Below are 72,089 nucleotides of genomic sequence, written 5' to 3'. Positions count from 1 at the left end.
ACACGTTCTGCGCCGTGCAACAAAACTTTACGTAGTGCGCTCTGATCGGTGTCTGTTGCATTTTCTAGCTCGAGGACATTTTCGAGCTAAATGGTCAAGTTGTATCCAGAAAAAGCAAAACATCTTTTTGGCTGCTAATTTAGCACGATTGCAGGTACGGCAGAATTACCAAACCATGTGGCGGGCGCAGTGCAACGAGTGCTAACTACTCCGGTGACGACACTCACGGACGGACGGGATGCGATAGTTGGACAGGTCGTGGTAGCTGAAACTTTTATAGCTAATGACGGTAACATTGACATGCTCGAAACTTGACTCGGATCAACACGGTACGGTTCAAAAGCAGTACTATCGTGGACAGTTCGACCATCGGTACTGACCTTTACTACAACAGCAAGGTCGAATAAACTGCCTTCTTGGACATTCACTTTGACATGGTCATCGTCAACTTGAAGCTCAATTTCAGTTAGAGTAGCTTCGGCTAACTTCAATCTATTCTCCTCAGCTAACTCTTCAAGCTCTGGTTGGTGTTTCTTCAGCACTAACTGGTGTTCTTATTGTTTCAAACGGAATTTGATTTCATTCTGTCGTTCGATCTATTTTGGAAGGCGTTTCGCATAATTGATTTCTCGGCTCTTCTGACTCGACAGCATTTAAGCGGTTTTGTAATTGCCGAATTATTTCTTAAACAGTTTTTTTTTCAACTAAATTTGTAGTCTACTATGATGAATTGTTTTCAAAAACTCTTAGAAGACCTATAATTCGGGTTTCATGCATTAGTTATCCGTTTCTAATGTTTATCACAGCTTGGCAAAACAAATTTTGGTAGTCTCCCATTCGAGCTATGCTGAGGAACTGCTAGCAGAAACCATCAAACACAAAGTTATCAAAAATAGCAAAAATAGTGTCAAAATCATTGATTTTTTAGATATGAAACCAAACAAAAATAATTTTCAGATCTGATATTAGATCTAAAATTGATTTGTTGGATCTGAAATAACCAAGAAAAACAAAACTTCAGAGCTGAAATTAGATCTGAACTAATCCATTCCTAAAGCATCCAAGCGTTATTTTAACATTTTACAACCCATTTCAAACCTGAAATTTAGTTCAAAAAAGATTTTTTTTTCAGATCTAAGCTAAAACATTTACTAGGTACAGGTAGACATAAAAAAGTTCAAACTTAAGATTCTAAGATTAAAGGTTTTCTTAGTTTCAAGAGAAATTTATAGTTAAGACTAACGCAAAAAAGTTTTATATTAATTGACTAAATATAAAACGTACGTTTAGTTAGCCGCGCTATCGATCTGTATGCAAACTGATGTACAAATTTTTTTAACACTTATATTTTGAAATTTTCCAGGGTTGTTAAACTGGGAATGAGTCCCTGGCTCTTTTTCCTTCCCCCCCCCCCCCCCCCCCCACCTCACACGAGCATCATTTTTATCGTGTAACGAGTGGTTATACAAGGTTAATTATGAAGACCAAATATGTTTGCCACGGCGTTATTAGTCCGTATGCCATTTTTCATAACAATCTAATAATGGGAACAAATTTTTCATTTGTAAAATTTTGCAGGTGGGGGGGGGCAGAAAAGTAAAAAGAACCGAGTCCCTTCGTGGTTGTTTATTAAATTTGTTTAGGAGCAGTATACGAGCAGTCTTGTTTGGTTTTGGCATAATTTGAATTAGACAATTCTTTTTTTCAGAATGAAGCCTCAGCAAGTTTTTGTGCTCTGTGCATTGCTACTATGATCTGCCTGGTAGCGTCAGTTAAAATGAGACGTCCTTTCTCAGACTATGCAGAATTGGACCCTGCAGCCAATGAACGTTTCCTTGACCCTCAAATTGATTTTATAGGGTTATGTCTGATAGCATGAATGTGAATGAACTCATATCACAGGATAAAATAACGCCTAAACCAAGTGGAAAAGACAATTAAAGAAAAAAACATTTTGAAAAAGCCTTATTTTGGTTGACTTATAGAACAGTTCGGACATGGGCTCTTTTTCCTTTCCCCCCACCGGCAAATTTGTATAATTCAAAATTCTGCTCACATTGTCCGATTGTCATGAAAATTGACATGCAGACTTATTAGGAGGAAAAAAGCCAGGAAATGGCTCATTCCACCCCGTTTTCAAATGACTTTTTTCCTGATAGGTGTTTTCCGATTAGCTGTGGCTAAACGCGTGATATAACGATGAAATATAAGACGAACAAATCTGTTGAAAAACTCAAAGTATCATGACTTCCTTGAGCTAGTTAAGAAAAACTGAAATTACAAGTTCACCGGAACCAGAATACCTTACTTCTTGTCTATTTAAAAGGCTTGTTTTTGTTACCACTAACGCCCGCAACTTCAAAATTTCAAAAACTTCCATTATCAAGAAAATTATTCAAATTGATGTATCAACCTCCCATTTTTTGCATTTTTTCCGGTTGCTTGGAGTTTTTGTTCTTGAAATATAAATTTTGTATCAATTTTTTTAAAAACATGTTTTTTACCATACCGTGACAAAATTTCGACTATCGCGACCGAGATACGCTAGTTCTAGACTAATTTCCAAAATTAATTTTCAACCAATAAGGCTGAGACACCGTACTTGCATTACGAGGCCAAGCTGTGCACAGAAACCCAGAGACAACTCTGGAAACTTTTTCTAACAAGTGCAAGGTTACCCTCGACAAAAATTTTCGTGGATTCGGCGCAAAAAACTTGTTCTTTAAACTATGTCGGCACATTAGTTTTTTCGCGGGTTTTGCAACAAATGAAAATAGCTAGGGTTCCGAATCAGCGAAATGGACGAAATCCGCAAAATGCAAGTGGAATTCGCTTACGTTTGCAGTCTCCGGGAAAAAATGGTTGTTTCTTTTGTTATGAAAAACGCGAAAAAGCTAACGTATCGACAATGTTTACGCTACAGACACATGAGCGCGGAATCCACTTAGTCATGGAATTCATTACCTTCTTAACAAGTTCAAAGACTCGGCTCTGGATTCCAGTGATCTACAAGCACCCATTTGTGCACCTATCCAGTGCACTTTTTGGCCTCGTTTTGTTCTATTGAAACAAATATTGTATGGATTTTAAAACTGAGAAGCTTAACATTGCATTCTATTTGTTTTATCTGCCCAACAAATAGGAGGTTTGCAGGCAATGCGACGTCTGCAAAGTCTGCAAAGTCGGAACATAAGTCTGCAAAGTCTGAACATAAGTCTGCAAAGTCTGAACATAAGTCTGCAAATACTGATTATGAGTCTGCAAAGTCTGAACATAAGTCTGCAAAGTCTGAACATAAGTCTGCAAAGTCTGATTATACGTCTGCAAAGTCTAAACATAAGTCTGCAAAGTCTGAACGTATAGTCTACAAAGTCTGAACATCAGTCGGTAAAACGGAGTCGTGGTTTTATGTTCAGTTATAATTAGTCTGAATCGATCCGCATGGGGACCGAAATTTTGAAGTCGCCACGCAGGTCAAAATCTGCAAAGTTTAAACATAAGTCTGCAAATCTGAACATTACGCTTTATGTCAATGCGGGTCGAACACAAAAACTAAACAAAAAATCGAATCGATCAAATTAAAGTCAAACACAAACAAAACTTCACCAAGAATTCAATCTTGTTGTCGTATTGTTTTGCTTACAAAACTGTTAAACAGTTGCAATTAGCTAAAAAAATCCGGTATATATGTATTTTTAAAGTGCATTTGGCTAGAACAGCATATTTGCTGATCATATACAGGATCACCACGAGAAGGCCTGCACAATGTCCGACAGTAAACTCTTAGCAATGTTTTTAGGACAATGATAAAAAAATCTTTACTATAAAAATTGAAATCTAGAAAACAGTCAAATGAAACAATTATTTTTCCAGTTACATTTAAATAAATCAATCAAAAAGGACAAGTAAATGACTAACACATTTTTAAGTTCCCTTAAAGCTAAAATAGAAATGAAATTTTGTCTGATTTTTTTGCCTGTAAAATTGTTCAGAGATGTAAATTGGAAAACTATCCAGTATAACTGTGTATTTAACGTTCAGTTAGCTAAACCAACATATTTACTGATCGTATACAAGACCGCCACTAGAAAGCCAAACGTGTTGTCAAAGTAAAATCTACGCAAAATTTTTTGGGCAATGACGAAAAAATCAGCAGGAAAAAAACTAGTTATCTGGAGAATGATCAATTATTGGACTCAATGAAAACAAAAAAAGGATGCTAATTTTCCAATTTTTTTGAATTTTGAGTCCGAAGTATTGAACAATCACTTCTATACTACTGATATTTCAAGAACTTGTTATGCTTAAAACGATTTTAGGTGACAAAATGCCTTGCGAAAGCTGCATTTAGAGTTCTATTTTTCCGCTGTGAATTACATTTTACAAAATTTGACCGCTCTAAATCAACAGTTCAGTTTAGCCCAAAACACTTAAGCTTCTCAAACACACAGGTAAAGCTGAACGTCGCACGATTTCTGATACAAGAGAAGTTCTTGAGCATGACCCTCAAGAATTAGCAACAATGAAATTGAAATTGGAACTAGAAAAACGAGAAAAAGAACGTTTTTTATAGAGTTGCTAGAAAAGTTGGTTTTGAGCATTCAAAAAAAGATGCCTGACTCTTATTGAACTTAAAAATAAAACCGCTAATAACCGATTTCTGTAAAAAAATCCGTGCACATTGAAGTACGAAGCAAAACCTTCAAAAAATATCCAACAAAATGCAACAAATCTTCGCAAAAAGATTTGTGACTTTAGTTTTTCTACTAGTCAGAAAAATGATAAAAAACGAGACAACTGATTATCTCGGAAACTTATGATTATGTACCTCCTGAAAAAAAACGTGATTTTTTATCCAGGGAGTTAGAAAACGGGCAATTGAAATTGAAATTCAAGAGCACAATCAACAACAATAACGGACAATTGAAAAGTTAACTGCACAATTGGAAAAACACAAAAGACAATGAAGGTGAATATTAATTAAAAATTTATTGCTTATTCAACGATGTCTGCATACAATCCTTTTTCTAAAAAAATTGTTCTATCAGTCTAAAATTTTGTCGCAGTCTTTTTATGAAAAAAGAAACTTTGATAATTGGGCGAAAAGGAGTGGAAAATAGTCCCGCTCAACTTTTGGTTTTAGTGAAAATCATTTGCACATCTCTGATTAATTTTAGAAAAATATTTACTTAATCGGTCAATCTTTATAATCAATAATAATCTACTTTTATTGATTTTTTTTGCTTTGAAAACTTGTAACCTTAAAATCCTTTTCAATCATTTAGTTGATTGAAATGGATTATAAGGCTACAAGTTTTTCAAGCAAGAAAGTTCAAAATTAGTTATTATCAATTAAAATGGCTTACCAATAAATTTTTTTTCTAGAACTATTCAGAAATTATTTCAAAAAAGACAAAATTTGAACGGTCTCTTTTCCACTCCCCCTCCCCCATTTTCTAAAGATTATTTTTTCATGATTGATTAACGAGTTTTTTTTTTGCTAAAACATGATGTCAAAAACAAACAACAAATCTATTCACAAGGGTTAATTTGTTCACTACTTAAAGTTTGTAAAAATGGGGATTTCAACCACGCACACAAAAGATTTTTGACACACTACAATTCTGACACGCTATAGAATGACACACTATAAAATGACACACTATTTAAAAAAGTACACACACTTTAAGTAACCGCAATCTCTAGTATCAATATAAAATTAACGCCGTAGAGTTATGAAATCACAGCTAGAATTAGAATCAAACATTTTTACTATAAAACAGCAGCAGAGTAATTTGTAAAAAAAATGAGTAAAACCTAATCTTAGAGAAAAAGACTTCCCTCAATTGGGGCAACCCAAATGATCGAAGTCCAGGATTGTCTCGTCTCAAGCGAGTGACTGGTTGCTATCGCACTCGTCGAGGCCTTTTTTATCTTTGATTTGTACTGCGGCTGCACCTGCTTCCTTTTTAATATCTCAAGGCAACCTCTGATCGAAAAACACACGCTAGGTCTAATCGAGGCAAAAGCTCTCCCACACCAGGACAGTCCAAGTGCACGAGATTTACAGACAAAAAATTTTCTTCTCAAGTAGGTGGTTCGCACTTATTACGCTCACCCAGGCCTTCTTCTATGTGTCGCGGAGTGTCCCAGCTGCCCTACTATGTAGCTCAAGACAACCACACAACCAAAATCACGATTCAAAAAAAATTGTTGTAATACTATTGATGCAGCCCATTTAAAATCCAAATTTGGTCGCGAATCTCTGGACAGCTTGTCTGTTGATCCCTAATAAGTCCTTTCAATCAACCTTCCGTTTCACTTCTTAGGTATTTTAGGTGAGTTCAATTTACTTCGGAGAGTGCTCTAAAAGTTTTTTTAGGAAAGTATCTAAGAGGCTTGAGTTACTTCGGAGGGTTAGTTCAAAGGCTTCCTTTTGATGACTTAGGAGGGTACCTAAGTGATAAAAGTAACTTCGGACGGTTACTTTGGAGGGTGTCTTAATTTTTAGAAGTCTTAATTTTCACCTCGAAGCCGTCTCCGGATAGTGTCAAAACGCTCTAGTACAGACTTGCTTGGCTTTGAAGTTTTCTTTTCAGAGAAAAACTTTCCTTGAATGGTTACTTCGGTGAGTACATATCCCGCCGTTCTTAGGGCGTTCATTTTGTATTTTGAAGATTTTCATTAACCGTTCAACCTTCCTTCTAGATTAAAAAGTTATATTGAACAAAAATTTCGACCGTCCAGTGAGTTCCTCAACTTTTAAACCCCCCGAATCGAAGTTTTTATATATATTTTTTTTCTACTGAAGTCTAATAACTTAAAAACTGTTACGGATCAGGAAAAGCTGTGCAAACTTCAACTATTGGTACCAAAAGTATCCCGATTGGTTTGGTGGCCTTTGGGAAACTAGCAAGAACGTGTTTGTCAATTTGGTTTTCAGAAAGTTGTTTTACAATTCCTGTTCAAACCGCTGGAAGTTATTTGAAATCAGTGCAGTAGCTATTGACATCACTGCGCTGCAACAATGCAAAAAAAATGGACTAAAATTGGTTAAGAAATCAAAATTCGGTCAAGAACTATCAATATTGGACCCTTCAAATCCTGCCTTTTCTGATCCTAACAAGTCTATCTCAATTTTCAGGGCTAATGGGAGGGTTGCTTCAAAACCGGTTGCTTCAAACAAACTTTATAGCGCAACAAATTTATCACTTTATCTGAAAAAAACCCTAATTTTTGACCTCTCAAACATATAGATCAGAAAAGCACAAAGTTTCAATCAAAAATTGCCTTTTTCTCCACTTTTTTGAGTTTGCGCAAATTCTTCTATTAGTGGGGTTGAACTACGCAGCACTTCGCTGTGCAGACACTTTTCTCTGTGGATGTTAACCGTGGTTTTCCCTGCTGTGTCCGGTGCACGTCTGTCCACTTGCTATACTACCTTCCGATCACTGGTAAACGTTCTTAAATACTCGGACACCACTCAACAAACGGCTCCACAAACACTTAAGACAATTGATTTATCTTTCAGAAACGATATATACCAATCTGAAACAAAAAACTGTTAAGAAAGTCGAATTGCATCTTATTCGGGAAGAATATACAAACTGTTTTTTTAAAATTATTTCTTTGTTTTTTTATTTCTGTGCTTCAAGGTAAAATAGTTTTCATTTTTGTTGTAGTTGTACACCATTTTTATTTAATTTTTGCTTTCTGTTTGTTTGTTCCTGGTCCCAGAGCAATGAAGTAGTGGGTTCTTGACTTCTCAATTCACACGCTGCCTCCCAAAAAGTTTTTTGTTCTTAACTATGTTAAAAAGCTAAATCAAGTCGGAGGATACGAGTCTTTCGGCTACCCCGATACAAGACATTAAGGCCCTTAACTCGATCACTTGTTTGGAGCGGAGGGTCCATCGCAAAAACGTTCGCTGATCATAATTGTGATGCCGTAAGCAAGCTCTTACAAGAGCCCCATAAAAACAGCTAGGTTACATTAGACCAGAAATTACACAGCGGCGGAAATTGAAAAAAGACCCTATTGACAACTGGCTTACGTCAGAAACTTTAATCTTACGTGTTTTTCAACGTCTCGGTCCTAGCCAGTTGATTTTCAGCCTGTTAAGACTGCCCCTAATTAGAATATTTTGGGCGGTTTTTAAAAAGTTTTTGGCAGGGATTTACTGCTACGTTTCTCAGGTATGAATCACGTTTGTAAATTGTTAGGTGAGTCTCATACTGCATTCGCAATGAGTTAGAACCAATGAAAGGCAAATCACGGAGTTGTTTTCTAAAAGTTCTAAGAAAAAAAAACAACTTTTTAAGACCGATCTCAGAAAATTTCAAATATAACACCTTTTTCAAAGTGACGCCAGCTAGTCGTCATTAGCGTTTGCTCCTATTTTCCGACGCTTTGTAAATTTTTGGTGAATGTTACATTACAATTTCTTTGAATATTTTAGGGCTGAATATAACAGTTTCAGTTTTTTTAGCTCTTTTTATAAGCGAACTCGAATTGAAGAATTTAATTATGACAATATGGACAATCCATGATAAAATTGGAATTTAAATATTTAAAATAAGTAGTCGAAAAAGGCACAAAGTCGCCATGATTGGTAATAGTTGAACTTGAAAACGAACTTGAGTATACTTTGAATTTGAGGTGATACATGCATGAGCTAGTTTACACATCTTCTAGCCCTCACCTAGTAGCTCCTATTGAAACTCAAAATCTTTGTGCTTGGAATGCTGGAAAATCCCATTGTTGAAGATCTCGTTGATGGTTCCTTCAATGAAAGAGACTGGTCAACGTCCACGATGCTGTTGCAAAGTTTACAAAGAAGGACCATGTCAGCTTTACTTAATCGGAAACTGATGGGGAGTAATCAAAGGTTTCTCAAGGCTGAAACATAGGATTGTTTGTAAGAAAATTAGCGAACTACATTAGCCTGAAACGTTCCAAGTTTCTTTCAATTAGTAAAGGAAAAGTTTCATACTTGTGAGCCATATAGCAATAAATAAAGAAGACGTGACGTATGAAGCACTATTTTCTTAGAAGTAGAACGTTGAAAGGTAAATTGCGTCTTAGAAAAATGAACACGGATAAACATTTTCGCTAAATTAAGAAGAATAAGTTTATGACAATTTAATTTAGTTGATAACAATCAATTCTAAAATTGCCACTAGAGAACTGATTTGAAATGACAACTTCAAAAGAAAAAATTTTTCATTCGAAGGGATGAAAATTTATTTTATTTGCAATGGACCAATTTAAAAAGGAATCAAGATCCTGTTGAATGAGAGTGGGCGACGCGCTGAGAGAAGGATTTTTTAATCATCGGCAAAGAGAAATTATGACACATTTTTTTGCTTGAGTTAGGTCATTAGTTATTATAACAAATAGTAGAGGTCCCAGTATACTACCTTGAAGGATTTCGGGGTTCTTTTCTAAAAGTTCCTCAGAAAAAGGACAACTTCATAAGACCGATCTCAGAAAATTTCAAATTAAACAACTTTTTTCAAAGTAACGCCAGCTAGTCGTCATTAGCGTTTGCTCGTACTTTCCGACGCTTTGTAAATTTTTGGTGAATGTTACATTACAATTTCTTTGAATATTTTAGGGCTGAATATAACAGTTTCAGTTTTTTTTAGCTCTTTTTATAAGCGAACTCGAGTTGAAGAAATTAATTATGACAATATGGACAACCCATGATAAAATTGGAATTTAAATATTTAAAATAAGTAGTCGAAAAAGGCACAAAGTCGCCATGATTGGTAACAGTTGAACTTGAAACTGAACTTGAGTATACTTTGAATTTGAGGTGATACATGCATGAGCTAGTTTACACATCTTCTAGCCCTCACCTAGGAGCTCCTATTGAAACTCAAAATCTTTGTGCTTGGAATGCTGGAAAATCCCATTGATGAAGATCTCGTTGATGGTTCCTTCAATGAAAGAGACTGGTCAACGTCCACGATGCTGTTGCAAAGTTTACAAAGAAGGACCATGTCAGCTTTACTTAATCGGAAACTGATGGGGAGTAATCAAAGGTTTCTCAAGGCTGAAACATAGGATTGTTTGTAAGAAAATTAGCGAACTACATTAGCCTGGAACGTTCCAAGTTTCTTTCAATTAGTAAAGGAAAAGTTTCATACTTGTGAGCCATATAGCAATAAATAAAGAAGACGTGACGTATGAAGCACTATTTTCTTAGAAATAGAACGTTGAAAGGTAAATTGCGTCTTAGAAAAATGAACACGGATAAACATTTTCGCTAAATTAAGAAGAATAAGCTTATGACATTTTAATTTAGTTGATAACAATCAAGTATAAAATTGCCACTAGAGAACTGATTTGAAATGATGACTTCAAAAGATAAAATTTTTCATTCGAAGGGATGAAAATTTATTTTATTTGCAATGGACCAATATAAAAAGGAATGGACCAATATTGCTTGGAATGCTGGAAAATCCCATTGTTGAAGATCTTGTTGATGGTTCCTTCAATGAAAGAGACTGGTCAACGTCCACAATGCTGTTGCAAAGTTTATAAAGAAGGACCAAGTCAGCTTTACTTAATCGGAAACTGATGGGGAGTAATCAAAGGTTTCTCAAGGCTGAAATATATGATTGTTTTTAAGAAAACTAGCGAACTACTTTAGCCTGGAACTTTCCAAGTTTCTTTCAACTAGTAGAAGAAAAGTTTCATACTTGAGTGCCATATAGCAGTAGAAAAAGAAATCGTGACGTATCAAGCACTATTTTCTTAGAAATAGAACGTTGAAAGATAAATTGCGTCTTGGGAAAAATGAACACGGATGAACGTTTTTGCTAAATTAAGAAGAAAAAGCTTATGACAATTTAGTTTAGTTGATAACAATCAAGTAAAAAATTGCCATTAGAGAACTGATTTGAAATGAAGACTTCCAAAGATAAAAATTTTCATTCGAAGGGATGAAAATTTATTTTATTTGCAATGGACCAATATAAAAAGGAATGGACCAATATTGCTTGGAATGCTGGAAAATCCCATTGTTGAAGATCTTGTTGATGGTTCCTTCAATGAAAGAGACTGGTCAACGTCCACAATGCTGTTGCAAAGTTTATAAAGAAGGACCAAGTCAGCTTTACTTAATCGGAAACTGATGGGGAGTAATCAAAGGTTTCTCAAGGCTGAAATATATGATTGTTTTTAAGAAAACTAGCGAACTACTTTAGCCTGGAACTTTCCAAGTTTCTTTCAACTAGTAGAAGAAAAGTTTCATACTTGAGTGCCATATAGCAGTAGAAAAAGAAATCGTGACGTATCAAGCACTATTTTCTTAGAAATAGAACGTTGAAAGATAAATTGCGTCTTGGGAAAAATGAACACGGATGAACGTTTTTGCTAAATTAAGAAGAAAAAGCTTGTGACAATTTAGTTTAGTTGATAACAATCAAGTAAAAAATTGCCACTAGAGAACTGATTTGAAATGAAGACTTCCAAAGATAAAAATTTTCATCCGAAGGGATGAAAAATTAGTTTATTTGCAATTAACCAATATAAAAAGGAATCAAGATCTTGTTGAATGTGAGTGGGACGCTGCGGGAAGGATTTTTTAATCATCAGCAAAGAGAAATTATGACCCATTATTTTAGCTTGAGTTAGGTCATTAGTAATTTTAACAAATTGTAGAGGCCTCAAAACACTACATTGAAGGATTTTGGAGGTAAGTCCAGCTAAAGAAAAAAACGTTTGGCTAATTTTATTTGTTTGACAATCAACAACAAGGTTAGAATGAAACAAAGTCAGAAATCAAAAGTGGGCTACAGAATCAAAATATTTTTTCACATTGAATTACACTGAAAAACACAGAACTGCTGAATCAGATGCCAGATATATTTCATCGAGGTAAAAAATCATTTGAGTAACAGTGCTTTTCTTTGTCATTAAACCAAGCGGACGACAATCAATAAGATGACAAATCTTGGGGTAGATAAAACTGAACAAAATCCGCTCTAGATCGATAGAGAGTTTACGCAGTATTTTGATTGGGATAAATTTGATAATTATTGAGCGAGAATCAGACTTGTGAAATGGAGTGATATTAGAAATTTTCCTGATACCCACCCAATTCAAATTTTTTTTCACCCAATGGAATAGATAATGAACGATTGGGAACAATTGGCTGGCAGAATCATGAATAACAGTAATTGGAGTTTTGTCAGCAACCATATGAGAAGAATCGTTATAACTTTTAGGCAGTTGTTCAACTTCGAAAATAAGAAACTGACGGTCAGAAAAGCAGATGTCCGTATCTTGAGTTTACTTCGGAATGTTATCATCAATTTTTTTTCCATTAATTGAATTGAAAATCTGATTGAAATCATTTTCAATTTCAGAGTCCTTGATAAGTAATTTGTTTTAAGAGTACTTTGTAGATGGATAAGGGGAATCAAAAGCAAAGCAATGCAGAAATCTAAAACATTGCGCGGCTGCAATCTGGTTAAATTGATAATAAAAAATTCTTTATTTAGCTGAGAACTTATTTTTAAAATAGTTTTTCAGCGAAATGTGTAATGACCCCTATTTGGAAAGTTTTTGCAGGTTTGTTTGTCGTTGATTGAGCTGATGAAATGTGTGAGATTAGTAAGTTAGCGGTAAGTCATAAGTTTTTTATGAAACGTTGTGAAAAGCAGCCCACATACGTTTGCACACTTTTAGCGGCTAGGAGTTATAATTAAGACTGTTAGTGCTAATCAAATCAAAAATTGCTGGAAAATTTGATTTGAAGATTGGTAGGTTGAAAAAACATATGGATATTGAAGAGTTTGGATCAGTTTTGCTTGCAACAATTGTAAATTTCAAGAACATTAGTTAGTGGTCGGAGAAGAAGTCAGGTCCTTCAGAACAGAATATTTCATTATTGTTATTAAACAGAAGATCAAGAAAATTGTTGCTTTTATGCGTTAGAACATCGATATGTTGTGTCAAACATAAATCACTCATGACTTCATGAAAAGCCGAGTTTTGAAATTTTGAAGATTTAAATGTCAACCAGTTAATAGTGGGGTAGTAGGAGTCACCAAGGTTTTAGACAGCAAAAACGTTATTATTACCTTAAATATGTGCAAAAGTTCCTACGGAAGGTACAAAAGCCTTGAGGCAGTCTGTACTGAAAGCAATGTCATTGTGATCGCTAGAAGTAAAAGAGGATTTTAGATTAGAAAATTGAAAATGAGATTTTCAGATGCTAATGAGCATTCCAGATGCTAACAAAAATATTCATTGGATCAATAAAAAGATTGAAGTCGAACCGGTTTAAAAGGCAAATTGAAGACCACCGTGTCCCTCTTGAGAACACTTTTATCGTCTTATAATGTTATAAGAAGATTTCCAGTAAAAGAGAGCTGAGAAATGGAGTTTAAGGGAAAAAAAACATGTGAAGTACAATGCGATTGGATAAATTATAAATTACTCTGCAGTTTCGCAGCATACACGTTAGTCAAATGGAGTTAATTTCAATTAATTAGCCTTTATTGTAAACCTTCATGTTTTTATGCTGAGAAATGGAGTTTAAGGGAAAAAACATGTGAAGTACAATGCGATTGGATAAATTACAAATTACTCTGCAGTTTTGCAGCATACACGTTAGTCAAATGGAGTTAATTTCAATTAATTAGCCTTTATTGTAAACCTTCATGTTTTTATGCTGAAATACTCCAATAATTTTGCTTTTTTGATCTAATGGCAAGTTTTGAGAGGATTGTTTTTTTTTGTTCTCTGTTCCCCCTTCTCGTAAGAGTTCGGATTCGTCCCGAATATGCTATCTAGTCTTCCGGCTCCGTTCAATCTCGCAATTAGGCAGTTTAACGCATACGCGTCTCGTTTCCAGAGTCTTCGATTATATCTTTTTAGTGAGTGTCAATCGACTATTGCGTGTATGACACGTTGTTGCATTAAAAATGGCGATTTTTCTTTTCTCAGAAAATTTCCTGCTCAAATCAAATTTTCATACACTTAAATTTTTAGCATAATCTGGCCCTACTTTTGCGTAGTTTTAGTTAAAAAGGCGCTTGATGCCGTCTTCATCATTCAAAGGAAATTTCGGCTGCACCATCCAGGGGAATGTCACAAATATAAGGTAGCAATTTGTTGGCTATAAGATCTTGAATTTTATTGCCTTTATTAATAGCTTTTGTATTTACGAGTTGCAGTTTCGCCTCTGCTTGAAATGGTTTTCAACAATTTTTTCCAGCTTTCACCTGATCAATCGTCTCTCCCATAAAAATCACATCTAATCCAATTTAAAATCCTGAAGGTTTTAAGCACTCTTTGCTCGTACAATCCTTGTTAACTTTCCTCTATTTGACGACGCGAGTTCAGGTTACAAAAGTTTAATTGACTGGACAAAAGGGGACTTAATTAACCCATAATAACAGTGTTGGAATTTTTTGGATGGAGAAAAAAGTTTTTAGAATTTTAAATTATAGAAAACTTTGAAATCTATAAAAACTGCTGATAAGTAACAATCTCACCCGAGCTCAGAATGTCTAGCGGTGCACCTACAGAATTCCCAGGCCAGGAACTACTTCCCCTTATTTAGGTGGATGGTCGTTCGGATTAAATGAATGTTATTTTCTACAATTAAGACAATATCACAAATTGGCTGGTTTTTTTGACGTCTTTCTTGTTTTTTTTTGAACAACCCGAAGAAGCTGGTCGTAAGCAAACGACAGCTATGACATCTATAAAAAACCAAAAAAAAAATGTTGCTAATTTTTTTCACTGCTGAAATGGTCATGCCCGTCTCAGACAGATCTCGAGCAGAGAATAAAGCATATCAGCAGAACGCTCAATAAGGGAAATAAAACAGGTTGAAGGCTGGCCCTTTCAGTTGACACAATTGCACCTTTTTTGACTCCGAACAAAAAATTCTGGCATCTAAACGCCAAAAAACAGCTGATTTAAAGGCTTCATAACCTTGGAAACCGTTAAAAATTGTTTGGTTTTCAACTGAATTCGAGGTGTAGAAAGCAATTAGGTTGTTTCCAAATGATTCGGAGCCGGTCCAGGCAAGGTTGTTACTTAAGTTTTTGTAAAAAAAATTATAAGAAAATCAAATGGCATTTGGGGTTCAATTTCTGGAAAAATTTAGTACACTCCTAAAACTTATGGGTGAAGGTAAAATACCCAAACAGCGAAAACATATTTTTTGGAGCAATTTTTATCGCCCTCATAAAAAAAGATTAAATCTTGACACCAATTTCTATCGTCAACACGCCCAGACGCATCGCGTCCGAATGCGCTGAAAACAAAGCTGTGACAGATCGACAAAAATTTTTTGGCTTTTTTCAGATAGGATATGACTCTAAACGAGGAGGTGAATTGCTTCTTTAGAAAATTGATAGCGAGTGATGACAACCCGATGCTTTTCGAACCGGTGACTACACAATTTCTTGCCCCACCTGGAGCTGATTAAATACAGTCATTGCGCCTACAGTAAGCCGATTTACCTTTTTACGGAAGGTCCATCCTTATGTCGGAGGACGGAACTTAACAAGGTGACCACGAGGCATCACGGATTTTTGCTGAAACAGCACAAACGCAAGTCAAAATGCTTTAATCCAAAAAAAATGTTACGCACTTGGATGATGGAAATCTAGCCGACGACTATATGATAGAGTTCCGAGACCTGAAAAACAAACTGAAATCGGAACTGAATTTGCATTTTATATAGGAGTTTCGAGCTTAACTCACAAAAGTCTGAGCTATAATTTGTAGGACACAACAAAAGTACGCAGTAAAATAAATCTTTTAGTCAATTTCAACAAGTATGTTCAAAAACAAAAATCAAAGATTGATCTTGTAAATTTGTAACCTTGTCGCAAAGAACAGCTAAAGGAAAAAATAGCTGAGCTGGAAAACATTTCGGAGCTCATTGATAAACTGGGTACACATTATGTTTCTTACCTCCTAAAAATTGTTTTAGTATGCTAAAACTCCTATATTTTTGCGTACAACTCCTTGTTTTTGGCTATGTGATTTTTTGGAAAAAAAATCGCATTCTAAGAGATGTTTTATCTTAGGTAACATTTGAAAAGTTGAATGGTATCCAATTTGTGCTGGCAGCCAGAGATGCTTTGGGTGTTTCCTCCGCTCGCCTTCTAGCTTTGCTCACTTTTTATGGTATTTTTTTTGGTTTGGAGCACGAGGATTGAACATATAATGACGCAGTAAGTTTTGATTTAGTTCAGCTACACCTGAAATAGCCATGAAACGAATTTCTCGAAAAATTTAGACAGATCCATTTTTTGATAACGAAATTTATCAAATGATTTAGAAACTAGATGCTACTGATGTAAAAAGGTTCAATGCCTACCAGGATCAGTTCGGACTGCAACGATTGAATATCAAATTGTGTAAAAGTCAAAGGTTTAAATGGTCAAACCAGCAATTTATAATCGCAATTGGGCTCCGCCTAGATTCACAAATTTTCGAAAACAAAGATACGCTGGCAGAAAAGATGAAACCAAAGATGAAAAACACGGCCCATTTTGCCTCAAAAGTGCAGGGAGCCTCTTTAGGCATTCAAAATTGAATGCTCTTAAGAAGCAAAATATGCCACTTGCGACCAGGATGCCGCCGAAAAAAGTTTCATCTTATTGGAAGCTAACAGTACAATAGGCCGATTTTGATTGTAAGCAATCCTAATTGTGAAAAAGGACGAATCAGGAAGGTCGTTTTAGATCGGAGTACTTAATTTTAGTTTTTTGATTTGAGCAAGCATGACACGAAGCAATTTTTTTTGCAACATCTGAAAAGAGCAAAAATCCTAACAACGATTTTCGCTGGTCAGAAGCAGATAGCAAACGCACGACAGACAAAAAACGCAGAAATCGAAATAATCAGAGAAGAAGAAGGAGGCACTCCGAACTGTAACGATTGTGCAGCTACAATCGTTACAGAGCAAATACGAGAACCACTTAGGCTAACAGGAAAACTTGTCACCCTACTCGATTGTGAAGAAGACGTATCTTCACGCGGTTACAGGAAGCCGAAGGGGTATCGGAAAATAACATTAAACTGCTTTTTAAGCAATTTTCGTGTTCCTGGGTTGTCCTGAATTGAATTAATATAAGGTCATATTCTTTTTCAGAGTATCAGAAGCTTGGAGTTGTGGTAAAGTTCGACCCATCTCCAATGGACATGCTGAGTTTATCTATGAACAAAAACAGTGGTAATATGACGATAACGTATAGCCCTGTTTTTAGGAATCACCTCGTAGTCTGGGGATACTGAGACCATGACACGAGCTCACACATTTGCATATATATTAGGTAAACTGAGCGTTTCGGCCGATAGCCTCAAAGTTTTAATAATTTTTTCGACCCGATGTTAGGAGAACTGGCTATGATAGAGACAGTTACAGGCATGTGAAGCTCTGTGTGGGCGGTATTCAGTCGCTTTAGAACCTGGTTTTGTTTTCGGTTGAAATGTACTTTCGAGCGAATGTTACAAAATTTCGTCTCCACTCACACTCCTCTTTTAGAGCCATACGCCAGTCGGTCATAAGCTAAAGTTATATCCTCAGTTTGGGGTGAAATGGTTTTTTTGAAAAAATCGAGGTGATCATGTCGTATTCCGTTTTCACAGCAACTGAATTGAAAAGGCTGAAAATCAGAAGAACTGAGTTCATAATTGCGGAAAAGTGGACCAAAATTTGGAGCTAGAGTCAAATTGCTATTCGAGTCAACTATCAATAATCTATTCGAGTAGAACTGTCTTGTTCCTGATGGAGAGAACCGCGAGTGGTTACGAGAGTGCTATTACTGGAGCATGGAACATCTTGTTTAGGCAGGTAAAGTGACATAATGGTTCAAACGGAAAAACAGCTTGAGTAAAATAATTACTCCATAAAACATCTTGAGATATCTTAATTAAATTATTTAATCAATTCCAGAGCCGTAGTCAATATGTGAATAATAAATTTGATTGCTAGAGTGTTTTTCATACAGTTATCTTGAAACAAGGCGGGTTTTAGACTGATCCATCTGAAACTGATCACAAGTCCACTGTCCAATAAACACTAAATGTCTCTTCTTGAGTTTCCAACCCTATTGTTAACGGCGTTTGCATGTTTCAGGTATTTAGAGACCGTAGCCATGGGAACGTACTTATTTCTAGTGTGTGTGGGGGATGTGAATTGGGTAGTAGCTTTTGAGGTGTAACAGGATCTTGAAGTCCCATGTCTTAAGCGAACCAAACTGGCTCCGACAGAATGAGGTATAAAAACACTGACCCTTGAACCAATGGTTATATGGCCTAATTCTCTTTATCCCATATTGGCGTATGAAGACATCTGTTGCATAGTGTTTTTTTGACTGATGCATAGTGTCTGTTGCATAGTGTTTTTGGTCTTGATACTAGCAAGTAGGGAAAAAACGATGCCCATTGACGTTCTTTCACCCAGAACTCGAGGGACAAAAGACTCCAGCCCAGGCTTAAGTGAGAGAATTAATCAAGAGACAGCAAAATCTGTATGTTTTGTTTAGACACAATACAGCTCAAGCATAGATGCGACAACGCAAGAAGTGCGACAAAAAGATACTTCAAGCTAAGCCATACTCGGTGAGACAAAATGTCTGGTTGCGTCAGAGTCTCATCCCGTCAAAGTGGACCAAAAAATAATTGAAGAAAAGGAGAAGACCCTTCAAGATAACGGAAGTACATCAAGAGTAGGTTCGATCACTTGAGTACAGGATTACGAAAACCTGAAGCCTCATGTTCCGTTATCTGAGGATTGGTGTGCTTAAAAAAAATGGAAGGAGTGGAGTACTTGACAGTGGAACCGGCATGCTAGGTGAATTAAAAAGGAACCAGAGAGAAAAATGACCGTGGAATAGTCTCAAGCTTCAGTGATAACGAGAAGATAGAAGTATACTCGGATGAGGGTTCTTTTGCTGAAGAAGATTGGAATGAGCCGGAACAGAATGAAGAACCAAAATAGGTGGAGCCAGACAGGCCCATGTCGATGGAGACGAGAAGAGGAGGACTTGTAGCCAGGCACTTGTCTTGATCTAGCAACTGGAGGAGAGGGGAACTCATGTGATGGACGATCGTGCGTGAGGATTCAGTCCTTCCAGAGGAGGGACCTGGCCACATGGTTTGGTGATGTCGCAGAGAAAGAGAAAAGCGAAATATTAATCCTAGCTGGTTGCTACGCGAGTGAACTTGACAGCTGCACTAGGATCCTCTCGAGAAAAGGTAGTTTGGAGTCGCTATAGATTCTAGAGACTGAACATCATTTGGTCACGGCATTGAGTGTGGAGTCTTGGCCAGGAGTGCTGCAGATGATTCAGAAACGTATCAGGGCAAGAAAAGCGGCATTAGAAGCAGGAATAGCCTGGTAGGATCAGTGGTGACGAATTTTTTTGAGAGCAACTATCCATGGCACATGTCGTTGGTGGAAATGTCCAGCCAGAGGAAAATGATCAACAAAGCCTTTTCGATACCCAGGTGTGTAAAGTTGGCGAGAATGTCACACTACTCGCACCGATTGCTTAGGAAAATGTGGGGCGCCGTGTATGGACCCAGAGTGAATGACTAGAGTGGTTTTTGGAGAGAGGAACTCTTAAGTCTTGAGAGGAAGAATTCTAGTGATTATGAGAAGCAGAGTACGAGTTGCAAAGATCCAAAAAATGCCCCTGCCGTGGATGAAACCGATTCGATCCATACGAAAATGATGGAGTCTGAGTCTTTGCTTGAGGCATTTGAAAAACGTATCATCAGGAGTATCAACTTGAAGCATGGGCACTACCCATGTCCTTGCGTGGCGCAGACTGTGTGGTACCCAGAGAAGAGCAATCCCTACCTGATAGAGGATGTAGAAGAAATTCGAAATTCGTGCGATAGGGTTATCATACCATCAATAGACGGTAACCGTCTTCGTAATGAGCTCGATGCCAGCACTGCGATGGGTCGAGGAAAACGTGAGGAAAAATCGAGTCAAAAAGTCAAAAACACTTACAATAGAAACAACACATTGGATTGATTATAGCGGGAGACTTCAGTTGCTTGAGACTGCTTGCAAGAAGTTCGCCATACCTATGGAGGTGAAGCGGGTCTGGAGTCGAAAACGGTTTTTCTCGTGGTTCAGGGCATCGCTAACTTTTTGGTTGTTCGTCTTGAAAAAATCAAACGAAGAAGCATCAAAAAAATATTGTCAGTTACTGGCGGAGATTGGACCAGAGGCTTTCAATAGACCAATGTTTACCCATCGCAATGGAATAACCACTAGATGGAAGCGGGCTGGCAAAGTATTGAGAGATAAGATGAAGGCGAGGTAGTTTATACTAGGGGACGATCTAGCAAAGAACGTGATCTTGAGCCTAGATAACTCCTTCTGGTTGAAAAGAGAGGCCAAGGTGAAGAAGATGCCGAACCATCTCAAGAGGCTGCAGGAACAAAGAGGGCGGATGTGGGCTTACGAGCAGCTGAATGCGTTGGAAGAAATTGTGATCAATTGTGATCCGATGATGACGAGGAGTTATCAAGGAAGATCTTGATGTCGAGTATGTCTTGGCCCAGTACCTCGAAGGCAGACGGGACAAGCTAAATCAGATGCTTTGGGGACATTTCTCGAGTCTTGCGAATTGATAACGGACTTGGGTTTGAGCGTGAACTCAGATCAAATCTGAGGGAACAAAACGAGATTTTAACCTATGAACTATTGTTATGTAAAATACTATATTGACTCATATATCTAAATTTGGCATGACAGTTTTCTGACCTGATTGAGTGAAAAGAAATTTCCAACGACTTCTGTAGCTGAGATCCAACGTGCAGTCGGATGCTAAATTTTTTTTGGGCCGTGTAGCTATAGAATGACAATTCTTTTATGGCTGATATGTTTGGGAATGTAGATGAGGTTCTATCAGCTGAAAACTTCTATAAATGAGCACTGGCACTGTTTTATGAGAAGCACTCAACATTCTGGGGGCTCAATGACTACAAGACAATGCGAGAAGGTGACATCATTCTCGACTCCGGGGAGTATGTGCCAGTTGGTTTATCTCGTTTTTGGAGTGAAATGGTACTTTCGAAAAAATCGACTTGACCAAGTCATGCTCAAATTTTCGCAGCTAGTAAACTGAAAAGGCAGAAGATAAGAAGAACCGAGTTCATATTTGCGCGTAAGTGGACCAAAAATTGGAATAAGAGTCAATTTGCTTTTCGCATTTTGAAATTTTAATAATCAATTCGAGAAGAGCTGTCTTGTTTGCGTTAGAGAGCGCCAAAAGTGGTTACGAGAGTGCTATTACTGGAACAAGGAACATTTTGATTCGGCAGTTCCTTCAGTAAAGCGACCTAATGGTCCAAACGGAAAAACTACTTGAGTTACAACTTAGTTTTTCATAAAACTTATCGAGTTATCTTAGTTACATTATTTATTCGATTTCTGAGCTGTAGTCAATATTGTGAGTACTAAATTTAATTGCTAGAGTTATCTTGTAGAGTTATGTTGAAATAAGGCGTGTTTCAAACTGATCCCTCTGAAATGGTTCAATGGTCCGCTGTCCAATAAAAAGTAATGGTTTCTTCTTGAGTTTCCAACCCTATTTTTAACGGCATTCGCGAGCTTTAGGTATTTAGAGACCTAGCCATGGGGACGTGCTTATTTCTAGAGAGAGCGGGGATTTTGGTAGTAACCTTTAAGCTGTACAGGATGTTGCAGACACGTGTCTTAATGGAACTGAATTTGTTCCAACAGAATGAGGTTCAAAAACACAAGAGGTAGTGCTCCTGACCATTGAGACAAAGGTTATCAGGTTTTCTTCTCTTAACCTCATATGTGACACAAGCGGTTGACTGTTACCCCACGACATCTCCGAAGGACAGATCAGAAACGACCAGACAGTTTGACGCTTGTCCCATGGGCTGTTGATGAGCGGAAGATCGAAAATCTGACAAATATAGAGATCTATTTACTGATCTACACAGCAGTTATCTATCCTCTTACACCCTAGTGCGCAACTGATAGTTTCGCGTCAGCCTTCGACATCTGATTGAACAAAGCCTGTTGTGCAGTAATTCCTACTGACGGTTCAGCCAAAACAGAGCAGCTGCACCTCTCCCGTTTACAGGCAGAAGTTTCCGTCCTGGCTAGCCCTGTGTAATGGCCAAGACGAAGTTCGTCTTCTGGGATGTGAGTGTATTGGTTCAGGGGATTGGATAGTTGTTCTACCATCGTCAACTTTACAGCTGGATTTAACCAATGATGAATTTCTCGTTGCCACTGGCTACAGACTCGGTGCCACAATTATGTAACAGTCGCCTACTTAAGTCACATATGACGTTAAAGAAAAATAGGCCCTATAATCATTGGCTCAAGAGTCAGGGACACTATCTCTTGTGTTTTTCTGCCTCAAGCGGTCGGAGCTAATTCAGTTCACTTGCGACATGAGACAAAACCCCGCGTTACAGCTTGAAGGCCACTGCCAAAATACCCCCCACTCTAGAAAATAAGAACGCCCCCATACTCAGTTCCCAAAATACCTAAAATAAGCGAATGCCGTTAAAAACAGAGTCGGAACCTTATGTTTAGTAACTTTTCATTAGACAGTGGACCTTTGATCCATATCAGATGGATCAACCTAAAAACTCTCCCTAATTCAACATATCAATATAAAACACACTCAAGAAAATTAAACTAGGTACTCACATACCCACACGATCTCTAGAATCGAGTAACTAAACTATAGAGCAAATCTAGAATTCTTTGGATAATTAAGTTTATCTCGAGAAGTTTGAAATAAGTAAATTTTAACTCAAGAAGTAAGTTTTTGGTCTGGATGGGTGTCCCTCGTTTTCTGGATAAAGGAACGTCAATGGCATCGCTTTTTCTCTGGCCGTTAGCATCAGTCCTCTATGATACTATCAAGCAGAGAAAGAGCGATACCCATTGACGTTCCTTCACCCAGAACTCGAGGGACAAAAGACTCCAGCCCATGCTTACGTGAGAGAAGTAATCAAGAGAAAGCAAGATCTGTATGTTTTGTTTAGACACAATACAGCTCAAGCATAGATGCGACAACGCAAGAAGTGCGACAAAAAGATACTTCAAGCTAAGCCATACTCGGAGAGACAAAATGTCTGGTTGTGTCAGATTCTCATCCCGTCAAGGTGGACCAAAACATCATTGAAGAAAAGGAGAAGACCCTCAAGATGACGGAAGTAAATCAAGAGTAGGTTCGAACGCTTGAGTACAGGACTGGCCGCGCATTACGAAAACCTGAAGCCTCATGCTCCGTTACCTGAGGATTGGTGTGATTCAAAAAACATGGAAGGAGTGGAGTTTTGATAGTGGAACCGGCATGCTAGGTGAATTAAAAAGGAACCAGAGAGAAAAATGACCGTTGAATAGTCTCAAGCTTCAGTGATAACGAGAAGATAGAAGTATACTCGAATGATGGTTCTTTTGCTGAACAGTGCTAAAACAATGCTAAAATTATAAAAAGAGCCGAACAGTTTGGCAGGAAATCCCGACTTGATTAACCCCACTGAGTATAGTGCTGGCGAGTTGGTTTTTCCCACTCTGCCAACTACGAGGATTGGAGGTCCAATGAGCAACAATCCTGCGTCAGTGATTAGATCACAGAAGACAGAGAAGGAGTACCAGGACACTTCCATGCTGAAAAGTTAATCGGAAAGTTAATCAGAGCGATCGGGATTAGGCTATTCTTGAGAGGGATCAATTGAGAGCTGAGCTGGAGCAGTTTGGGAAACTGCAAGAGGAGGCAGAAACTAGAGATCAGAAATTGGAAGTTGATCAAGTCCAGAAGCTGCAGCAGGAAGCTGCCACCCGGGACAAGCTGAAATTAGAACTTGAGCAGGTACAGAAATTGCAGCAGGCGACTACCAAAAATAAAGAGCGGAAGGCGAAGACGCCGAGTGAAACTCTGGGGACCCATTCAAGTCAGGAGTCGAAGGTGGAAGTTGACGAACTACCCAGGGCGACTGGCCCGTTCAATCTCGAAAGAGTGGCTCAGAAGCAAATGAGCATAAATTTCACCAGAGCCCGCACCATCCAGAGCCCGCACCATCCTTGAGAGATCTGGACTGGAGACAGACCGAATCGCCCATAGTAGACGTGGCACTCCCTGGACTGACACCCACTTCAACCTATGGTAGCCAAGGTAGCGCGGGGACCTCCCGTCTCAAAGAAATGCAGGTGAGACTGCAGGCAAGGAAGCCCGAGAGCCCCACCTAGTGAGGGGAACCGGCTACTTGGTGGAAACACCCTGGACACAATTAAGGAACCAGAGAGTTGTTTGAGGTAACTAAACAGAGGAGTGTCCAGAAAGCGCCGGAGTTGGCCCACGCTGCAAAACGCAGAAATGAACAAGTTGGAACTGAGGAGCCAGATTGGACAACCCGGGAAAAATTGCAGCTTCCAGAATGAGATGAGGGCACCTTCGTCAGCCAAACATCTGATAGCGAACCTTTTCATCAGGACTGATTGTCAATTGCTGTTCCCGTGGGACCTGGTGGGAGTTTCAGTGGCGGATCTAACGTCGTGCCATAAGCTGAATTTGGGTGATAAAGGCCTACATGTATACCAAATGATGACGCAGTATGTCGCTTTGCACTGAGCCTAGCGAGCATGAAAGATGCTACTTGTGTCTTGAGATGGATCATGTCGGTAATACGGTGATTCAAGCTTGCTGCCAGAGGCCAAGGAAGAACAGGGCAAGGCAAAATAGAGTCTCGTGCATCATCCTGAACGTTTACCAGAACGCAGGGATTGAGAAGGACGATGATTCCAGGCAGTCTCTCCAGAACCATGCGAAAATTGATGAGATCAGGAGATTCTCCAAAAAAAAATTCAAAAGTGGTCATGACGTGCATCGTGCTTTGAGGCGTAAGAATATTCGAAACCTTTCAAACGGGGAGATTACCAATATGTCTCTGAAGTCATGTAGATAACTTATCTTGAGTACAGAAACAGCGTACATGAACTTTGAAGTCACGGTGTTGCTGAAGTTTTGGACGGAGAAACTAATTGAGCTTGACACACTAGAGAGAAAGAAGCAAAGCCTGAGCTTGCTTCTCCAAAATGAACCCGAGAATATCTGCGTGCCACGCTGAAAAAAAAGGGTAGAATTGAGGCTCGGTGGCAAAGGCAACGTCTTGTTCACGAACCTCTGGTTGGTCTAGAGGTTGTTGAGACCTTTTTGGTGTCCTTATCCCCAGGCGAGTGTGAATGAGGAAACCGCAGAGCAGATATGCTGTTACCGGGAAGAGATGAAGATCTGGTAAACCTGAATGTGATACACGAATTAATCCTGCCTCATCATGAAGCGTCTGAAGCCAATGCGGAGGAATACAGAGACGAACGGCCGAAGAAGATGCAGCCAGGCACTTGTCTTGATCTAACAACTGGAGGGGAGGGGAACTCATGAGATGGACGATCGTGCGTGATGATTCAGTCCTTCTAGAGGAGGCACCTGGCCACATGGTTTGGTGATGTCGCAGAGAAAGAGAAAAGCGAAAAATAAATCCTAGCTGGTTGCTACGCGAGTGAATTTGGCAACTTCACTAGGATCCTCTCGAGAAAAGGTTGTTTGGAGTCGCTATAGATTCTAGAGACTGAAAATCATTTGGTCACGGCATTGAGTGTGGAGTAATGACCAGGAGTGCTGCAGATGATTCAGAAACGTATCAGGAACTAGCTCATGTGTTTTCTACCTCAAGCGGTAGGAGCCAATTCAGTTCACTTGCGATATGAGACTAAAACCCGCGTTACAGCTTAAAGGCCACTACCAAAATACCCTCCACTCTAGAAAACAAGAACGCCCCCATACTCAGGTCTCAAAACACCTAAAATACGCGAATGCCGTTAAAAACATGGTCGGAACCTTATGTATAGTTGCTTTTCATTAGACAGTGGCCTTTGATCCATTTCAGATGGATCAAACTAAAAACTCTCTCTAACTCAACATAACAATATAAAACACACTCAAAAAATTAAATTAGGTACTCACATACCGACACGACCTCTAGAATTGAGTAACCCAACTATAGAGCAAATCTAGAATTGATTGGATAATTAAGTTTATCTCGAGAAGTTTGAAATAAGTAAGTTTTAACTCAAGAAGTAAGTTTTTGGTCTGGATGGGTGTCCCTCGTTTTCTGGATAAAGGAACGTCAGTGGCATCGCTCTTTCTCTGGCCGTTAGCATCAGTCCTTTATTATACTATCAAACAGAGAAAAAGCGTTGCCCATTGATGTTCTTTCACCCAGAACTCGAGGGACAAAAGACTCCAGACCAGGCTTACGTGAGAGAAACAATCAGGAGACAGCAAGATCTGTATGTTTTGTTGAGACACAATACAGCTCAAACATACATGCGACAACGCATGAAGAGCGACAAAAAGGTACTTCAAGCTAGGCCATACTCGGTGAGACAAAATGTCTGGTTGTGTCAGATTCTCATCCCGTCAAAGAAGACCAAAAAATCATTGAAGAAAAGGTGAAGACCCTTCAAGATAACGGAAGTACATCAAGGGTAGGTTCGATCGCTTGAGTACAGGACTCGCCGCGCATTACGAAAACCTGAAGCCCCATGTTTCGTTACCTGAGGATTGGTGTGCTTCAAAAAACATGGAAGGAGTGGAGTACTTGATAGTGGAACCGGCATGCGAGGTGTAAGAAAAAGGAACCAGAGAGAAAAATGACAGTGATGAAGTCTCAAGCTTCAGTGATAACGAGAAGATAGAAGTATACTCGGATGAGGGTTCTTTTGCTGAAGAAGATTAGAATGAGCCGGAACAGAATGAAGGACCAAAATCGGTGGAACCAGACAGGCCCATGACGGTGGAGACGAGAAGAAGAGAACGCATGAGGACTAGCATGAGTTACAATAGATAACGGGACCTGTGCTTTTAGAGACAAAAATCAAAGAGAAGAATATGGTGGATCCGGATCACCTGGTACTGGCTTTAACACGACTAAGAGACTTTCTAATCGAGCGAGAAACCGAAGTTGTCTCAATACTAGTCCAAGAGCCAAACAGAGGCAAGTTGAATCCTCGAGAGCTGTATGCCAGCCTGCACGTGATTTTCGCGGAAACGAGATCACAATACACCTACAAGTTTAAGCTGAGCCTTGCCTGAGTCTTGAGTTGGGACGGGAGTTTTGAATTGGGACTTGGTAGGGTAAAATGGATGGTGGTACTTAGTGTAAGAGTTTATTTTAAAGTAATATTGTGGTTGTTTAAATTAAATATTGACCCAAATTACACAGTGCTAAAATTATAAGAGGAGCTGAACAGTTTGGCAAGAAATCCCGACTTGATTAACCCCACTGAGTATAATGCTGGTGAGTTTGCTTTTCGCAGTCTGCCAACTACGAGGATTGGAGGTCCAATGAGCAACAAGCTTGCGTCAATGATTAGATCACAGAAGACAGAGAAGGAGTACCCGGACAATACTAGGCTGAAAAGTTAATCGGAAAGTTAATCAGAGCAATCGGGATTAGGCTATTCTTGAGAGGGATCAATTGAGAGCTGAGCTGGAGCAGTTTGGGAAACTGGAAGAGGAGGCAGAAACTAGAGATCAGAAATCGTAACTCGATCAAGTCCAGAAGCTGCAGCAGGAAGCTGCCACCCGGGACAAGCTGAAATTTGAACTCGAGCAGGTACAGAAGTTGCGGCAGGAGACTACGAAGAATAAAGAGCGGAAGGCGAAGACGCCGAGTGAAATTCTGGGGACGCATTGAAGGCAGGAGTCGAAGATGGAAAATGACGATTTACCCAGGACAACTGGCCCGTTCAATCTCACCCCAAAATCTAAACTAAACGTTTTCTCAAGGTCAAACTTCCAAATATGACCGACTAGCACATTTCGAGCCTTTTCAAGTGCGTCTGCGGCTCTTTCTGTGACACCGGTGGCGCACAGGCACTCATCTGCGCAAGAATCAGCACGTTATCAAAAACATAACAGCGGTAATATCCTCATTAAGCAAGTGTTGGTGTCCGCCGGCCTGCCTTCAACATTGTACCCATTGGGATAGTTGAGGAAAGACGGAAGACGTCCTGATGGTGTTACGTTATCGTCCTGTAAACAAGGGAAAGTAGTTGCATGGGATTTACGTGTCTAAATCGCTTAGCTAAATCGCATCAGAGACTTGCCACTAACGAAGGTCCAGCAATTGCCAGAGAGGCTGAAAACTGAAAGCGATCACATTATCCAGACCTGCCGGATCATTTTAATTTCGAATCCGTGGCAATTGAATGCCTTGGGGGAATTGGCGACAGCAGTTTGAAGTTCATCAGAGAATTATCGAGAAGAATTGCCGAGAATACCAACGAAAAGCGGTCTTACTGCTTTGTCAGACAAAGACTCAGTCTACAAGTTCAGCGAGGAAATGCTGCGCGTCTGACAGAAGCTACACATCAGGCTTATTAACGAATATCTTTTTTAACCTGGCTGTCTGACAGTTTTTAAAGTAAATAGCTTGTAAAGTTCAGATGCCGCTGGCCCCAGCACAGGTTTTTCTGAATAAGCTTTTAACATTTTAGCACGTGTACCGAGGAACCCGGGACAGGTAGTTTTCTTAAGCAGAGAATCTCCCTCGCAACACAGGTTGCAAACGCTGCCTGTGTACTCGGCACTATCAATGGTAAAACTACTTTCGAAGAATTTTTTGTGTTAAAGAGACCAAGAAACAAAAGATCAGATTTGTGTAAGTATACGGTAGACCCGTAGCCTCATAGTAGGACAATCTTTTTGAGTCTCTTTCAACTCTTTCTATCCATGTTATACTTTATTCTTCCTAGTACAGAATGTTCCTAGGATTTTGACTGGAATATGTGATGAAGGGACTCCAGACTGTGACCTCGGTTATTTCGATAACGAAAAAGAAATAAGGAAATAAAAAGTAATAGCCTAATTGTTGTCATAAACTAATTAAATAGTCTTTCTTTGCTCAAATTTACCACTTGTGTGTTTTCAAATCATATGCGCGCTGGGCTTTCCTCTTCTGGTTATCTTCCCAAATCTCGCCATCCCAGCCGTAGGCGAGTGATGTTTCCCTGGCGTAACTAGACGCAAGATGGAGTGAGCTGGTGAATCGACCTCCAAATCGACGTCTTGTTGTACCACTCCTTTCTTTTTTTGTTTTTTTTTCATCGCCTTTGCCTCAGCATTTTTAAACCCTAAGTGAAAGTATTCATAAATCACCCCAAAGAGCTTCCTTTCTCGGCCAAGTTGTCTGTGTTTCAGGTTGATGCCGCGATTCCAGGCAAGACATATCCCTGAGTTCTCACAGAAACTAGTTATCGGGAATTCAAGGACCAAATATATCAAACCAGCTCTAGTAAAATCAACAACTCACTCCTACCGCGGCGCAACGCTTCATGATCTGTTCGAAACAGTTTTACAATACAGACCAAAGCGCCTAAATGCAGTAACAATAGTTGCTGGATACAATGACAACAGGCTGTATCCACAAGAATTAGAACAGCAGTGGAGAAACTTGATTAACGTTGTCACCAACAAGTTTCAGCCTAAGACACTGATTATCTCCAAAACAATTCAGAACTGTAACAATTCCGAAGTAAACCGCAAAATTTATATTCATAATCATGTGCTGTTTAATTTGATAAATAGATTTGTACAACCCCATACATTTATTTTTCACCTAACCTCAACCTAAATCTAGCCCCTCAAATTTTCTGCCGTGATGGCATCCCTTTCTCGTTCTAAGGTAATGATTTCTTTACAAATTTTCTTGCAAATTTAATCTATAAATTCTCTTGCTAACTTGACACCGCCGTCTTTCCTAAAAAGGCTACTCAAAAACATTGCGTTATTTGTAAAAACAGCCTGCGAGGCGGAGGTGTTTGGTGCTTCACATGCCCAGGCTACTTGCATGTAAAATGCAGCGGCCTAGAACGCAGCAGTGATCACTACGACAATTTCAGTTGTCATTGCTGCACCTCCCAATTTCATTCAGCTAATGACAAGCTTGAATGCAATCCCCCAACCCTAGCTACAACCACGCTCCCCCAAATGCACCCTCACCCTTCCACTGCCCCACACTCACAAAACTCAGGAGAGTCTTCCACTATAGAACCAAGAACAATACAAGACCCAAGGTCAAACCCCTGTCCAGAACTCATAGAAACCACCAGGAAAATATTCACCGCAGTGGTCCACTGGAAACCGGTCTTGATGATCTTGTCAAAAAATAAAGTTGGTTATAACTTTATTGAAACCGTAAATAGAACTTTGAACAGCCTAATAGAAAACAACGAAAATACCTTCGCAATGCACGCAGCAATGATTTTTCCACACTTAATACTGTGCAAAATAAAGTCCAAAAATGATGGGTTTTTATCCAAAATAATAGCAAGGCGACTTAAACAATGGCAAGGCGGAGACCTGGATGGACTTTACAACGAAGGAAAGGCGCTGCTAATGCGCTTGTTGAAAGTAAATGGAAGAAAAACTGAAACTGAAGCACAACAGTCCAATAAACTAATGAATACTGGAAAAATATCAAGCGCAATTGCAAAACTAACTCACACACCTAACGGTGTTCTTTCGCTCGACGAGATTGTCGAAGGTAAGACAGTAGAACAGACTCTCATAGAGAAATAACCACCATCTAAACCAATTGATGAGAACTATATTACAACAGTCTCAAACGAAACAATTCCTTTCCATCCATCGATATTTGATCAGATAAACGGTCAACATATCAAGAAGGCAGCCATGAGAACGCACGGGTCGCATGGACCATCTGGCATCAATGCAAATGAATGAAGACGTATTTTAACACACTTTGGGCATTAATCAGTTGAGATTTCAAAAACAATTGCTAAAATTACCAAAAAATTGGCCACCGAAGAACTAAATCCAGAACTAATGGAACCATATAACGCATGCAGATTAATACCCTTAGATAAGAATCCAGGGGTAAAACTCATAGGCATAGGAGAAGTTATGCGTAGGATAATAGGGCGAACAATAACCAAATGCCTAAAAAACGAACTGATGTCGCTCAGTTCGAAATACCAACTCTGTCTAGGACAAAAATGTGGCATTCAATATGCAATATACGCGCTAAAAAATCAATACAGCAAAACTTCCGCCGATGCTGTTTTACTGATAGATGCCGAAAACGCTTTCAACTCGCTGAACCGAAAGCTGGCATTGAAAAACATCAAAAATACCTACCCTTCTCTTTTAACAGCGATTAAGAACTCCTACGTCAATCCATCTAAACTGTTCGTCAACAAAAAAACAATATACTCTCAAGAAGGGACAACCCAGGGGGATCCACTAGCAATGGCCATGTACGGTCTAGCCATAATACCCCTCATAAAATTTTTATCAGTAGACAATGTAACCCAGAAATGGTACGCAGACGACGAAAACGCAGTCGGTAAGTTAAGCAATCTACGAACCGTCCTCGATGAAATTGTATCACTGGGTAAATTTTTCGGCTACCACGTGAAAACATCCAAATGCCAACTCATTGTCAAGGATGAAAAACTCGGTGAAGCTCAGAAAATCTTCGCAAATACAGGAATCACTATAAAGGCAGGAGCCCGAGTGCTTGGTTCAGTTATCGGAACAGAATCTGAATGTAAAAAGTTCCTCGAATTTCAACAGAATGAGCAAACCAAAAATTTGAAAAAACTAACGAAAAACACTAAAACTTCCCGTCAAAACGTTTATGCCTGCTATACTAAAGGAGTTCAAGAAAAGCTTTCATTTCTTGCCAGGACATCGCCTAACACTATGGAAAACTTAGAAATATGTGAAAATTTTATCAAAGAATGATTATTATCTAACCTAGTCGGTAAAGACACTTTAAACCCCCAGTTCCGTGAGATATCTTCCTTACCCCTTAAAATGGGTGGACTTAACATCAAGCTGCCATCCCATCTTGAAAGCTACCTAGAATGGTCTAAGGAAACATCACTAGTACTGGAATCTCAAGATCCTAATACAGCAGTAACACAGCAAGAAAAAATATGTACAAAAATCAAAAAAATGAAAACTGATAGAACAAATAAAAAAAAACAAACCTCATTAATTGCTTAAATGAAACAAATAAATACGCAATCGACTTGGCCTCTGAAAAGGGAACCTCCAACTGGCTCAGTGCTTTACCAGTGAGCAGATACAACCTGAATAAATCAGAATTCAGCGATGGTATTTACTTAAGATACGGGTGGGAACCAACCAAAACCACACTCACATGTGCATGTGGTGCTAATTTTAATTTGACACATGCGCTTCACTGTGCAAAGGGTGGTTACACACACATAAGACACAATGAAATTAGAGACATATTCGCCAACCTCATGAACGAGCTTTGCCATGACGTCGAGATTGAGCCGACTAGCACATTTCGAGCCTTTTCAAGTGCGTCTGCGGCTCTTTCTGTGACACCGGTGGCGCACAGGCACTCATCTGCGCAAGAATCAGCACGTTATCAAAAACATAACAGCGGTAATATCCTCATTAAGCAAGTGTTGGCGTCCGCCGGCCTGCCTTCAACATTGTACCCATTGGGATAGTTGAGGAAAGACGGAAGACGTCCTGATGGTGTTACGTTATCGTCCTGTAAACAAGGGAAAGTAGTTGCATGGGATTTACGTGTCTAAATCGCTTAGCTAAATCGCATCAGAGACTTGCCACTAACGAAGGTCCAGCAATTGCCAGAGAGGCTGAAAACTGAAAGCGATCACATTATCCAGACCTGCCGGATCATTTTAATTTCGAATCCGTGGCAATTGAATGCCTTGGGGGAATTGGCGACAGCAGTTTGAAGTTCATCAGAGAATTATCGAGAAGAATTGCCGAGAATACCAACGAAAAGCGGTCTTACTACTTTGTCAGACAAAGACTCAGTCTACAAGTTCAGCGAGGAAATGCTGCGCGTCTGACAGAAGCTACACATCAGGCTTATTAACGAATATCTTTTTTAACCTGGCTGTCTGACAGTTTTTAAAGTAAATAGCTTGTAAAGTTCAGATGCCGCTGGCCCCAGCACAGGTTTTTCTGAATAAGCTTTTAACATTTGAGCACGTGTACCGAGGAACCCGGGACAGGTAGTTTTCTTAAGCAGAGAATCTCCCTCGCAACACAGGTTGCAAACGCTGCCTGTGTACTCGGCACTATCAATGGTAAAACTACTTTCGAAGAATTTTTTGTGTTAAAGAGACCAAGAAACAAAAGATCAGATTTGTGTAAGTATACGGTAGACCCGTAGCCTCATAGTAGGACAATCTTTTTGAGTCTCTTTCAACTCTTTCTATCCATGTTATACTTTATTCTTCCTAGTACAGAATGTTCCTAGGATTTTGACTGGAATATGTGATGAAGGGACTCCAGACTGTGACCTCGGTTATTTCGATAACGAAAAAGAAATAAGGAAATAAAAAGTAATAGCCTAATTGTTGTCATAAACTAATTAAATAGTCTTTCTTTGCTCAAATTTACCACTTGTGTGTTTTCAAATCATATGCGCGCTGGGCTTTCCTCTTCTGGTTATCTTCCCAAATCTCGCCATCCCAGCCGTAGGCGAGTGATGTTTCCCTGGCGTAACTAGACGCAAGATGGAGTGAGCTGGTGAATCGACCTCCAAATCGACGTCTTGTTGTACCACTCCTTTCTTTTTTTGTTTTTTTTTTCATCGCCTTTGCCTCAGCATTTTTAAACCCTAAGTGAAAGTATTCATAAATCACCCCATAGAGCTTCCTTTCTCGGCCGAGTTGTCTGTGTTTCAGGTTGATGCCGCGATTCCAGGCAAGACATATCCCTGAGTTCTCACAGAAACTAGTTATCGGGAATTCAAGGACCAAATATATCAAACCAGCTCTAGTAAAATCAACAACTCACTCCTACCGCGGCGCAACGCTTCATGATCTGTTCGAAACAGTTTTACAATACAGACCAAAGCGCCTAAATGCAGTAACAATAGTTGCTGGATACAATGACAACAGGCTGTATCCACAAGAATTAGAACAGCAGTGGAGAAACTTGATTAACGTTGTCACCAACAAGTTTCAGCCTAAGACACTGATTATCTCCAAAACAATTCAGAACTGTAACAATTCCGAAGTAAACCGCAAAATTTATATTCAAAATCATGTGCTGTTTAATTTGATAAATAGATTTGTACAACCCCATACATTTATTTTTCACCTAACCTCAACCTAAATCTAGCCCCTCAAATTTTCTGCCGTGATGGCATCCCTTTCTCGTTCTAAGGTAATGATTTCTTTACAAATTTTCTAGCAAATTTAATCTATAAATTCTCTTGCTAACTTGACACCGCCGTCTTTCCTAAAAAGGCTACTCAAAAACACTGCGTTATTTGTAAAAACAGCCTGCGAGGCGGAGGTGTTTGGTGCTTCACATGCCCAGGCTACTTGCATGTAAAATGCAGCGGCCTAGAACGCAGCAGTGATCACTACGACAATTTCAGTTGTCATTGCTGCACCTCCCAATTTCATTCAGCTAATGACAAGCTTGAATGCAATCCCCCAACCCTAGCTACAACCACGCTCCCCCAAATGCACCCTCACCCTTCCACTGCCCCACACTCACAAAACTCAGGAGAGTCTTCCACTATAGAACCAAGAACAATACAAGACCCAAGGTCAAACCCCTGTCCAGAACTCATAGAAACCACCAGGAAAATATTCACCGCAGTGGTCCACTGGAAACCGGTCTTGATGATCTTGTCAAAAAATAAAGTTGGTTATAACTTTATTGAAACCGTAAATAGAACTTTGAACAGCCTAATAGAAAACAACGAAAATACCTTCGCAATGCACGCAGCAATGATTTTTCCACACTTAATACTGTGCAAAATAAAGTCCAAAAATGATGGGTTTTTATCCAAAATAATAGCAAGGCGACTTAAACAATGGCAAGGCGGAGACCTGGATGGACTTTACAACGAAGGAAAGGCGCTGCTAATGCGCTTGTTGAAAGGAAATGGAAGAAAAACTGAAACTGAAGCACAACAGTCCAATAAACTAATGAATACTGGAAAAATATCAAGCGCAATTGCAAAACTAACTCACACACCTAACGGTGTTCTTTCGCTCGACGAGATTGTCGAAGGTAAGGCAGTAGAACAGACTCTCATAGAGAAACAACCACCATCTAAACCAATTGATGAGAACTATATTACAACAGTCTCAAACGAAACAATTCCTTTCCATCCATCGATATTTGATCAGATAAACGGTCAACATATCAAGAAGGCAGCCATGAGAACGCACGGATTGCATGGACCATCTGGCATCAATGCAAATGAATGAAGACGTATTTTAACACACTTTGGGCATTAATCAGTTGAGATTTCAAAAACAATTGCTAAAATTACCAAAAAATTGGCCACCGAAGAACTAAATCCAGAACTAATGGAACCATATAACGCATGCAGATTAATACCCTTAGATAAGAATCCAGGGGTAAAACTCATAGGCATAGGAGAAGTTATGCGTAGGATAATAGGGCGAACAATAACCAAATGCCTAAAAAACGAACTGATGTCGCTCAGTTCGAAATACCAACTCTGTCTAGGACAAAAATGTGGCATTCAATATGCAATATACGCGCTAAAAAATCAATACAGCAAAACTTCCGCCGATGCTGTTTTACTGATAGATGCCGAAAACGCTTTCAACTCGCTGAACCGAAAGCTGGCATTGAAAAACATCAAAAATACCTACCCTTCTCTTTTAACAGCGATTAAGAACTCCTACGTCAATCCATCTAAACTGTTCGTCAACAAAAAAACAATATACTCTCAAGAAGGGACAACCCAGGGGGATCCACTAGCAATGGCCATGTACGGTCTAGCCATAATACCCCTCATAAAATTTTTATCAGTAGACAATGTAACCCAGAAATGGTACGCAGACGACGAAAACGCAGTCGGTAAGTTAAGCAATCTACGAACCGTCCTCGATGAAATTGTATCACTGGGTAAATTTTTCGGCTACCACGTGAAAACATCCAAATGCCAACTCATTGTCAAGGATGAAAAACTCGGTGAAGCTCAGAAAATCTTCGCAAATACAGGAATCACTATAAAGGCAGGAGCCCGAGTGCTTGGTTCAGTTATCGGAACAGAATCTGAATGTAAAAAGTTCCTCGAATTTCAACAGAATGAGCAAACCAAAAATTTGAAAAAACTAACGAAAAACACTAAAACTTCCCGTCAAAACGTTTATGCCTGCTATACTAAAGGAGTTCAAGAAAAGCTTTCATTTCTTGCCAGGACATCGCCTAACACTATGGAAAACTTAGAAATATGTGAAAATTTTATCAAAGAATAATTATTATCTAACCTAGTCGGTAAAGACACTTTAAACCCCCAGTTCCGTGAGATATCTTCCTTACCCCTTAAAATGGGTGGACTTAACATCAAGCTGCCATCCCATCTTGAAAGCTAGCTAGAATGGTCTAAGGAAACATCACTAGTACTGGAATCTCAAGATCCTAATACAGCAGTAACACAGCAAGAAAAAATATGTACAAAAATCAAAAAAATGAAAACTGATAGAACAAATAAAAAAAACAAACCTCATTAATTGCTTAAATGAAACAAATAAATACGCAATCGACTTGGCCTCTGAAAAGGGAACCTCCAACTGGCTCAGTGCTTTACCAGTGAGCAGATACAACCTGAATAAATCAGAATTCAGCGATGGTATTTACTTAAGATACGGGTGGGAACCAACCAAAACCACACTCACATGTGCATGTGGTGCTAATTTTAATTTGACACATGCGCTTCACTGTGCAAAGGGTGGTTACACACACATAAGACACAATGAAATTAGAGACATATTCGCCAACCTCATGAACGAGCTTTGCCATGACGTCGAGATTGAGCCAAAACTTCAGCCGTTGCAAGGCGAAAGCTTTGTCAACAATTCAACTACAACTGAAGATGAGGCACGACTTGATATTAAGGCAAAAGGACTCTGGGGTTCACGATTCAGCCGCGCTTTCTTTGATGTAAAATTTTTCAACCCCCATGCCAAAACATCGCGAAAACTGCAGAAGGATGCATACAAATACCACAAAACGCTAAAGAACTCCAAATATCTGCAAAGAATTTTAAACGTAGAGCAGAGTAGCTCCTGCCCGCTAATTTTTGGATGCACCGGTGGCGCTGCTCCAACAACCAAGCGGACAATGCAGCGATTAGCCGAAAAACTAAGTGAAAAAGACAAGAAAGCTATCCAGAATCTATAAACTACATAAGAACTAAAATAAGCTTCGCGCTCCTGAGGAGCTCTATACTTTGTATAAGGTGGTGCAGATCGCTACGCAAAGTCAATTTATCGACAACTCCATAAGCGCTATTGTAGAGGAAGGACGGCTAAGATAAATTAACATTACGACGAAGCCTTTAATGCTGATTTATGACTTCATTAATTATATATATGCATTTTTATATCGCTGGTATGGCCATATCTAGCTTGTGCATTTACCGTAACTAAACGGAAGGGCACCTTTTGATGGATTTTTATCCAAAACAATAGCAAGGTGACTTAAGAAATAGCAAGACGGAAACCTGGATGGACTATATAACGAAGGAAAGGCGCTTGTTGATAGGAAGTAGAAGAAAAACTGAAAATGAAGCACAACAGTTCAACAAACTAATGAATACTGGAAAAATATCATGCGCAATTGCAAAACTAACAGACACACCTAAAGGTGTTCTTTCGCTCGACGAGATTGTCGAATGTAAGACAGTAGAACAGACTCTCATAGAGAAACAACCACCATCTAAACCAATTGATGAGAACTATATTACAACAGTCTCAAACGAAACAATTCCTTTCCATCCATCGATATTTGATCAGATAGACGGTCAACATATCAAGAAGGCAGCCATGAGAACGCACGGATCGCATGGACCATCTGGCCTCAATGCAAATGAATGGAGACGTATTTTAACACACTTTGGGCATTAATCAGTTGAGATTTCGAAAACAATTGCTAAAATTGCCAAAAAATTGGCCACCGAAGAACTAAATCCAGAACTAATGGAACCATATAGCGCATGCAGATTAATACCCTTAGATAAGAATCCAGGGGTAAGACCCATAGGCATAGGAGAAGTTATGCGTAGGATAATAGGCCGAACAATATTCAAATGCCTAAAAAACGAACTCATGTCGCTCGGTTCGAAATGCCAGCTCTGTCTAGGACAAAAATGTGGCATTCAATATGCAATATACGCGCTAAAAAATCAATACATCAAAATTTCCGCCGATGCTGTTTTACTGATAGATGCCGAAAACGCTTTCAACTCGCTGAACCGAAAGCTGGCATTGAAAAACATCTCTTTTAACAGTGATTAAAAACTCCTACTCCAATCCATCTAAACTGTTCGTTGACAAAAAAACAATATACTCTCAAGAACGGACAACCCAGGGGGATCCACTAGCAATGGCCATGTACGGTCTAGCCATAAAACCCCTCATAAAACTTTTATCAGTAGACAATGTAACCCAGAAATGGTACGCAGACGACGGAAACGCAGTCGGTAAGTTAAGCAATCTACGAACCGTCCTCGATGAAATTGTATCACTGGGTAAATTTTTCGGCTACCACGTGAAAACATCCAAATGCCAACTCATTGTCAAGGATGAAAAACTCGGTGAAGCTCAGAAAAACTTAGCAAATACAGGAATCACTATAAAGGCAGGAGCCCGAGTGCTTGGTTCAGTTATCGGAACAGAATCTGAATGTAAAAAGTTCCTCGAATTTCAACAGAATGAGCAAACAAAAAATTTGAAAAAACTGACGAAAATCACTAAAACCTCCCCTCAAAACGTTTATGCCTGCTATACTGAAGGAGTTCAAGAAAAGCTTTCATTTCTTGCCAGGACAACGCCTATACTATGGAAAACTTAGAAATATGTGAAAATTTTATCAATGAATAATTATTACCTAACCTAGTCGGTAAAGACACTATAAAACCCCCAGTTCCGTGAGATATCTTCATTACCCCTTAACATGGGTCGACTTAACATCAAGCTGCCATCCCATCCTGAAAGGTAGGTAAAAAAAGCCTCATTTAACTCCTTAAATGAAACAGATAAATACGCAATCGACCTGGCCTCTGAAAAAGGAGCCTCTAACTGGCTCAGTGCATTACCAGTGAGCAGATACAACTTCAACCTGAATAAATCAGAAATCAGAGATGGTATTTACTTAAGATACGGGTGGGAACCAACCAAAAACGCACTCACATGTGCATGTGGTGCTAATTTTAACTTGACACATGCGCTTCACTGTGCAAAGGGTGGTTACACACACATAAGACACAATGAAATTAGAGAAACATTCGCCAACCTCATGAACGAGGTTTGCCATGACGTCGAGATTGAGCCAAAACTTCAGCCGTTGCAAGGCGAAAGCTTTGTCAATAATTCAACTACAACTGAAGATGAGGCACGACTTGACATTAAGGCAAACGGACTCTGGGGTTCACGATTCAGCCGCGCTTTCTTTGATGTGAAAATTTTCAACCCCCATGCCAAAACATCGCGAAAACTGCATAAGGATGCATACAAATACCACGAAACGCTGAAGAACTCCAAATATCTGCAAAGAATTTTAAACGTAGAGCAGAGTAGCTCCTGCCCGCTAATTTTTGGATGCACCGGTGGCGCTGCTCCAACAGCCAAGCGGACAATGCAGCGATTAGCCGAAAAACTAAGTGAAAAAAGACAAGAAAGCTATCCAGAATCTATAAACTACATAAGAACTAAAATAAGCTTCGTGCTCCTGAGGAGCTCTATACTTTGTATAAGGGGGTGCAGATCGCTACGCAAAGTTCAATTCATCGACAACTCCATAAGCGCTATTGTAGAGGAAGGACGGCTAAGATAAATTAACATTACGACGAAGCCTCTAATGCTGATTTATGACTTCATTAATGATATATATGCATTTTTATATCGCTGGTATGGCCCTATCTAGCTTGTGCACTTACCGTAACTAAACGGAAGGGCCCCTTTTGAAAAGAAAAAAAATAACGAAAAAGAAATAAATAAAACTGGTACTAAAATTTTCTGAGCTCAGCGTGATGCGTTGCATGTTTTCAGTATTGAATGACAGGAGAAAAAGAGGTTAAAAGTTTGAGTGATCTAGATTTCCTGAGTGGAGGAAAAAGTACCGCATCATCTTCACCCGAAAAGTTCAAATCACTACGAAATGATGTTTTATCAGAGCGCTATGGCTGGAGAACGTTCTTAAGCTGCAGTTTCATGGACAAATATAAAATTCCTCCTAGATCCTTTGAATTGTTGCAAAGTAACACTCAAATGGTGAAACTGGTAGACGAGCTTGTTCGAAAAAATTGTTCACTTGATCCAGATACAAATTTTAATTTTCATAATTGTGTTAGTGGCGTGGATTCACATTTTGACGATAAAAAGTCTCAAATAGTTATATGCACGAATAATTTTCTAGACGAGCCTCATCTCGAACGTTCTCTAGGTAATAATGAATGCTTTCTTGAGTGTGTATTCTGTCCTATTATTGTAAGCAGTCTGAATCAGTAGAAAAAAGGTTAATGATAAAACTTAACAAAAATGGTTTATGAATGAGCCGAGGAAAGTGATATCTGGTCAAAATATCTGTTCTTAAACCAATGCTGGGTCTTTATCCATCGGGTTTTTGCACCTGCGAGCCTTCACTTTTCTCGTCGTGATGTAATGTTAATGGTGTAGATGCTGATGTTGTTTTCGTTTAGTGAGGCAGCTTACACATGCTTACGACCACTGTCGAGCAAATATTGACTGGGACAACACGAAACACTTGGCATGTAGTCAAATCAGAGGTTTCCATTTATCAGGACACTGTGCGTTCAAAAACAGGAGTACAGCAACAAACAGCAAAGAACCAGCAACTTATGAAGATTGTTTGAAAACGTCAGTTTTTGAAGAAATCTCAAAGATTCGCAATTTACCTGAAAGAGATATTAAAAAAGCTATTCAAGAAGTGTTTCCAAAGTGTGTCTCAGATACGTCTCCATTCTAAGTGACTTGATCACTTTGTTTTGAATTGATTTTCACATTGAAAAGAGTTGACGGTATTCATGAATTTAATAGAATGTATATTTCGTTTTTATATCAGTGACGCCAAGAATAGACTAAATACAGAAGATTACAGACCGCTCGCAGTTTAATTTTTACGGGTTAAAGCATTCATCGCATCTAATCCTCCTTGACTGAATCTCTGTTGGACGAAAGCCCAAACAAGCTTCAGATTTTCTGCACGCGGCAAAGAGAAGCTTGGTCGGCAAGCAAATTACAGCGGTGTTCAAAACCGAATTTTGACGCAGATATAATATTGCAATACAAGAATTTTGGACGCAAATAAAATCAAAAAATGATAGCTTGAAAAATAAAACCATCAAGCTATCAGCGTGGCCACGAAAACACTAATCTAAATATCGGTTGCTACCATTGATATAAAATAAACAAAAGAAAACATTAAAATTTTAAAACAATATTTGCTATGTAACGATCACATGAAATTCAAAATTAACTAGCGATCCAGTGAAGAGTTTTTTGCATCATAAATGATAATCGCAAATAATTAAATTATAAGCAAAAAAAAATTTTGAGACAAATTTCATCAGTGAATAAGATTTTGCGATTTCGAATCAAAACTCCTTTCCGATGATAAGAAGCTCAAGGCAAAAACCCTTGTAGAGAGCGAAATACTGCTGACAGTGTGCAACACCAACATTAGTCAAGCGAAGCTTCACAAAATATAATTAAATCAATGTCCGAAAAAATGTCTTATTTTTCGAAATGTTATATTTATATACCAAATTCCAAAATAGCAACATTTGGAGCAAGGCATGATTAAAATACTAGTCGAAATAGTGACTTAGATCGATACAGAGCAAGATAAGGATAGGTGATGAATCAATACTCAGTTAATTTTTTCTGGGAAAATGAAGACAATAACGAGGTTCGTTTCTATAGGTCAAAATGATGACCTAAAGGTTAGACTGATTCAACAAATTAAATGACGATAAAAAAACAACCAATCAGGATTCGAATAGAACATTATTTTTTGTACCCTTCTGATATAGGCTGTATAGCGAATCTGACAGAGCCTACTTTTTGTTCAAATGGAAATAATCAGTTTAAAAAATTGTCGGCTGGCCATTTTCCCACCAGCTTGTAAAATAAAATTGTTCAAAATTTATTCATACGTCAATTTGCACGTTAAAAATGTAATAATGTATTTATTCACGCCTACACGTTTTATTGCAGTAAAGGCTATCGAAAATCATGTTAGAAATGTATTCGTAAGTTGAATTTCAGTGAAGTCAAAAGGGATCTGGAAAAAAGCCGATTTTTGCCTACATTTTATCGGCTTAAAGTGGCCTTATATTGCGTCGTTTGATGACCGAAAAATTGCACATGAGGCTGTTTTGAGGGGATTTGGGGCTCGCACTTTTTTTATTAGATTTTCTCTTTTCCATTTTTTTTGGCTGAAACGGTTTCTGTTCTGGTACTTTCGGCTTTTTTCAAGGTTTACTGATTTTTTGTGATGCTATTTTCACATTCAATTGTTTCGGCATGTTTTTGATTCTAAACTAGCCTTATTCATTTTGATAGATCTGCTTAAATATCAGGTGGCTATTTTGAAGCTATTTTGAGGATTCAGAAATAATCAGATCCAACAAAAGATATTTTTTTCGTCTTATTTGGAGAAAGTACCAGGTGTGTTTTTCCAAAATTTGTCTGTTGTCTTAATCAAGCCAATTCATCACTACAGTGGATCACAATCATAAAGATCATAATCGAAAACTCGCTAATCGTAGGTCGTAGCCGGTTCGCGCAACTTCCTTGAGCTTCTTCTATTTACGGATATTGTTTTTACTAACTGTGCCATTTCCCTCTGGCCTCCAAAGCACCCGCAGAGCAGAATATAGGCTTTCAAGCCAGCGGAAACCAAACTGAGACCACGCAGCAATAACCAGTGAACGAGTTCAAGAGAGGCTTCAGCTTCCAAAACAAAATTTGAAACCTAAAGTAGAAGTTTTAAAAGCAAGTATCACCGTAAATGGAGTTGTTTTAAAAAATTATTACCAAGTTCTGTCAGAAATGCTTAAAATAGCTCAGATTGGAGTTTTAAGAAAGATATATACAAAGGTGAAATATAACATTGCAAAGCATGATCTAGTTCAAATTTGCATGCTAAATAAAAAGAATGCGATTGGGCACAAAACCGATGCTAGATGACGATCCGCAGGTTAGCACTAGCGCTTTAACATAATTGCACCGCATAACTATGTTTAATATAGAGTGTAGCTAAAACATGTAGAGAAAGCGTTTAATTCCTAAACATGTAAACTTTGTTTAAGCATGGCTGGAATTGTTTTGCTCAATTGAATAATATATTGATTATAACGCAGCCGAAAATAGTTTGCTATATAACACATAAACATAGCGACAGCGATAGCTTTCAAAAAGCCAATCTCCTTTTAACTAGCGGCTGAACATACAAAAATTTCTGTTCGTCCGAAGATGTCATGCTTACTTGCATTGACGTTCTTTCTAGAATGCAACTACGCAAAACTAAGCTCTGTCCGAATTTTCGAGATATCCGAACTCAAATCCAATTTTTGAGACTTCGAGTGCGGCTTTGGTTTAAGAAACTCGCCTAGTCTTTAAAAATAGACCTTCAACATGTACTTTGAGTTTTGTCAAATCTAACCTTTCGATTCCTTTTAAATTGAGTAATCATTGAAGTAGTTAATCATTTCAAATAGTCGGAGGTCTGAAAGTTTGGGTGATGATTTTCTATCAAGGTTTAAAATGCAATGGCGTTGGAAATGCCAGGTAGTTAAATGGACAGGTTGAATTGAGTGAGCTGTATAGGCCTAATAAAAATGTTCTAGGCTATCTATAAACGTTTAGGCGATGAACCAGCTTCGATAACAGTTGACTGCTGAGAATAGCTGTTTTTTTTCTCATGGCAAAGCCAGAAACCGCTTTCCATCTAGAAATATTGAAGTTTCTGAAAGACGGTCTTCTCCTTTTGCGTTTGCATGTTTTTTATTGGCAGCTTGCAGTCGAAATCGTTTGAAACGGGCTTTAGCGTCTAATCTCAAGGCAAATTTTACCTCTGTCGATTTTTACTTCTGTCAATTTTCCCCGAATGTTAGAGATCACAGGCGTTTTGTGTTTACTTTTTCATAACTGTGACTCATTTTTCACTTTTTATGCTAAAAGATTTGTCTGCTAAACGATCGGTCCCCATATAGAATTTTGAGCAATTGAAAATTTAAGCAATCAAACAATATGAAATCGCTCAATACATGAATATTCATCAATCACACCTGTAATAGTATGAACCGTTACGACCTGTAATGGCTTGTACCCAACACTTAACGTTTCGCAAATAGTTAAATATGTAGAAAAGCTGATTTACATGATTTCGTTAGTGTATAAGTTTTAATTTTGACAATAATTGATTTTAGTGGTTCTTATGCTAGTCGATGCGATTTTCAATAGTAAAACTTTTATGTCAGTTCAGCTTCATGTTAGTTTATACACCGACTGGTGGTGCGTCCTAATTCTAGAGAAAGTAGTCCGTACGTGCCGCTGCGTCTTCTAGACTTTTGAAGTTTATTGAGCTTCAATTTAGAGTTTTCTGGCGCGTACAAATGCTATGCTCAGAAGTTGGTAATTTGAGGTTCTCTTGATGTGGTGTCCTAATATTTTTTTATAGCTTTCAACTATTTTTTTCTGAAAATTTATGAATTTTTTTTGGACTCGTGTTGTTCTACTTTTCGCAGGGTCATTTTTCGTTATGATAAATACCGTTTTTGTTATCTGGTACGGTTTTTTTTTATCGGTTGACTATCTAAAGCATAGGTCTTAGTTTGATTAAAACAGTTTTTACTATAACTTAAATATATAATTTACCAGTCTGATTTTGAATAGTTTTGTTTTGTTGTTTTTTTGGATTAAACGATTTTGGCTTTGATATCAGCTTTTATGGCGTAGTGTCCTGGGTAAATTATATTTTATCCGGCTTTCAATGTGTTTCTGTCGGTTAGTTTGGCATGATATGTATGTGTTGTATTGCATGTAATGAGAAGCTTTGCTTCACCTCTGTTTGTAAGTTTTCTAAAGATGCCGTTTTTTTTTCATATGTCGGTTCATCTACTAGTAGAAACAATCTTTCATTTTTTATTGCAAGTGGCGCGAAGCTCTGCTTCGCTTCTGTATATTAGTTTGAAATTAATTTAAAGCCTAATCTAGACCCTGAGATGCTTATAAATGATGTATTGAACTCTCGCATAGACAGACAATTTCTGGCACTTTGTTGTTGCCAACATACGGTCTCCCCACATACTGTCGACTGAGTTATCGCTCGGCAAATACAAAAGTCTATTAAATGCTATAACAATTCAATTGAAATAATTTTTTTTACTTAGTTTTTTGCGTTTCATTTTCTATTCGCCAACTTGCAATGCTACGCTTGGGTTGTAATCCAACTTGATGTTTCGAAGTGCACTGGGATTGAAAATGTTTTTGTTTTCAGACTTGCCTTTATCAAGCGTAATCTTTTCGGATTGTAGCTTTTTTCATGCATGTAACTTGTGTAACAGAATCATTGATACTTTCGAATTTTATCTTCAAAGTAAATTAGAATTCCATGCCTTGTTCGGCTCATCTGGTCAAGCGATAACGTTTCTGCTTGAGACGGCAAAGATCCCGTGTTCCAATCCAGCCAGGAGTTCTTTCTTTTTGTAAACTCCGAACAATTTTCTGCTTAAACAAAAATTGTCATTATAATTAATGCTTGCATATTTGTGTCGGCTTCATTGCCATTTCCAGTGATTTCAGTACACTTAATCATGTGAAAAGTCTTTTTGTTTCATTGCTGTAACTTTAAATTTAAGAGATTTACCGAAATATAATTTCACTTACGAGAGCAATTGTACGTGTAATGGGAAACTAGACTGCTTTTTTTTTACTGTAACCATACTGCTAGAGTTACTTTCAAATGCTGGCTGCGCTGGCTTGCTCGCTTTCTTGAGCTGTCAAATAAAGCTACCATGTAGATCATCGTAGCTACTAAATATTAATTTTTCAAATATACTTATTGAAAAAAAAAGATGAAGAAATTTGTTCGGATTGGTGGCTTTCGTTCTAATTTCATTCGGCTCATATCCTGTTGTATCTTATATTGTACCGTCTCGAAGGCAAAGTATTTTCTTGTATTTTTGTTTTGTTTTCGGCCTTACGGGGTTGGACCCAATAACGGGGACCATGTTGTTTTAAAAATGGGTTGGGTTATTTAAAAAAGGTGCCAATCATGAGTAGTTCTTCAAACTCAAAGCGCTTTAACCTCATCTAGTTTCGAAAGTTGAATATTGTTTGAAAATTTTCAATCATTCTTGTTCTATTTGATTTTTCAAATCTTCTGTTGGCTACGTGCTTTCGAGTTTTTGGCTTTCCTTTCTTTTTCGGCCTGCGAGTTTGCAGTGCTGTGTCTATGTGGTATCGCAAATGGCGCGAAGATTGGCTTCGCCTCTGCAAAAAGTTGTTCACGCTTCGATTTGATGTTTCGATTTGTCTTCTGATTTGTTAAAAGGAAGGCAAACTCAGTTAAATGGCTGTTTAAGGTTGTTTTTGATTTTTATTTTGAGGTGAAGGTGTCAAATTTTGCCTTTTTTCAAGTAATGTTTTTAATTTTCGGCTTCCTTCTTTTTGTCTTCACCATCTTGTAGCGTGATGGGATATATTGTTTGTATCGAAAGTGTTGCGAAGCTCTGCTTCTTCCCTTTGCTCAGATATCACTCGACCGCATCTAATTTTGTTAAAAATCGAAGCTCGCTCTACAGTTTTCCAAATCTCAATAATTGAGCTGGAAACACTTTATAGGTAGTTTTTTAGGGAATTTTTTAAAAAGAAAACATTCAGGTTCAGTTTTTATTTTTGCTCTTTTAGTCGGGGACCAGACTTTTTTCCCTGTGAACAACTTTTCTTACAAGAAATTGCACTTACTTCCATTTTGAACATTAACAACTCCAGGTTCCTTTCCACTTGGACTGGAGGTATCGCGGTAGCTTTTGCATCCTAAGGTATGTGGTTCGAGTCGCGGCAGGACTTTGTTTTTTTCAGTAAGTATGATATTGAAAGTTTTTTATTTAGGTAAAAATGAATTGTAGCACGTTCGTTTGTCTGTTCAGGTTTCGTCGGAATAATTGCCACATCAGGGATTTTTGTTGTGCTGTAGTTAGGTATCATGGCGGTTGCAAGCGTTGTTCGTTATAGTTTCAGGGAGATTTGGTTTTGATGTATTTTTTTTGGATCGACTAGTTTCTGCTCAAAGATTGTCGGCTTTGTTTCGTATTTCTTGTTCCGTTGCTCATTTGACTTGCTTGGCGTGTTTTCCTAGAATTTCTTTTGATAAAAACAGGTGTTATGAAATTGTATGGAATTGGGTTTTTTATTGTTTTTTGAGACACTTTGAATTTTTTTTGACTTTTTGGAAAGTTTTAGTTTTTATCAAAAACTACAGTACAGATTTGTCAAAAACAGGTATCGTTGGAAAGACCGCCAGCTCCCCTGTGTGTATGCTCAATCTCCTACTCTCTTTTTACTTTACATCACTGTCTACAGCCTCCGAAAAAGTCTGAGGGAATATTTGAACCATATTTTGTCAATGATAGAAATAAAGTTAGTCATGAAAGAATCTGGAACATGAAAGGTTCTGGAAATTCAAAAAGTTTCTTCTCAGGAGATTGAAAAGTGTTCATAAACGTTTTAAACTATTTTCAATTAGTTAATTGACACTTTTCCAACTGTCTGTAGAGTATATTCTTGAACCATTACTGCAGCTCAATTGTCAAAACGTTACTTCAAACAGGAATATATTTAAAAACTTATCTTCTGATCAAAGGGGTTATCTTTTTGAAACAAGTTGTCGATTATCCAAGGATTTTGAAAATGAAAGAGCGAGATGAATTTTTTCTCCGACAATCGAAACTTGGATTTTAATTAAATGTTTTCTGTTAACTAGATCTCATTCACAGTTTTCCACTTCCAACAGATTGTTGGCTTTGTTTTGACTTCGCAAATGGGTGTGTCTACAATAGACATCGTTTTTTCTATTTTCTCGCGGCCCACCCAATGCGGATCATCCGGCGGGCAGGGTTGTCAAACGTTTCGCCAAAGCGGATGAAGTTGTGAATGCGCTCAGACCATGAACGAAGTGGGTTTTGACTTGACAACACGTGTTTTAAAAGCGGCACTATTTATTCAGTCAGCCAAGATGCAAAGATATCTTTCAGATATCTTTTGATTTCAAGATGATCTCCAGATTAACCCAATGACAGAATATACTTTTCACCGTCTCAGGATTAACTCAGACTATGATTCGAGGGTGGAAGTTCAGAGACAGACTTCTGAGGGGCTCGGTTAGCAAGGGCAGGAGAGGTAGTCACCAACATTTGAGATGCACCAGCTACATCCATTTCAACGGTACTTAAAATGACTCTTTTTGGTTTAATGTTTAATTGATCATGCACTGCAATTTTTTCACTCCTGGCCTTTCTGTGAGTTCGGAAAATAAGTTTGAAAATGGTGCCTTTGTTATTTAAAGGGACTCCAAAGTATCTATAGATCCAATGGTTATCTCCCAGGCAATTGTAAGTTTACTAAAGTGTCATGTATCATTTTGTGAATTTTTGTATAATTTCTACCAGAAAACAATATATTATGATTATTAGGAGCTCAATTTGTTTTAAAAAATCAACTAATGCGGCCATAAGGAATCGATTAATTAGTTACATTGTTCGAATGTTTAATACCGAAGCATCAATAACTGATCATGTTTATTTTTCGTGTATTTTACGGCAGATGTGAAGGTTGAAGTGCAAGAGTCGGCGAGACCGGAGAAGGTGCCTGTTGGACAAGCATTTCCGATTGAGAGCGATTTCATCAACAGACATCTAAGGTGAGAAGCATTCAGACTCCAATTAACAATCAGTATCTGCGATATTGTTGTTTTTTAAAACAATCAAAGAAGTTATTTATCCACAACGAGTAATAAACTAAATCAGTAAACCAATTAGTACGATGATACAACATTGATGATGGAGGTGGAGCAGATGGGCTTTTGATGCGTTGAAGAAAGCCTTTATTGGTTGAAATAAACCTCACTTGACCCTAATCGAAATTCATTTGGGGTATCGGTTTCAGATTTTGTCTGAAAAAAAAACTAACTCCTTACTAAAAAAAATTCCTTACATTGCTAACTTCGTCTGCTAGATTAAATTATCTTAAAAAATACGCTCTTATATAGTGACCAGTTCAGTTAATGTTGGCAGTTGTTCCCAGATGGCTGGCACAGAAAGACTCCTTAGGCCAAGACGTCTTCCTCCTCGGATCACCCGGTCCACTGAGACGCCGAGTGGCACTCTACTACGCCGAGTTGACCAACCGAGAGGTGGAGTACCTCGTCATTACCCGAGACACGACCGAGAGTGACATCAAACAGAGACGAGAGATCGAAAATGGAAGGACTGTTTATGTAGATCAGTCTGCTGTCAAGGTAAGTTTTTTTGAAACAACTTGGCTGCTTGTGATGAGATGAAAAACTGATAAAAAGTTGGCGAAGGTGTTTGAAAAGTTTGAACTTTTGTAATGATACGAAAATTTATTGTTATCGTTATGGAACAAATGAGTACTGAGACTGTCACTATATTGGAAGTGGAACAATTTTTTTGAATAAGCAAGTATGAACTTTGATCAGCCATTTATTTTTTTTTCAAGGCGGCTCTCAACGGCAGTGTATTACTGGTTGACGGAGTTGAAAAGGCGGAGAGGAATATTCTGCCCATTCTGAACAATCTTTTAGAAAACAGAGAAATGCAATTGGACGATGGCAGGTTCCTGGTGGCACCACAGAGATACGATCAATTGCTCCAGAAATATAGCAAGGCAAGAGTTTGAACTTTGTTTTCGATCAACTTGGAGAATTAGGAGAACCATAAGAGTGGTAATTTATCATGTGCCTCATTTTTATATGATTGAAGGTTGATGTCAGCAGAGATGGAATTTTGTCGAAGTTCTTGGTTTTCGCAGAATTATCTGATGCTGTGTCAAAGTTAAGATACAGAATTGAATTTAAATTTATTTATTTAGGAAGAGCTCAAATCGAAGAAACTGGAACGAGTTAATGAGAACTTCAGAGTCATAGCTTTGGGTCTTCCAGTACCCAAATTTAGAGGTAACCCCCTGGACCCTCCGATTCGATCCAGATTTCAGTCCCGTAAAATTACAGCACTACCCTTCAATGAAATGTTTGAACTTATGTCGTCTCAATCGGAAGAACTGTCTTCTACTGATGTTTCTGCAATGTTGACGTACGCTCAAATTATAAACTCGCCAGAATCATCAAGTTTAGGTGTACCACACTTCCCTGAAATGGCTCTTACGTCATTGGTGAAAGCTCAAAATCATTTTGGAAGAAATATTGACGTGAACAAGTTGTTGTTTTTGGTGTATCCGCATAAACTTCTCCCAAAAGAAGTTGAGAAAAAGGTGGAAGACATAGTAAAGAAGTGTGTAATTCCAACCGAACCGGAATCGACCAATCAGAAACCTGGGTATAGGGAGGCGGCAAGTCGAGCTCAAAATACTTCTGAGGATTATGTTCCGAATCAGAAACATGAAGAACTATTGCAAGGTTGGTTGAAGTTCGACAAGATTTGAGAATTTTTATGAACGTAGTTCTGATAATTCGTGAGGCCCTGTAGGTTGTTTCGTGCAAAAGTCTCTAATTTTGCTTGAGCTCAAATCTGCTTTCTCACAGTTTTATTTTTGATTTTTTTTAAGAGTAGATGAATGTAGTTCAGACTCTTATATAAATCGTGATAATTTTTTTCAGGAAAAGTCTTAAAAATTGTTCATATTCAAAGTGACGTTTTCGCGGTTTGACTTTTGATTTCATTTATATTAGTTCATTTTCTTTGTTAAAATGAAGGAAAACTCCACAATTGAACAACAAAAGTGTGAAGTGTCGAAAAACGTGATCGGCTTCTTGTTTCGGTAATGGAATTTATTTTTCAGTTTTTCCAGCGACATAAAAAATTTACTTATTGATCCAGTTTTCTTCACATTGGGTTAATTTTATCGAAAAACATCAATCACAAGTTATTTACTCAAGCAAAGCTTGTGTGATAGTATGAACTCTGTTTTTTTTAAACCCAATTCGCTAATATTGTTGCGACGCAAGTATCGTTGCGACAAAATGTGTTCATTTTGAAAGTGTTCATTTTGATCAATAACCAGCTATTATCTACAGACTATTATATTACAAATAGCGCTTTAGCTTCAAGGTATCATGAATCTGTAGCGTAGAGGTTGGGAAGGAGAACCGCAACAAAATAAGAGGGTTCGAACCTGGGCATGGTCGGATGTTTTTTTATGAACTTTTTGTCTACTAGTTAAAATGCGTCCACTCTATAAATTGAGGCATGTTAGTTGGTAATTTTCTTTTTTTTTCAAGATGACTGGTACTGCTAATGCGTCATAATTGGCTGCTTCACTTAGCAATTATGCAGGCTCTTAATTGGCGTGCATCACTTGAGAAATATTGTATACTTAAAGTCTTACTCATTCAGTTTTTCCCAGTAGCGTTATCGGTCATATTTTTGCTTGTGTATTCGAATTGCAACTTCTAATTTTAGTTATTAGATTGCCGATTGACCCAGTTATCAGTAATTTTTTTTTATTGAAATATTGTCAATTATAAATGATTTTTGAAATTTAAAGAGCTTTGAAAAGATGATTTTTTCCTCGGAAATTCGAATAATTTTTCTTGGTCTCCTAGAGTTCAATGTAACTTCAATGCTGCATGTTGGCTATATTCTTGATTTAACGATGTGTTTGACAGGATGAAATTTTGAATGCTGTCATCACTTTTTTAAATATCTGTTTACCCTTGCGTTAATTACCCTTGTGATAATTACCCTTGAGATACTTTGTTAACAGGATTCACTTCCTGGGCTCAATCTACTGGGACTTGTTAGTATTTGAAATATCCGGTGTAATCGAAATTTGTTTCTATCAAATTTTATCAACTCGATTTTTTCAAAATTCATTTTGTTTTCGGCTTAATAGGTTATTTTGTGGCCTAATTAATATCGATTTAGTGGCCTCTTATTGAGTAGTTTTATAGCCGAAGTTTTTTTCGTGTGTGCTTTTGTGTTTCGAGGAGAAAGGGGACCTAAAGTTTCTTAGTTAGAGTTTTTTGAGCATTTTTTCGGCATGAAAAATTTCTGCTTAAGTATTTGCGACATTGTTACCGCATTGTAACTTATTCTGTTTCAATCAATCATCAGGTGCTTTTGGCGTAGAGGTAACACAACTGCTTGATACGGCAAAAGATAGTGGTTTGAGTCCGGCCGGGAATTAGAGATGTGCTTTTTCAGACTATTCGTCCGTCTGTTTGTATCTGCCGGCTTAGCTTTTGCAGAACGAACTTTTTTTTCGGCTCCTTTCTACTATTTTGAAAGCTCAGTGTAAAATTTTTATTTTATTGGTGCAGGTAATTTTGCTGCAAGTAATTTTTATTGGTGCAGGTAATTTTGTTCCGGACATTATGGTCTTTAATTGCAATTTTTTTGACAAAAATGATTTTTTGAAGTTTTTATACATTTTTTTTCCGTTTGATTTTAATTATAGTCATTCATTTTTGTATCGCAAGTGGTGCGACGCTCAGCTTTCTCTGTGTTAAGAAATGTGTTTTCTAGTTGAGAAAAATTTAAAAAGAAAAGTTGAGCGTGCCTCTAGGAACAATGGCATGTACGAGTTATAAGATCTAGTGTTTTCTTAAAGTGCGTTCAAAACCGAAAACATGAATTTAGATATGTCCAGGAGCTTCGCTATGGGATCAGATCTCTGCCTTGTTGGACCCAAATCAAGTGGAAAATCAATAGTAGCAAGACACTTCGCTCATCTAAGAGGTCAGCAGGTCGAGACATTCATGCTGTACAACGACATCACAGCACGTGACATACTCCAGCAAAGGTCAACTAAACCTAACGGAGATACCTTTTGGAACAATTCGCCTCTCATAGACGCGGCCTTAGAAGGAAAAATTGCCATTTTGGACGGGTTGCACCACGTTGAACAAGACACGTTACCAGCGATACAGAGTTTAGTACACGATAGAGAAGTTACTCTATTTGATGGAGCAAAACTAATTTCGAAGCAAAAGTTTGAACTACTGCAAGAGAAAATGAACAGAGATAATCAGCAGTTAAACAGACGAGGCGTCTTTGCAATCCCAGAAGAGTTTAGGATCTTAGCTTTAGCGGAACCTCCGAACTTAAAAAGTGGAGTTAATTGGCTAAATTCAGAAATTTTGAGCATGTTTCATTTTCACATGGTGAACGCAATCGAAAATTCGGAGCAAATTAACTTGTTTACGGAACTATATCCGAGTGTTGATCCTAAACTGATATCGGAAATTTGTTCATTTTCAACTTCATTGAAAAAATCAAAAGACGAAAATTTGCAAGCTTTATCGGGTTGCTTGTCTACAAAGCAAGTAAAACGCTTGCTGAAGTTAATTTCAGACGATTCTACCATTGATGTTCGCAAGTCAGTCGAAAGTGCATTTATGCCTCAGTTTTTGCCACCTTTGCCTCAAAAAGCATTCATAGAATTCATCCAACAGCAAAACTTCACTACACTGCCCAAAAAGAGTGGAAGTGAAAAATTGGATAGTCCGTTTTTGTTTTCGAAAGATACGGAAGTTCTGGAAGCTACAGACGAATCTCTGATTCCTCAAACTCTGTTCTTCGAAAATGAAGAGCAAACGAAGATTCTAGAAAACATGAAGAGGTCTTTTGCTATCGGAGAACATCTTTTACTAGTCGGAAATCAAGGCGTGGGTAAAAATAAACTAGTCGACAAAATGCTGTCCCAACTTTCGAAACCAAGACAGTATATACAGTTGCATAGGGATACAACAGTGCAAGCGTTGACAGTTCAACCTAGTGTTAAAGATGGCAAAATTGTGTATGAAGATTCGCCTTTGATCAAAGCTGTCAAAAATGGACATGCCCTAGTGGTAGATGAGGCTGACAAAGCACCCACACACGTGACAAGTATTCTGAAAGGTCTCGTTGAAGATAAGTTCATGCATTTGTCAGATGGACGAAAAATAGTCGCTAAGCTACCAGAAAAGTTTGACCAACGTAGTGAGAAAATTATTGTGTGCCATCCAAATTTCCGGATGATTGTTTTGGCAAATCGACCTGGTTTCCCGTTTTTGGGAAACGATTTCTTTGCCGCAATGGGAGACCTTTTTTCATGTCATGCTATTGATAATCCAGGAAAAGATTCTCAGATTGAAATGTTAACGAGATATGCTCCTAATGTTGATCGAGAAATCGTTATTCGGCTTATTGATGCGTTCGATGAACTACGCGATCTTTCGAACCAAGGCGTATTATCTTATCCGTATTCGACTCGTGAACTTGTAAATATTGTGAAGCATTTAGAAGAATTCCCACGTGATGGAATTCCAAGAGCTATTCAGAATATTTTCGATTTTGACGGGTTTGATGATCAAAATCTGACAGAAGTGAACAAAGTCTTGAAGAGAAACGGAATCCCCGTTTCTACAGGAAAAGCTCAAGTTCATATGGCCAAAGAAGTACCTCTACCTGATTTTAAGAAGATATCAGTCATTAGAAGCGATATTGACAATCCAATATCAGCTACGCAAAAAATCGTAGCGACCAACATGGATTTCGATTCTACAAGATTATCACCAGAAATGAGAAAAATGCAGACTTATTCGCCGAGAGCAGAATTTTTTCAAGAGCAGAAAAAGATAGTATCGATTCCGATCGATAAAAGTTCGGCTATTTGTGATATGAAAGCGCTTAAAATTGCAGAAAACATGAACAGTCCAGCTGGTGTTTTTGCAGTTTCGTTGTTTCCATGCAAATTGTTTTTTGTTCCGACTGAAAGCAGCGTGCAGACTTTGAATCAAACATCTTGTTCGTGTACCGACTTGAGCAAGGTTTTTGACCGAACCAGTTTATGTACAACTTTACAACTGAATTTTGTGAGAGCAGAGAATATTGGTAGTGGAAATTTTTCTGTTGCTTGTTACTCGCCTCAAAATAATATTTTACTCTTAGTTGACCCAGCTAACAACCAAGGGAAAATTCTGAATTTGGAACGATTAACAAATGAAGGACCTTCAAATGCTATGAGTTCTGTTTTCAGAAGAGGAAAAGTTTCTGCTGGATCATTCAAAATGGTTAGCAGCGAAGCTGTAAATTCAAAGTTAGTTTTCTATAAACCAAATAGCGAAAAAATGCTAGTGCTTGATTTCAATTTGGATAAAATTTTGGAAATAAATGTTCCATTTGAAATAAGAAACGTAGAGTTTCTCTCTGAAGATGACCTTGCGGTGTACAATGTAGAAAACGAAATGATCAAGTTTTCTCGCATTCCGAATACCAGGGAGTCCGAAAGTTCAAGTGAGGAAGAAATATTTGTCTATAAATCACGTAATTCTGCTAACGATTCCACTTTGAGATGCTCTGGCTACTTCGATTCCAGTCAAGTCTCAGAGTTCCTGGAGAACCAGAACATCGTTACTCCTGCCAAGTTGGTGACCGGGGATCGAACCCAGGTCGGAATTTCTCTTGGATTTCCAGATTTGGATGACGGTGAAGTGTATGGAGTCAAAAGATCTGAGACCCTTAGAAACTCGCCGAGTTCGATATTTCTTAACCCTTCGTTTGCAGCGGTTTCTTTAGTTGATACCCGTTTTATACCGAAACAGTCATTGCCCGATGATATCCATCTCGCTGATTATCCAACGTCTCTAGAGTGGATCAACGTACGATCCAAGGTGCTTAGATACTTGCCAATTCCAACTAATAAATACGAGCACGCAATGTCGCGATATTTAGCGCCGATGCATGGACAAAATCTTGTTATATCTTCAGACGGTCATTCATATGTTTATACGTGTGACCCATGGGGTACTTTGCGTCAATGGGAAGTTAATTATGACTCATTGCGGGCGTCGTATCAGAAGTGGGTGAACATGATTGGGCATCAGGACGAGCCAATCAAAATACGACATTCACAGAGAGAGGCAACAGGACCGAAACATGGCAAAGTAGATGCAAAAGGTTAGTTCAATGGGAAAATTGTAGTTGCTTTTTTGAGGTAACTAGTGAAACACAACATGAAAATCAGACCACTTTATGCAATTTATAACTTTTTTTCTGATAAACCAGGCTCAGATTTGTGTTCTGCTCTAGAAACGAAAAGCCATGATTTTATTTTATCAGATGCTTAGAATGAAGAATTTCAGCATATCAAAAGCTAAATGTTTTCTCCATAAGTCTGTATGTACATTATAGTTTTAAAAAACTGACTAATCAGTTAATACTTTGTGGGTTCCAGGCGATCCGCACGTGGGTGGCAATCAGTGGGCGGGTGGATCCGGAGGAGCAGACACTGCGGGACTCGGAGGAGTGGGCGGACCCTACAGACTCAATCTAGGACACCAGGTGTTCCAGGTGCCTGACTCGATGAAGCAAAATGTACCACCACATGTGCTGAAGGTGTGCTTAAAAAATTTGTCTTCTTGATACTTTTCAAGATGATGTTTCAAAAATGTTGTCTTTTTTGTTTAATGACAAAGAGACGGGTCTGATCTAGACAGTGAACTTAATAACAAGTAAAACAAACAAATTGAAGGCTTTTTGGTGGCTAATTGAACAAATTAGGCCGTAAACGAATATGTTTCACAAATTGCTTGCCCTCAAATCGAACGAAAATAAGGGGGACCGATCGTTTAGCAGACAAATCTTTTAGCATAAAAAGTGAAATTTGAGTCTTTTAGCTGACCAACGTAATAAAGTGATGGATGATTGATTGACAGACTCAAAAAGACGCTCAGTCTGGGGCCAGGCTTCCCCAATTAATTCAATTATCTCACGATTTGTCAACAAAACTATCAACTTAAAAAACACTAGTGTAAATTAGCGGCAAAACAATGATTTACGCTCAAAATAACACTCGTGTTGAATTGAAGCGCAGCGGAGCAAGCGGTCTCTAATCGCCAATGCCGCGTTTGAAGTTAGCTGTCACACTTTAAAATTGTTCTGTGTCTGCTAAAAAAAACCTGTCAGCTAAAAAACCGGTCTGCTAAATCTCTAGCACCGAAAATAAGACCAAATGCTGTACTAAATAATGATTCAATATTGGGCAAATAACTTGCTTTAAATTGATTGACTTGCTTCTGCTCTGTTTGGTTTTTTGTCTCTCAAAATAGCCTATTAAGTTCACTGTCTGGATCAGGCCTGTCTCCTTGTCATTTGCCGAATTGTTTGATCAAAAACTGCAAATGTTTATGCTTCAGTTTAGGTTAAATTTTAGTTTAAAAGTGCCTAATTCTAGTATAGATCTGATTACCAAACGAACAAACCCAAAAGTCGAAAAAAATAGTGTTTTTCTTAATATAATAGTTAAATCAATTTCGGGAAGCTACAATTTCGATAGTTTTTGTCAGTTTTGTTAATAAAAAGGTTTTAAAATGTCACTGGATTTCTCCAGCCTTTATTTTGGAGTTGCATTTCATGTAAATTTTATCCATACTTTGCCATATGGTTTTAAAAATTTTAACCAAACATATTCCAGGTTCAACAATCTGTTTGATGCAGCGTAAAGGGTAGTGACACGCTAGTACAATCATGAGCCCAAGAGTCATTAACTCTAAAAGGTGAGTCCGTGTGGCGTTTTAGGCAGCCAAAGAGATGCGTGACAAGGCTTTTGCAGAGAGACTGAAGGAGATAGAAATGAGTCAGTTCGAAGCAGAGACCTACAACTCTACGAATCTGTCAAACAACATATCAACTCAGTCAGGTAGAAAACACAGGCAACTACTGCATATCTTTAATCCTAGTTTATCAAAGAAATGATTGCTCTTAAAATTTGGCGCTGGGGTAGTCTTTAACCAAAATATTAAAATTTTGATTACAAGTTGTAATAATTTTTTCAAATGCTTCAATTTAAAACACTGAGAAATCCTCAGGAAGATAAGTGAGAATTAGTTCTAAATGTATCATCAGAAAACGTTTAATTTTCACCTAAATTAGAAACTTTTTGAGGCTAGCTGAATTGAGCTCTTTACTTTAGGTATTATTTTGGCTTTCAGAAATTTCGATGAAAAGGCTCACCACCAGCTGCACATTCGATTGCTTACAAAAATCTATGTTTTTGTGTTTTTTTGCAGGGTAGTGATTGACAGCTTGGAAGCCAAACAGAAAGACAGAGAGTGGCTCAAACACCAGACCCTGGGAGAACTGGACGACACCAAATTAGTGGACTCTCTTTTGGGGGAGAAGTCTGTGTTCAAGAGGAGAGGGGAGAAAGACCCTCTGCCAGGGCAGCAGCAGAAGAAACCGAAGTTGTTGAGGCTGTTGTGTGATGTTAGTGGCAGCATGTACCGGTTCAACATATACGACCAGAGACTACAGAGACAGTTAGGTAAGGTATTTTTTAACGATATACTCCCGTTTGATTTAAATGTATAAGCAACACTTCCATGAAAAAGCTGCGAAGATTGAAACGCAATAAAATCACAGCTGATAAATGCATCGCCCATTTGAATTAAAATTGACCCTGGCGAAACGTGAAACGCTTTTGGGCTAAAATTGCTCAAATAAACAAGAATCGAAAATGATATAGCTTCCGACCTGTTTGTCAAGTGACGTTTTTTTTTGTTTTCAAGTTTTGAAGTAGACGTGTTGTCCTGTAGCTTCAGCATTTATGCTTGACTAAATTGGACTATTTTTAAGGGTTACCTGTATAATGCAGAAGGGAATCACGTTTTGCATGTAATCTTCTCTTAAGAATCTGTATGTATGGTGATGGAAGCCCTGAAAGGCTACGAGTCCAAATTCAAATACGACATCATCGGTCACTCGGGAGAGGACGACTCAGTGGAAATAGTGAAACTTGACAATGCGCCCTCGAATGAGAAAGAGAGACTGCGGGTGTTGCAGACTATGCATGCTCATTCGCAGTATTGTCTGTCTGGCGATTCGACGGTAGCTGCATGTTCAAAGGCGGTCAAGGACTTGGCCAAGATGGAAGCGGACGAAAGGTCAGGTATTATTGTTTACTTACAAATATTGTTTACTTAATACGTAACGCTTAGTTTCAAACCTTCTCAAGTCCATAAAAATTAGCAAAAAATTTGGAGAAAAGCAATCGGGTATCAATTTTCATATTTTTCTTCGCGTCCAAATGAGCTGTATTTTTTGAACAGATGAAAATTTCCGGCTTATTTAAGTTAAATATTGGATTGTTTTAATGTCGGCTTAGTTTTCACAGCACTGAATTATCATGAAGGAGTAAATAGTTTTACCATTGCAGACTTTCTTTTCTTAAATTGCTAATAGTGCAAGTAAACGAGTTCCATGACTGCTGAATAGATTTTCGATCGATCTTGTAAATTTTTAATGTCGATTAATTTAACAGGTAATCATAGAATATGTAAGCAATTACAGATGGTAAATGCATGTATCAAGTATAAGCAACATCTCAGATTTGTTATGTACTGAGAGATAGTTCGAGTCTCAGTCAGATTTTTTGAGAAATTTGTTTCTCGACTTTTTCGGTTTTTGTTCCGACCATTGAAAACGCGGAGGAATTTTGTATTCGAGTATTTTACTTTTTTTCCTCGCAAAATCAGGTACCACAAACAATCATCGGACTGGCTTGAGTGATATTTCATATTAAAGCCCTTTCAGTTGTGATTCGAACCGACTGTGTCGAGAAAAACCAGTTTGAAGTTTTCGATTTTTCGTTGAAATCCGTGCAAGCAGGCTTATTAGAAGGATAGTCGCAGACGCAGATTAGTAGTAAACAAACAATGAATTGTTTATTCAAGCCCTTAATCTAATTAAATAAAGTTTCAAAGTTTTCAAAAGTTCAAAAAAAAAATCTTTTTTTTCCTTAGTCATGTTTCGATGGAAACTGTTTATCAATATGGCCATTTTACTAGCCTAGGGTATCGGAGATGCCCAGCATTTAGTCTTTCTTTCTGATCATTTCATCACACGTCGCACAAAAAAGTTGAAATTGGTTTTTAAAAAAGCTTATTTTTTTGTAGTTTTTCAAGAATATGGTCGGAACACTCTAAGCTTTTTGCACAGCAATAGGCTATCTTTGTTCAGTTTTGGCTTCACTTGCTCTAATTGCTCATCTTAAGCCGACGATAATTGCAGCTATCGAGTTTTGAAATTCTTATTTATTGTTTTTTTTGATGTTTTCATCTGAATTTATTTCGAGCTTATTTCCGCCTCGCTTTTTTAAAAGCCGATAAACGCAGTGAGGACTCTTATAAATTTCGTGGTGATTTTTTTCGTGTTTTTTTAGTCTTAAAATACACTTCTAACTACAGATTTGCACTTATATAAATTAATAAATTTATGAAAGCACTTGGGTATGCATGCACTCAATTTAAATTCATCAGCTAAAATTTAGGCAAACTGCACTCTCCAAATACAAAAGTGGAAATGGCACGAAAAAGCGTCAACGACTTCTAGTTTCGAAAGTGAAAGTTAATTTTTGAATTTCTCAGCGAAATAAAAAACTTACCTATGAATACAGTTTTCTCAAATTTAGTTAACTTTATCCAAAAAAAAACGATCAATCTTAATTTCTTGAAATTCAAAGAGGAAGGCCATAGATTTTTTTTCGAAAATTGATTTTTTTAAAGTCAGTTTTTTTCTGTTTCCTCGCATTCACTGACTATTTTCAAACTGTCTGTTGGCTTTGTTATCTATTTTTCCTGTATATGTTGGTTTAAAAGTTGATTTGGAAGTTTTGTGCATGCGGATATATAATTGAAGTTATTAGTTTTATGCCGTTTTTTTTGCAGTACATGTTGTTTTTAACTTATTTCTGTGCGAAACACTCAAACAAGGTTCTGATGTGTTTTTTGATCGTTCATTGCCCAATATGGGTAAAGCGTTTAAGAAATCTTTGCATACCTATAAATATTTGAGATTATTTAGTCTTGTGGTTTTCATTTATCCGTTTTCTAATTTTTTGAGAACTGCGGAGTATTTAATCAACGAGTTTTGAGTCTAACAAATTGTAATGGAAAATATGAAAATCATTGTCTTCGATCAGTTCTCTGATAATGTGTAGTTTTGATTCTGAGACATCTTAAGCGAAATATTTGGATATAGGATTTTTTTGAGAAGGGCGGATTTTCAAACAAAAAATCGAAGAATTTACCTACATTTTTTATAGGTCGACCAAATTTATTTTCCGCGCTCACCTAAAGCTCCAAAAGTATCCTGCTATGGCCAATTTTTTTCTGCCGCAAGCAAATTTTTGAAAAAAAACTGTTTCTAGGTCTTTTTTGGACAATTTAGACCAGAAATTTGCGTTTTTCTCGGCCCGCGCTTCCCCTTCAAAGTTAATATATAATGGTGCCTTTAAAAAAATATTTGGGTCAACCGGCCAAAAATTAAGGTCTTTTAATAGTACTAAAGGAGGAACCCTTGGGTAGTCAGGGAGTCTAATCCCTGAAATGGAAGGGAGTTTGCTACCGCTTTTAACCATTGAAATCGAGATTTTACAATACCGGCCATGGCATCGAATTGCTGCTTTTAAACGAAAATAAAAGTGCTATCTTTGGTGGGGCATTTTTGAAGTGGTAGGCTAAATTAGCAGTAATCCCAAGTGCTTTGACATTTGATTAGTAATAAGCTAGCACAGTTGTTGCTTTTTTAAATTTATTACTCGAAACGATAAAAGCTATTTTTTTCATACAACAGTATAATTACCCATGCGATAAGCGAGGATATTGCAATTTGATACAAGACTTTTTTCCGTAAATAACTTTGCTCAGAGAGTGCTCAAAATTAGAAAAGGTAAATTTAGTTTCAGTTCATAAGAAATTCACTTTTCTTCGCGTTTCCGGTACACCTGTTCTGGAGGTACCTTGGGACGGTTAAGGTCTTGGGTTCCAATCTGGCAGGACCTGTTTTTTTTTTCAAACGGGAAATAAGCCGTCTCAAAAAAAATGTGGGCTTATTTGTCTGCTTTTGTTTTGTCGACAAATCTATGCCATATCACACTGTTTTTTTTTTGCTGTACACAAGCTACATTGTAGTTGTTTTTAGTGTTTTGATTGTTTTCTTATATTTGTAATTATAACTACCTTGAATTTGTATGTGTATGGTTTTTGTTTTTTTTTGGTTATAAAGTTAATTCTGCCTAAAAGATTTCGGCGTTTTTATTGGCTTATTGACCTATTTTTGATCGTTGAAAAACGTAATAGGTTTCATAGTTTTTCATGACTTTTTTCCGGCTTTTTTGTGTTTTTTCCTTTTTGTTCCGCTTGATAGGTTTCGGCCTACATAAAATTGGCCTAATTGCCTCATATTGCGTCTTTCGACAAGCGAAATTTTTTTGTGTGTATGTGATTTGAGGGTGAGGGGGAATTTTTATTAGTCATAACTTGTTTAGAATTTGTTTCTAATTCTTTTCTTTTCGGCTAAAAATTTTTCGGCCTATATTATTTTATGTCGGGTGAAATTATATCGGCTCTTATATAGGTCACGATGATTTTGTTTTTCGTCTTTTTTTCGGGAAAAGTCATAAAATTTGTTTTGGCTCAAACTCACTTTTTCGCGTTAGTCTTTTGCTTTTTTAAATTTAATTCACTTCCTTTGTTTAAAGGAAGGCAAATTCAACTATCGAACAGCAAAAGTACTAAAATCGAACAGTATGCGACAATCACACTATTCTGCGCTCGTGCAAAAGTACTAATTCCACTATCGAACAGCAAAAGTACTAAAGTCATGAAAAACTTGGTCGACTTCTAGTTTCGAAATTGGTATTTAATTTTCTGGTTCTCGGCGGAGTAAAAGATTAACCTATCGATCCAGATATCTCAAATTGGACTAATTTTGTCAAAAAAGTGTCAATCATAAATTGTTCCAGAAATTCAAAGACTTATCTTTTTACTTTGTACGTGGTAAGCTGAATTTTTTTCTAAGATTAAGTGAGTATTTTTTTTCTGTTTCCTTGCGTACATGACTCTTTTTTATCTGTATGTTGACTATGACTGAAAACTCTTTTGGGGCTACCAAAATTGAAAGCCGATTTTTCAAAAAGAAGATAAGTGCTCGAAAGTGAGTGCATATTCATTCCTGAGATAATTAATTTGAATAACTATTTTATTAACTAGATACAGAAGCGGTGTAGTTATGTTTGAGCTAGCCTAAGTGTAATTTGCTTGTATTTAGATTCCTTATTCTGTTCTCGGATGCCAACTTCTCTCGTTACGGAATCAGTCCCTCCAGACTAGCACGAGAGATGCTGAGTGAGAAAGAACGAGTGAACTCCTTCATCTTCATCGGATCACTCGGAGACGAGGCAGAGATGATGAAGAGTCAGTTGCCCTCCCAGAGTGCATTTGTATGCCTGGACACCAAGGATATTCCTGCGGTGATTCGACAGATATTGACGTCTACTATGCTGAAATAGAAATCGAGGATACTTAACCGCTTCCTCGAATAAATTGGAAATGATTAAGATTAATAATGCAGAGCTGAGCAAAAAGAATTTTATAGTAGAAACTAAATGTAAAAAAGATTTGAGCTGTTCTGTACTTTTGCGAAGCGAGTGTATTAGTACGAACCTTTTTTCCAACCTAACTCGCAAATATTGGTGCTACTTTTGGGGCACTTTTAGAGCTTTTTCTTAGTATGTGCTTTGACATTCGAAATGTAATAAGTTAACACAGTTGATGCATTTTTAATTTATCAAATGAACCGAAAAAATGATTTGTTCCAAACAACATAACAATCATGAAAACTCGATTTCAGACATTTTCTTACTCAATATCACATGTAAAGTTAGTGTGGATGCCTTCAGTTTGTTATTTTTACCCTTTCGATATGCAAGGGTATTGCAACCGGATACTAGGCTGTTTTTCTGTAAACAACTTTGTCCACAGGACTCATCTGGACTAATCTCTACCTCGTTTCCTAATGTCTTCAAATTTCTTTGCGTCTCCGGCCACCTTAGCCTGGAGGTAACGAATATGCCTGAAACGGCCAAGTTCCTGGGTTCAAATCTGACCAGGACTGATTTTTTTTATTATTCTGTTCCAAATAAAATTTTCGGCCAATTATTTGTGTGCTAATCTGTTATCGAATTAGTTGTCAAATCATGGACCTGTTTTTTCTGCGCGCACTTTTCTTTGATGTTTTTATTGTTTGACTTACGCCTACATTTTGTAACTTCACTTTCCTTGACTTCGTATTTCCTTAGTTTTTTTTGTTTTGCTAAAAAAAATTTCCTGGGCCAAAATTATTTCGGCCTATATTTCATGGGAATTATGACCTTATTTTTGGTGGTTTCATTTCAGCAATCCCATACGCACTTCTCAAGTTGGTTGTATGATTACCAATAGGTTTGTTGAAATTTCGTTTTCGTTTTGGAAATTTTTTCTGTTTTAAATTTTTTCAATCTTAAGTTTTTCTCAGAAACTTTGTTTGATTTTCAAAATTAGAGTATCAATTCAGAACCGCTTATTCATCTGTCTCCCTGCGTATTTTCCTAGAGTTTTTTTATACTTGACCCCTCTGTCTACAGCCTTCGAGAAAAATGTGGCTGATTATTTTACCCATATTTTTTATTTTTCGTTTTCTCAAACTACCCCTCTCAAATATGAGTTTTTCGTTTCAATGATTTAAACTGTTTTGAGAAGCTCCCGTGCATAAGTAGCTACGACCAAATACCATTTTTTTGCACGCGAAGTTATGGCCCTTGGAATAGTCAATTTTTTGTTTTATGACCGTTTTGTGAATCTTTTTGACTATTCTCGAAAACTAACCTGTCAAATCCGAGATTTTGGGTTCAAGGAGATAACGAGTAGTGGGAAGCTCCTCTGCATTTGCGGAAACTAACAAAAAAATTTACACCAGAATTTATTGTCTTCTGAAAGTTCAAACTTTTGATTTTGACCGTTTTTTTTAATTTTTGAACTCTCGAGATTTTGGGTTCCCGAGATTTTGGGTTCAATTCTCAGTACGGCTTTCCGGAAGCTCATGCGATTTTGCCCATTTTTTGTCTCCCAATGTTTTGGCCTTTCAAAAAGTAAAAGTTTTGATTTTGTGATCGTTTTTTTTTTTGAAAAATTTTGACTTTTCTCTTAAAGTACCCTCCCTAATTTGAGATTTCTGGATTTTTCTCGCTAATTATCCTGCCAAATCTGATCTTACAGGTTTAATCGAACAGACAGGTTAGTGAAAGCGTACCTTTAAAATTGGCTTCGCGAGTTGGTTGAAGAAAGAAGTTATGGCCTTCAAACAAGTCAAAGTTTTGAATCTTTGACATTTTTTGGAAACTTATTGACTGCGCGAAAACTAATGTCCAATTCTCAGGTTGTGTTCAATTAATAGTCCCGGCTTTGGAAATTGTCTCTGCTTAAGCGGCTATAACCTGCTGTTTGCAGAAAAGTTATATGGATTTTGGAAAGTCTTTCAACGTTTTTTTTAGAACTTTCTACCATTTTTTGGAAACTTTGAGTTCTCATATAATTTATACAATCAAGTTTGAGATTAAAAGTTCCAATAAAAGAATGGGTCGCGATAATTTTTTCTGCAATGGCGGTGAATCTTCAGTTTTTTGTTAGCGAAAATCATCTTGGGAAAATTGATTATCTCAAATTTTCTTACTTATTTTAGTAGAGAAACAACCAAAGCTTTAGGCAAAGTCCAGTTTTTCAAATCACACTTTTCTTGCCGCATCGGTACGGCAGATTCGGTCGTTCAATATCAAACACGTATCACGTATTTAGTTCACCTAGTTTTTTTCAATGTCTAAATTTTTTTAGACTAATGTTTTTTATGTTTGTATTTTATCGCAAGTGGCGGGAAGCTCCGCAACGCATCACTGTCCTAATTGTTACTTGCAAATTGGAATGTATTTGTATTTGGTGCCACTTTTGCTGAATTGCATTGGCAAATTATTAGCATATGTAGCTGCTTTATTCGTGGCTAGTGTTTGTCGGATGTTAAGCTTGCGTGGCTGAGAGGATAGTGTGTGAGACTCAAGTTATCTTTTTTTTTGCAGTAGGTCGCAGATTCGAGTCTTACACTCAGCCGATTACAAGGTTTTCTTCCCGTAAGTATTTTGTTTTAAGTATAGGTACAGTTCACAATGTAACATAGCGTAACACCTACGTTAGGTATTTATTTGTTGTTACCTTAATTGGAGAAATGAGCTGTTAATTAGATAAACGTCAATGCTCCATAAATGTCTAATTGCTGAATTGGATTTATTTTACGCAAACAAGAGAGAGCTCTAATTGAGAGAGCAGCAAAATATTAGAGAAGGCCATAAAAACTGTGAGCTCTGAAAAGATTAATTGAAGTAATAAAACTCACTTTTTTTGAAAGCTTAGTTGAGACTCTTTTTTAAACTTAGTTCAGCTTAGTTAAGAAGAGGGTAACCATCACGAAGAGCATCCCTGAATTGAAGTCACTGTAACGTTCAGCCAAACACGACATCAGTCAAGTAAAAATACAATTTATCTGAAAAAAAAAACATTCATATTCTAATTGAGATTCATGCTCTAATTGAGAGAGCAGCAAAATATTAGAGAAGGCCATAAAAACTGTGAGCTCTGAAAAGATTAATTGAAGTAATAAAACTCACTTTTTTTGAAAGCTTAGTTGAGACTCTAAGTTTTTTTTTAAACTTAGTTCAGCTTAGTTAAGAAGATGGTAACCATCACGAAGAGCATCCCTGAATTGAAGTCACTGTAACGTTCAGCCAAACACGACATCAGTCAAGTAAAAATACAATTTATCTGAAAAAAAAAACATTCATATTCTAATTGAGATTCATGCTCTAATTGAGAGAGCAGCAAAATATTAGAGAAGGCCATAAAAACTGTGAGCTCTGAAAAGATTAATTGAAGTAATAAAACTCACTTTTTTTGAAAGCTTAGTTGAGACTCTTAGTTTTTTTAAACTTAGTTCAGCTTAGTTAAGAAGATGGTAACCATCACGAAGAGCATCCCTGAAGTGAAGTCACTGTAACGTTCAGCCAAACACGACATCAGTCAAGTAAAAATACAATTTATCTGAAAAAAAAAACGTTCATATTCTAATTTACAATAGCCATCAATGGAATATTATATGGTGACATCTAGTGGGTGATGTTACCAAGCTTCGTTGAAGACTGAGACATGAGTGTCCTCAGCACCTATATCAAGACGACTTCCACCGTCCCGCAGACGCTGAAACAAAGTTCGCGGCAGTTTCTTGCTCAAACAGCAAAAAAGAAAACTGATTACAGCCAATAAATGAAAACAGCAGTGTGATCTCAGGAAACTACCCTCTGGTTCTGGTGTGCCAGTGACAACTACCACATTTGCTACAAGTCTCAACGAAAGTGATTCAGTGATCAAAAATAGTTAGTTAAACTTAAACTCTTGTTTTACGGAGCTTAAATTGAGTTGATGAACATCTTACGTTGAAACCAGACAAAATTAACCATTCGTGATAACCATCCAGACTTACCAGTGCTTAAATTCAAACTCAAATAGAAAAATCAGTAGAAAAATATTAAAGCAACAGGAAAGGTATGTGAAAAGCGGAGAAAGCTTGAAATTATAACTAATTAGAGTTAAATAACTCTTACTCGTAAGGGCCAAGAGCTCGAGAGGCTTCTAGAATCACTGAGAGTAGAACCTCGAGTTCTTCAAACTCAAATGTCCATTCACTTTAAATTGGTGCTTTGTTATTTGAAATCAAAGACTGAATCATATCTGACAATCATTTGACTGCTCCGAGATGGGCCTTGCACAAATCTCAGTTGAACCTTTCGAGTGGACCCAGAAAGAATACTTCGCCCAATTCAAACAGCTCTTCCTTGGATATACATGGGAGTAGCAGCAAAAGCAGCGGCATAACAGGCGAATTTTCTGCAGTTGCATTTAAGAGACGACGCTCTTAGGTTCTAGCAAACGTTACCATAATTGACGAGAGCGGATGTTCCAGCCAGTGTAGTAGCCTTGCGAGATCATTTCCGCAACAAGCAATTGCAAGAGGTGCATGGGCTGAAACTAAAACAGCTACGAGTCGATCCGAAGAAGTATACACCAGAAAACTATCTGGTAAGTCTGACAAATGAGGCAAAACGAGCCTACCCAACGCCCAATTTACCGGTCATCGTGCCAATCGACCCAGCAGCAGCCGATGCGGCAATCAAAACAGACTGTTTTAATAGGGGAAAGAGCCAGAGTCAAGAGAGGCTCGATGCTGTAAATGAAAATCTTTACGATCGAGTGAATAGACTGTTCATTAAAGTAATGTCGGGATGGCCAATATCTAAAAATAATGGAGCAACCGCCTGCAAACACAGTTAGCGAACTATGTAATTTGGCATGTAAGCAATTGACAATCAGTGACTTGTGCCGAAATGAAGACTACGTGGAGGATGGCTTCAACAAAAATAGCGAGACATTATCATAAAATTTGATAAGTGCTCTAACAAAGCTGACCACCACAAACAGCGTAATGAAAAATGCAGCCAACTGTCAGACCAGAGGAAGCAGTTAAGTCAATCCCCAGCACAGGAAAAAACACTGAGAATACTCAGCAAAGTCTTCAGGACTATCCTCAGAACTACAACAGAAATAATTCACCCCCAAGGGAACAGTGTGAGGTGAAAACCCACTTAACCAAGGTAATTGGTCTGGACGTAACCAGGTGAGCTGGTCTGGCGGAAAACGAGGAAACGGAAAAAATTGGCAACCGCGATACAGCGGTGGGTTCGGAAACCAGGGTTTTCAAAAAATGAACCCGAATTATTACCATCAAAATCCTGGATTCCAAATCCAGCAATACTCGCAACAGATGCCACAGTTTCTGCCACTAATGCAACAGACCCCCAAGTGCAACAAAATTCCCATTTTCCACAACTTTAAGGGTACCCACAAGTGTAGCAAAACCAACAGCAGCAACCGTTGGGTCTACAGCCCCAGCAGAATTCCGCCTTCTCTCAATAATCTGCACAAAACGTGATGCGGCAAGTGAGTATGCAAGACCCTAACGGACCATCCACCCAACTGTCCGCTCTGGGCACAAGTTTTGCGATGTGTGCGGAAGGTTTGGTCATACTGCAAGCCAGTGCTGGTACCGGCAAAAACCACTCGGCCAAAAAAAATCCCCCTTCAGACAGATAAAAAAAACTGATCAAGACACTATGTCAGTCAGTCAAATCATCGAAATTACGCAAATCAAGAAAATCATAAAAACTACTACTCTTAGCCGAAATACCGGAACACGAAATCCACAAGAGAAACCAAAATTCTCACTTACTGCAGCAAATGCACGTCTCAAATTGGCTCCATGTGATACGCTGAGTATCGAAAATTGCACCACACGTGAATGAAGATGCAACCATGCTTGTTGCTGCTGGGACCCTTAGAGCGATAGAGAATTCAGGCGTCTTTATCGCCGAAGTTGCGATATGCTAATATATCCAGCCCAAGGACATGCGCTAAACCGAGGTACTAAAGAAAAAACGATTACTAACGAACAAGGTGACAGATAAAATTGAGTTGTACCTAATGGGCTCCAACATCTCTAGATCGCTGGGTACAAAAGGATAGACCGAAGTAGTCGAAGCAACCCAAGTATTGCATATTTCATGTTTAAAACGGAGCGCATATAGTCTAAATTTTGTTGAAAATGCTTTTGGTGGAGGCTTCGGGCCAGCAAGCGAACAAGGTTATGACGGACATCGAGTAATATTGGGTGCCTATTATCAAACTCCGTTTGCACTTCGCGAGCAATCCGGCCGTTGGAGCGAATTTTGCCAGCGGACCGAGAAATGGAGAGCAGCCGTGGCCGAGTGGTTTAGGCACATGTCTCTCAACACGAGGTTTATGCGTTCGAATCCCACATCGGTCATGGTTTGAGAGGTTCTAGTGTCACCCGCCTTCTTAAGGTGGGACTGGTTCCGGCAACATGGATGACATCACCCTCCCCCATGGTTGGGCCTGCATTGAGTAGGACCGGGGGCTAATAAAAAATAGAAATGGAGAGTATATGGCTCTTTTTTGTTCTTAATAGATTTATCAGCGGAGAGCAAGATAAATTTATTTTCTGCAGCATCAAGCTTAGCGGGGTCGTTGATCCGTTAATCCTTACTGCGAAAGTGCTTAAATGAAGGCAGCACCCTCATGATTAACGCGACGACTCTTTTATATCTGGTAAGGGAACTGATTCTTTCCCATTTGAACCTGTGTTCGGGATGTTTGATGGATATGACATCAGTGACGAAAAAAGTTGATGTCTCCAGGCAGTTTTTGACATCACAAGAAGGACGCTTTCAACAAAATTTATTGATCACTCTTTGATCGGGTACAAACGGCAAACTAGTAGTCCTGAGAATGGTCAGATCAATAAACCAGCTGCTATTAGTCAGAGCATTCTCAGGACTACTAATTGGCCGTTTATAACCGATAAACGTGTACCGGTATCAGCTGGATTATCGCTGCTCACAATACCGCGCCACTCATCAATAGTGGCCGATTCGAGGATTTTGCTGACACTGTTACCGACGGAGACGGCGTACTTGAGTTGACCGAATCGCAAAGGTACAATTATTAAATTTTGGAGCAGGTCTTGACCCAATTTTTTAAGGATGTGCCGTGAAACTTAGAAGCCCCATTAAGGACTCCGCGCACCTTAACCGGCTAGTTCGGGTTTACGACGGGATGGTGCGGAAGATACACTCGCGATGGGATCGCATGCGTGGATCACGCAGTTCGACAGTGACCACATAGTCTTTCCTAATGTTCTCGTTAGTTGTGTTTGCGTATCTCAGGCGCGTTTCAATGTCTTTACGTAACCTTCGCTCTAGTGTTTTAAATTGGGCGAGTGATGAGTATTAATTGTGCGGTAGACTGACATTACTATTAATCCAACGTATTTTTTATGAGCCCCGGTTCCTGGGGAGGGTACTGTCATCCATTTCGCCGCAGCCAGTCCCTCCTTGAGGAGGCGGATGACACTGGGACCCCTCCAACCGTGACCAAGTGGGATTCGAACACATGACCCTCGTGTTGAGAGACGTTTGCCTAGCCCTCTCGGTCACGGCTGCTCCAATCCAAAGTATAGGCCTGATGTATCTTTCGCCATCGTGAACGTATTCGGAAATAAGGATGGATAAAGCATGTTTATCCGCGATGGAACGGGCATTGACTTGAGACCGATAGGATTCTAACTCAAAACAGGTTTTTATCTGGTCAGTTAAAGAAGACTTTTGAACAACACACTTGAAACACAAGTAGAAGTAATAGACGGCGGCAACGGAGCATTTACGACCCAACCTATCGGTAAGCAACGGAACACGGTGAGTTAATATTCTCTTCCAACATGAACTCAATAGGTCTATATGCGTGTTTGTAGATGTTGATTCTGCGAATCAGCAATAATGATTAATTTGGAACCAATCCGAATTTTGTCTTTAACGCACAAAATCAGATTGAACCCGAAATCACTCTTGTTGGGCTCGGAGGAAGCAGTGAACTTGAACCTCTGATTCTCAACAATAGTGGTTGGATTGAACCACTAATTGTCAAATTAACAGGCTCCCCTGCTAGGCTGAGACGAGAGGCGAAGGCACCCAAGAGTGTGTCGATGCACTATCACAAAACTTCAGGAGACTAGTTACATCCAAGGACACATCAAGGTTGCAGTTAGCTACAATCCTTTAGATGTTTCAATGTCACGTACATCACTAACAGTGGTGGTGGCGGAAGTGCTTGTATTCTCCTTGGACTTAATTGCTTCAGCTTTATTTGAATCATATAAATTTTCCTTTGAGGAAATACTTTAGCGGCTCCATGGAGCAAGACATTGTGTGCTATAACCTTGTGCCTTTGGGCTTTTTTTAGCCGTAG

At 38.2% G+C, this 72,089-nt stretch overlaps 1 protein-coding gene across 1 annotated transcript; it reads left to right on the top strand.

The window, feature by feature from the left end:
• The first annotated feature begins 48,379 nt into the window (after window positions 1–48,379).
• LOC134845664 (von Willebrand factor A domain-containing protein 8-like) lies at window positions 48,380–63,801 on the top strand. The gene is given in 12 exon segments (XM_063862693.1): window positions 48,380–48,565; window positions 48,944–49,040; window positions 49,424–49,637; window positions 49,859–50,026; window positions 50,231–50,774; window positions 52,957–56,256; window positions 56,534–56,694; window positions 57,877–57,961; window positions 57,964–57,997; window positions 58,368–58,621; window positions 58,988–59,240; window positions 63,406–63,801. Coding segments are annotated over 12 exon segments (5,460 nt in total). The 5' UTR covers window positions 48,380–48,456; the 3' UTR covers window positions 63,647–63,801.
• Window positions 63,802–72,089: the final 8,288 nt, after the last annotated feature.

The sequence above is a fragment of the Symsagittifera roscoffensis genome, chromosome 5, assembly GCF_963678635.1.
Source record: "Symsagittifera roscoffensis chromosome 5, txSymRosc1.1, whole genome shotgun sequence".
Lineage (NCBI taxonomy): Eukaryota > Metazoa > Xenacoelomorpha > Acoela > Convolutidae > Symsagittifera > Symsagittifera roscoffensis.
The sequence above is the reverse complement of the archived record's forward strand: the minus strand, read 5'-3'. Positions and strand labels throughout refer to the sequence as shown.